The sequence below is a fragment of the Schistocerca piceifrons genome, chromosome 11, assembly GCF_021461385.2.
Source record: "Schistocerca piceifrons isolate TAMUIC-IGC-003096 chromosome 11, iqSchPice1.1, whole genome shotgun sequence".
Lineage (NCBI taxonomy): Eukaryota > Metazoa > Arthropoda > Insecta > Orthoptera > Acrididae > Schistocerca > Schistocerca piceifrons.
In genome coordinates, this window is record NC_060148.1 from 535,824 (window position 1) to 598,953 (window position 63,130).

General features: G+C 42.0%; 1 protein-coding gene across 1 annotated transcript; it reads right to left on the minus strand.

Annotated features, from left to right (window-relative positions):
* Window positions 1-14,476: 14,476 nt before the first annotated feature.
* On the minus strand, window positions 14,477-57,712 carry LOC124720073 (proteasome subunit beta type-6). Its single transcript, XM_047245341.1, has 5 exons — window positions 57,538-57,712; window positions 47,555-47,754; window positions 39,359-39,488; window positions 28,008-28,152; window positions 14,477-14,718 (listed from the first exon to the last, which is right to left on the minus strand). Exons 1-5 carry the CDS (start codon window positions 57,628-57,630, stop codon window positions 14,591-14,593), a joined length of 696 nt encoding a protein of 231 aa, XP_047101297.1. The 5' UTR covers window positions 57,631-57,712; the 3' UTR covers window positions 14,477-14,590.
* Between the last annotated feature and the right edge of the window lie 5,418 nt (window positions 57,713-63,130).

The following is a 63,130-nucleotide window of genomic DNA, read 5'->3' on the forward strand; positions in this document are numbered from 1 at the left end:
ATAAGGAAATGAAGTAATACACAATGCTATGCTTGCAACGTACGTTGTTGCTCTACATTGTTTAGCTCTGGTATTTACAGGGTCACAGAGAAAACATCCTAGGTTTTGGAGGGAAAAGCCGTAATTGTAATTATCTGCACTACAACAGAAACAAGAAGCACAACTTAAGGAAAAATAATGTAATGTGTGTTCCATCTCACAAGTGACGTTGAAGCAGATAGTTCCTGTGACTTAGTATGGTCAGTGGTTATATTCGAGAACGGGAATAAATGAATAACTGCCTGCTTTTACCGACCCCCTGTCTCAGATGAAACAGTTGCTGAACAGTTCAAAGAAAACTCGAGTCCCATCACAAATAGGTACCCTACTCATACAATTATAGTTGGTAGTGACTTCAATCTACGTTCCATATGTTCACAGCCGGCCGCGGTGGCCGTGCGGTTCTGGCGCTGCAATCCGGAGCCGCGGGACTGCTACGGTCGCAGGTTCGAATCCTGCCTCGGGCATGGGTGTGTGTGATGTCCTTAGGTTAGTTAGGTTTAAGTAGTTCTAAGTTCTAGGGGACTGATGACCTAAGATGTTGAGTCCCATAGTGCTCAGAGCCATTTGAACCATTTTTTTGAACCATATGTTGACAAAAATACATTTTAAGACCCTATTGTAGATAGAAAACAACTTCCGTAATTGTTCTAAATGTTTATTTTAAATTATTTTTAACGATTAGTTCACGAGGCCATTCAAATTGTAAATGGTTACGAAAACACACTCGACCTCTTAGCCACAAATAATCCTGAACATCACGACGGATACAGGGATTAGTGAACACAGTCGTAGCGAGGCTCAATTCCGTAACAAAGAAACTCACCAAAGCTAAACGCGAAATATATCTATTTATAAAAGCAGCTCAAAATTCGGTTGACGTCTTTGTAATAGTGTCGTCTCCAGTCCTTCCAAACTATGAAAGTGAGGAGCATATGTTCAAAGAAATAGTATCAACTGCACTCGAGAGATTCATACCAAATAAATTAATAAGAGATGGAACTGAATCCCCTATGGTACACAAAACACGACAGAAAGCTGCTGCAGGAGCCCCGAAAAAGACAAGTATAATTTAGACGAACGCAAAATCTCCAAGATTGGCAAAGTCTTACCGAGGCTCAAAATTTGGTTCGGATTTCAATGCGAGATGCATTTAATAGTTTCCACAACGAATCTCTCTCTAGAAATGTGGCGGAAAATCCAAAGAGATTCTGGTCCTATGTTAAGTAAACCAGCGGGAAGGCTCAGTTAGCGATGAGGGGGGGGGAGCAGGAGGAGGAGGGGGAGGGGGAGACAAGGGACCCAACAGTTCGGAGCAGGTAAAATTGTGGCAAATGTGCGGCGTGGCAGATGTCCGGACACCGCCGTTGCCCGGAATATAAAATTATCTGAGTGTCTTGTATCGTTATTGGAGTTTTGAGTTTTTTTGGAAATTTGTGGTAAGGTCTTACGGGACTAAACTGCTGAGGCCATTGGTCCCTAAGCGTACACACTACTTAATCTCATTTAAAGTGGTAGAAGAAACGAGAGTATCTCTCACCCGTGCATACCCACGGTAAATCATTTACCGGAATAATTCGTGCCGTATCTTAATCCTACTATTTAAATCTTGTAACGGAAAATAAACGTTTTGTAGATATTTTGACAAAATTTGGCAGGAGAATGGCACATTCCGCCACAATTTGGGGAAAAATATGAAACGAAAGTACGATCATGTGTCGCATCAAACAAAATACTCGGAAACAGTACTTTAGGGCTCCACAGTTGGTTTTTTACATTTTTTAAAAATTTTTACCAGATCTGCAAATGCTATAAACATGTGTCTGACGTTCTTCAAGCGATCTCAAGTCGTAGGGTGAGTATTGCCACGCATGTTACTGCATTTCTGTGAACTCCAAACATCTTTCCCAACATCGATTTCTGCCAGTTTTCCCATTCCTCGGTAGATAATTCGTACTAGTATTTTGCAACTGTGACTTGTTAAAGTGGCTGTTTGTCAGCAAGCAGCTGCTGTCTTTGGAGCTGGAACTCTTGTCGCTCCCCCACGAAGCACGGTTCGCGTGCCTCTACGACCTCGGTGGAGGGCCAGCCAAGTGTGTGCTCCCTGAGGAACTGCAGGGGTAAACAGTCCGGGTGACTGATCGATCCGGCTTTGTGGACGTAACCTAACACTGCCTTGACGTACTGAAAGCGAAGTGGTACTACAGCCTTAATTTCTCCCAAGCAGCATGCAGCTACCTGTATAGTTAGATGGAGATGGCATCTACTCAGGTAAAATATTCCACAGCTACACTGATTCTAAGGAGTATGTAGTCTCCAGGGGAAACAAATCTGCCATTCGACAGATCGTCGTGTGGAACGATAGATCGCTTAATTGTGCAGGTATGTTAGAAAATTAAAAAAAAAAGCGGGGTGGGGGGCAAATGGATAGGCTGAAGTTCGATACAATGGTGATTAGTGAAGTATTATTTGATTTATACATGTTTATAAAACTGAATAAAGAATTACCTTCAAGTTCACTTCCCATGTGTAGTCCCTCGATATATTCTTTCCACCCTCCAGCTTTCCTTGCCTTGCTTAGTACTGGTTTTCCATATGAGTTCTGGATATTCACACAGCTTTCTGTCGTCTTATTTTCTCTTTCTGTTTTTGCCAGTGACTCCTTACCCTCTTCCTTAAAACCCACTTCCTTTCGTCTTTCCCTCTCCTTCCCTCTTTCCTGATGAGGCAACAGTTTGTTGCGAAAGCTTGAATTTTGTGTGTATGTATGTGTTTCTATCGACCTGCCAGCGCTTTCGTATGGTAAGTCACATCATCTTTGTTTTTAAATAAAGAACAGTATTGTTGAGTTTATATGCGACTTTCTTTTTTCATTTAGGGGAGTCATTCGTGGGTAGGGAGGTTTCAGTTCTATAATACAGTACTGACAGACAAATAGACAAACTTTAAGAATTATAGTGACAGTGTCATAACAACTTACAAAAATACTTCCCTCTCAACTGCATTTCACAGCTGCCTGTTAGGATTCATTTCTGGGTTTTCTGCAATGGTGAAACTGTGGCGAAGCTGTTCTGTGGGAAATCCGAAACACCTGTCTCCTCCAGGACCACAGCGTCTTATGCACGGGGGAGTGGTAAGACAATCCGTCTACGGGGTACTTTTATTCTTCGATCCTAACATATGTTTCTGTGTTTCCTTTTCTTACTTCTCCCTCAGGAGTACCAAATCGATCCCCATCTGTCGTATGCAAAGTTCCTATTGCAGGATCCCTTCTCTTTACAGTCCATCTAATTGAAGTTACAACAGCACGATTGCACTGGAGAGTATTTCACTCGCGACAACGACAACAGAATGTCAGAATTTTGTGGAGCGTCAGTCACGTGACTCGTTAGTCGTGCCACATGTTGTAGGGGAGGAGGGTTCGTGGAGGACAAAGAGGGCTATGGAAATTGATGGTGTGCTAACACGGGTAACAGAGCGAGAGATAATACGCTGAAGAGTCAACTAGCTAACTAGACGGTGTGTTTACTTATCTTCAACAAGAAGTACGTAATGCAGGACAGGAGTCACCGAGCGAGGCGGCGAAGTGGCTAGCACACTGGACTCGCATTCGGGAGGACGACGGTTCAATCTAGCGTCCGGCCGTCCCGATTTAGGTTTTCCGTGATTACCGTAAACACACCAGGCAAATGCCGGGATAGTTCCTTTCAAAGGTCACGGACGACTTCCTTCCCCATTCTTCCCTAATCTGATACGGCTGTTGATCTCGCAGTCAGCCGGCCGCTGTGGGCGAGCGGTTCTAGGCGCTTCAGTCTGGAACCGCGCGACCGCCACAGTTGTAGGTTTGAATCCTGCCTCGGGCACGGATGTGTGTGATGTCCTTAGGTCAGTTAGGTTTAAGTAGTTGTAAGTTCTAGGGGACTGATGACCTCCAATGTTAAGTCCCATAGTGCTCAGAGCCATTTGACCCTGCTGTCTGGTCTCCTCTCCCAAACAACCCAACCCGACAGGAGTCAGAACGTATGTTCTCGATGAAGGATTTTGTACAGAACAGGAGATGAGATGCTTACATCCTCCTATTATGTTAAAATGAAGTACATTAAATGCGCTCAGATCTAGTAGATGTGAGAGAGTGAAAGACAAGAAAATAGGTATCAATAAGCAGAAGGAGAATGCATTGGGGTGAGAACCATGTGAACGTGGTGGTGTTATACGCGTTATAAACGGGGGTAAAAAGTAAAAAAGAAATTAAAATGCAGAGGTAGAGAGTAACTAGGTAAAGTTAGTGTAAAATGATTGTAGAGAAACTTATTATTTAAAGTGAATAAAGATAGTAGAAAAGGTCTAGTAACTGTGTTTACTGGGGAAGTTAAGATGTGGCATAGCCAAAATCACAAAATAGGAGTGGAAGAAGAAAAGGATAAATCAAACAATGGAAAATCCAGGGTGGAAAAAATGACAGTATTATAAAAAGGATAGACTGGTGTAGGGTGAGTAGCAATCTATTCTTTTCATAATACTGTCAGAAGAAAAGAACAAGCAGGTCTGTAGGAGGAATGGCCTATGCCTCGGTCAGGTCAGTCCCCGGGAGAAATGAGCTGTACTGATGTTTGGGGGTAGGAGAGGCGTCAGGCTGGGCGGACCCACTGACGGGACGGCCTCTGCCTGCCTCGGTCACATCACGTCACCGGGGGAATGACGTGCACCGTGTTTTTTGTGTGTGGAGGGACCACATCTATACTGGTAGAGAGGTTTGCCACAGTATCTGCCCTCACAACAAGTGTAAGCACAATTAATACACAAGTATGAAGTTGTATAGTGACTGACAGTCACAATATGGAAGTTTTCTCCAAATTAGTTATAAAATTTAACAGACTTACCTTATAGCTGAGACATGGATAGTTTTGGACATACTCACCTGATTTGGAACGGAGATGTTTCACAAAAGTTCACAAGAACACGTACCAAGATTTCACCCTACAGATCATATAGTAGACTTATAGCTGACAGCCGACTCCTCAAGTAACAACAGTGTAAGAAAGTGTTGGAAAGTACGTTCAAACTCACATATACACGCACAAACTTATTTCAAATAAAATAAAAATGTAATTCTCAAATAATAGATAAAGGAAAAGAAATGTACGTGGTGTACTAAATTAAAATCGATACAACAGCTAATAGCGTACGTACAGAAACCACGAGAAAGAGTTTTAACATTTTGTTTAAATTTAAATCTCGTCAAGACTGAAACTAAGTAAATGGTTCATCCTTTTCTTAAAAGATTAAAACTGAAAGGACAGTACTAAAGATAGTGTTGATAACTATAAATGGATTGGACTATAAAAGACTTGTGCCCTGTTATTGACTGTGGAATATTTTCTCCTAAACAAAGGTCAATAAGCACTAAGTAATCGTGTATTTTATAGTTTTATATTATGAGAATTCATATGTAATGAGCATAGAGTTGTGCTGACAACTTTCCTTTAAAGGGGGTGTCTGCAGTGTCCCCCACGAACCGTGGGCCTTGCTGTCGGAAGGGAGGCTTGCGTACCCCAGCGGCACAGATAGCCGTGCTGTAGGTGCGACCACAACAGAGGGGTATCTGTTGACAACTTGTGGTCCCTGAAGGGAGCCAGCAGCCTTTTCAGTAGATTAGGGGCAACGGCCTGCACGATTCACTGATCTGGCCTCGTAACATCGACCAAAGTGGCCTCGCCGTGTCGGTAGTGCGAACAGCTGAAAGCGAGGGGAAACTACAACCGTAATTTTTCCTGAAGTCGTGCAGCTCTACTGTACGGTTCAACAATGATAGCATCTCCTTTGGTAAAATATTCCGGAGGTAAAATAGTCTCCCATTTGGGTGGGAACATTGTTATCGGTGTAACAGAACTGCCGTTCTACAGATCAGAGCGTGGAATGTCAGATCCCTTAATAGGGCAGATGGGTTAGAAAATTTAAGAAATGAAATGGATAGGCTAATGTCAGATATACTGGGAACTGGTGAAGGTTGGTGGCAGGAGGCACAGGGCTTCTCGTCAGGGTTATAAATGCAAAGCCAGATAAGGGTACTCCAGGAGTGGGTTTAATAATGAATAAAAAAATAGGAACACGGATAAGCTACTATGAACAGCGTAGTGAATGCATTATTGTAGCCAAAAAAGAGATGAAGCGCACACTAACAACAGAAGAGCAAGTTTATATGCCAACTAGCTCCGTAGATGAGGAGGAGATTGAGGAAATATATGATCGGATAAAAAAAATTATTCACACAGGTATGGGAGACGAAAATTTGATAGTCCTGGGAGACTGGAATTTGATACTAGCAAAAGGAGGAAAAGGAAAAGTAGTGGGTGAATATGGAAGGGGGAAAGGAATGAAGAGGAATCTGTCTGGTAGAATTTTGCACAGAGTATAATGTAATCATAGCTAACACTTGGTTTAAGAATCATGAAAGAAAGTTGTATATGTGGAAGAGACTTGGAGACACTGGAAGGTTTCAGATTGATTATATAATGGTAAGACAGAGATTTCGCGGAACCAAGTTTTAAATCGTAAGACATTTACAGGGACAGATGTGGACTCTGACTACAATTTATTGATAATAAACTGCACATTAAAACTGAAAGAAGTAGAGGTTGTAGAGAGTTTCACAGCAAGCATTATGCAACAATTGACAAGAACAGAGGAAAGGAATACAGTAGAAGAAGAATCAGTAGCTATGAGAGATGAAATAGTGAAGGCAGCAGATGGCCAAGTAGGTAAAATGACAAGGGCTAGTAGAAAACCTTGTCTAGCAGAAGAGGTAATTTAATCAATGAACGGAGGAAATATAAAAATGCAATAAATGAAGCAGACAAAAGGGAATTCAAGCGTCTAAAAAATGAGGTCGACAGGATGTGCAAAATGGCTAAGCAGGGATGGCTAGAGGACAAATGTAAGGATGTAGAGGCTTATCTCACTAGGGGTAAGATAGATACTGCCTACAGGAAAATTAAAGAGACCTTTTGAGAAAAGAGAGCCACTTGTATGAATATCAAGAGCTCAGATGGAAACCCAGTTCTAACCAAAGAAGGGAAAGCAGAAAGGTGGAAGGAGTATATAGAGGGTTTATACAAGGGCAATGTACTTGAGGACAATATTATGGAAATGGAAGAGGATGTAGATGAAGATGAAATGGGAGATAAGATACTGCGTGAAGAGTTTGACAGAGCACTGAAAGACCTGAGTCGAAACAAGGCCCCGGGAGTAGAGAACATTCCATTAGAACTAGGGATGGTCTTGGGAGAGCCAGTCCTGACAAAACTCTACCATCTGGTGGGCAAGATGTATGAGACAGGTGACATACCCTCGGACTTCAAGAAAGCAGGTGTTGACAGATGTGAAAATTACCGAACTATCAGTTTAATAAGCCACAGCTACAAAATACTAACACGAATTCTTTACAGATGAATGGAAATACACTGGGCTGTGTGAGTATGTCAACTACGAGATCGTCGACAACCTTCTTTGCTTTGTAAAGGTGGTTAACGACCTCATCAGACATAAAATAAATATTTCTGCAATTCAGGATAAAATGTTATGTTTATAAAGATTCCCAAATAGTTCATCTTGTGCCAAATTGAACAGGGTCATCACATTCTTTCTTCTAGTAGCTCAGTGATAGTAAATTGTCAACAGAGTTTCTTACAGATCCTCTCCGTTAATGCAGAGTTTGACTCGATCCACGTGCCCGGAGGTTCCCTCCTGTGATGGAATCTGTGTAGCACAGCGAATGAACGGCTGCTGTGCTCGGTGAGCTCACAGTAACAGTCCCCGTCAAATATTAACCTCATTTATATTCAGAATGGAACGTCTCAGTGGCACCTAGTCATCTGCCACATTGGGTATCCTGCTGATTATATTAAAAATTAAAGATAGGACAGTTATTCTTACATTTAGGCATTATAAAGCATGGTACATAAGCAGTTCCTTTCCCCATTTTTACGTGTTAGAAGGTTTGAAACAAATGAATCAATAAATAAAGTAATTTGTGCAAAAGTAAAATTTGTATGTGGCTGAGAAAGTCTGAAATTCATCACTTGCCAATTTTATTCTGCTTTACACTTTAATGCTGCATTCATCCCTCGTCTATCTAGTTGGCTTTTTTAAATTTTATTTTAATGTGTCTGTGTGTGTAAAATATTTTTATTTAACGTAATGACCTGTACAATATTATTTATTCACATACAGTGCCCTGTAAATTCAGTCACAAAAGGCAACCTTTGGTGATACCAGATGGCCCAAGTTGTACATTAAAAGGCCAATACAGTCTTTGCAAGCTACTTCTGTAACATACACTAACAATAAATTATGACTAGTGCAAATCCACTTCCTCCTCTTGTTCCTGAAGCATTTCTGCTTATGCAGGTCTTTAACAGAGCCTCTTCCGTTCTTTTTTCTCCCAGTCTTTCTTTCACCATTTCCTCCATTGTAATTCCCTTCAGTTTAAATCTTTCTCCAGATGGTCTCCCCATCTTATTCTTGGTCTTTTGTCTGCCTCAAAGGTCTTCTTATACCTCTTTTTTGCGCCGTTATCAATGTGGCCAAACCATTTCAGTCTATTTCTCTCCATAGTTTCTTTTACAGGATTGATACAAAATGCACTCCATATCATTTCGTTCCTTATCCTGTTCCTTCTCGTCTTACCCGGGATCCCCCGTAGGCAGCGCACCTCTGTCACTCTTATTCTGCTCAGATCTTTGTCAGAGTCTGAGATTCTGATTTGTAGATTGAAAGTGGTAGATAATACAACTTGGGTGTCACAATGTTTGCTTTCGCAGGTATTTTCCAATCTCATGTCCGATATACAATAATAAAACTCTGAACAATTTTCTATCCTCTCCAAAATTTCACCCTTGATGTTTCCTTTCTTGGTTAGCTACCTTCCTAGATCTACTTCCTTAATAATGTTTTCCTTACAACTTACTTCCTTAATTTTTCCCACCGATTTTCACAACCTCACTTTCTTTCAAGCTTATTTCCATGTCTGCTTCTTCAGTTATCCTCTGGCACATATTTCTTTTTCTTTTTTTTCATTTCTGATTATTGTCTAAACTGCGTCTTTGACCATCAGCTGCTTTTATTTTAAACCCAAATCTCAACTGGTTTCAGTCATGGACCATCTTCAAGGAGAAGGGTTAAAATGATTTAAGCCACCACATTACATTTGTTATTACATAAATAATTCGTAGAGCATGCCATGAATATCTATATGACACAGGAATTTTAGAAGCAAACATACTAAGTGTATACATTGTCTATGTGTACTAAACATTACAATCACGTGGAATTTACAGTCCCGAGTCCAAATATTCTCATAAACTGTAGGTGGTGTGGTTAATGAACCAGTTTCTCACTTTACTTTCGGTATGTGGGGATTTTCAATTTCTTGTCCAGTGGTCTGCTAGTAACTTCATCAAGACACTGGCACCATCCATTATGAACTTTTTCCTGGTGGCAACTTATAAATCATGTGTACAAGTAACTTGCATACTTGTAGACCAATTAAGTTGGCCCAGAATGCAAACAGTTGATTGCACAATGTTAACCATCTGTCAGAACATGTGAATTAATTTCAATTTGTATGTAACTTTTCACTTTAAGTTTTACAATATCTGATCCTGACTTGCAACAATTAAGGTATATCTGTTGTGTCTATAACTTTTTTTTTGTTTTGACATTCTGGCATAGCCTATTCATGTTGGACTGTTGGTGTTTAGTGCAAATAATGATTTTAGACCACTTTGAGGTCAATGGTAAATAATAACTGATGCATCACAAAAGGCTAGACATTGCAATTATTTCTGAACGCCTTTCCTTACCACAGTCAATGTTCAACATCTGTAGTTTGGATAAAAGTTTTAGTGACTGGTAGAGGTTGAACCTGAGCCACATATTGTGATGATTACAACGTATTTAGTTTCTGTATAGTAGGTGGAAACAATATCTGAATTTCTCAGTGAAATGTGGACTCCAAGCAGTATAGTGGTGTACTTGTTAATATTGTAAAAGCTACTTCTTTTTTGCTAATGTGTAACATTGTCAATTTCCTGTCCAAAAAAGTAATCAAGGATGGTATAATAAAGTATTTTTATTGAGCAAATGATTTTGTTCAAAAATGAAACTGATGAATGGCACAATAACAAACCCAGAATGGAAAGAAGAAAAAAACTTAACTGATGTTCTGCAACATTTCAGAACTAAGTTAGCAAAAGTGACACCTTTTTCAACATACTTTAGATAATCATGTGAGGAATACACAAATGACTGCTCAAAATTAGCTGCTAACTAGTTGCAACACACATTACCTCCACAATTACTCGAAGAGATGCAGCAATCGGCCTCTTGGGTAGCTTTGTTTTATACAAAGACACATTCTGGCCATTCACACATCAACTGAAGTAGTACCAGCATAGCATTCCTACTGATTGCACTTTGAATGCTACAGCCACTTTTTGTTCTATAATTAATGGTTCCTTTTCACACTTCATGCGCGTAGCACAAGAAAGGTGGTTAGAATTCTAACTTCCCCGATCACAAATATGAGCCCATTCAAAAAGAAGGAACAGATTCCAATCATTTATATCTTCCAAATTACAAAAGGTAGCACCATGACTTCAACATCCCTGCACAGACAACAGTTTAAAATTTGAACAGCTCAGGCAGACTTTCCAATCATGGCTGCATTGGCCCTGTTGCTTTCTTCTCCACGAAGAAAACTGACAGGACTAACCTATCTAGACGAGCTTATTCCCTCGACACGGTTATTCCCTCAACTTTAAGACGATTCAGATGACTTCATATTCATGCAAGATGGCACCCAGCCTAGTTTCTCTGTGCATGTCCGATGTTATCACAATGACACCATTCCAGGATGTTGGCTTGCAATAGGAGCAGCAGCAGCTGAACTGTCATTGGTGGCCTCCCAGGTCTCCAGACCTCACACCTTGTATCTTTTATCTGTGGGCTACATAAAGGATTGCTTCTTCACCCCCAGTCTACCAAATGCTACTGTCATGAGCACGTACCTGGACTGTGAAACTGAGTCGGCACGGAGGTATTGGATATCCACGATTGTCAGTGTGTTCCTATTCAAAACTCAAAAGTTCTGCTTTTTGGCGAGTGGTCTCCTTTATTTACATTCTACAAGAACTTTCTGCAACATTCGTCACATAATGTGGAAGTCAGACGCTCGTCTGCTCTACAGCAGGACAGGCAGCAATCTGTGACATCTGATGACAGATTAAAACACCGGTGCAACCGTACGTGTTTTGCAGTGGTACACACAGTCGAATGTGTGGCCCACAGCAAACAATCTCTTCGCATTCCCGTGCAGACCCGACGGTAGTGTCAGTTACTGTCACGACGGGCACAGGATTGTCGCAATTAGATTGTGAATCGGCAGAAATGTGTCACTCACTCGGGTGAACGACTAATCACACGTCAGATCGACGTTTGTGAGCACATACACCGTCATCTGTGTGACCGGCTAGTCAAAACGTGCAGCGCTCCACCAATGTGGGCAGTACTGTGCTGTGGGGAACACTCACCCAGTATTCCTTGGTAGTAATCACAAGCACTGTGACAGCTACAACTACACCATCATTCCAGAGGACCACCTGGATCCTATCCCGTTTTATGTCTTTGCCGAGGGTAACTGCATCTTTCAAGCAAGACAACTGCCGTGTCGCACAGTCAGAATTGTGCCGGTATTTTGACGTCTAGGCCACCAAATTCTTCTGATCCGAACACGTCGGGGACACTACGGGGGTGTGAGCTCCGCACCCACGAACTGCTGGCCTGTAATTTGTGGGAACTGTACGACGTATGCACTGGCATCCGGTGGCATACGCTCTGGAAATCTATAGAGGACTAGCCGAATGTGTGTCGTGCGGGATGGCTGCTGGGTTGCACTCCAAAGGTGGATCAGTTCCGCATTATGCAGGCAGTCAAAATGTTTTGGTTCACTGATGGATTTATTCCTGAATGAAATTTGTTACAAAAATATACATTTTTTAAAAAACTAAAACACCCCAGTCCCCAGAATTAACACTAAACAAGAATAATCTTCACAGAGATCTAAACTCACTAACTTTGGTCTGGAGAGGAGTCCACTATTCAGGAACACACATTTTCCCAAGTTGCCTGCAGCCATACAAAGTTTACCACTAGTGAAGTTCAGTTTAAGAGCAGCCTAAAGAATTGATTGGTGACCAACTTATCTCACTCCAATGACAAATGTTGCAATAGAAGTGTCGGATGTAGACATCAATAGTATCACATAACATGTTATATACAGTCTGACTTTCACACCTCTGCAATGCAGTGATATAACCTGCACAAGTAAGCATTTTAAACTGCTTCCTGTTCGCCAATGCCTGTCAACAATAGCCTAAGAATTATCTGACACAGTGTTTGAGGCAAGTTCTGCTATTAGCTCTAAATGACAATATATTTTAGATTTTTTTTATTTACCCCACAGCCACAAAGGCCATTTCACTTTGAACCTGCAAAGGAACCCCATTAAGTAACTTACCTTGTACATACGTACTGTGTATCCCAGGAATGCGAGGCGAGTGCACGACTTAGTGAGCCGAGGATTAATTTACACTCAAATGTACTCTTTTCCTTTTACACATAAATATGGTTAACAGATTGGGCACAGAATCTAAACTGACATTCATTTTTTTTTCTTTTTTTTTTGGGGGGGGGGGGGGGTATTAAAGAAATTTGTAATTTAAACTTAACGTTAAACACTTTTTTCTATTATTTTCTGAATGCACACCTGGCACATGAAGAGCAGATCTAAATAATTAGATTTAAACAGAGGATTTTTTTTTAGTTTATATCACATCTACATTCATATTCAACAAGCTACCAAAGTGTGTGGCTTGGGGTACTTAATGCAAAACTGCCACCCTCCCCCCCTCCCATCCTTCCCCTTTCCCCTGTTCCGTACATGAGTAGTGTCTGGGAAGAACTGTCAATCAACCTACATACAAGATCAATTTTCTCGTGCTTATTATATGCAGGACATTTATAAAATCTTTGTGCTACCTGACTCCTCTTCAAATATTTGCTCCCAAAATTTAACACCCCTCTGCCTGCCTCAGTAGTATGTCTAGTACCTCTGTAATTCTCTCACACATACTAATTGATTCTGTGACAAAACTTGTCACACTGCACTTTTTATGATAGTGTTGCAATTAACTGTGAAGCAGCAATACGGCCTGACGAGTGGTAAGCTGTGAGGTTCTGCTCGCTTATGTCGAGTGGCCCTGTGCCCTGTGCCCTACCCCTACACAAGGCATCCCCCCCCCACACAGGGAACTGCACGCGCGCACACGCACACCCACACGCACACCCACATGCACACCCACACCCACACCCACACGCACACGCACGCGCACGCGCGCACGCGCACACACCCACACCCACACCCACACCCACACGCACACGCACACGCACACGCACACGCACACGCACACGCACACGCACACGCACACGCACACGCACACTAAAACCTACATCTTTCACCTCCCCATCAAAAGGAACAGCCAACAATATGTTTCTGTAAATACATCAAAAGTGGCTAAAAATGAATACTTCATTACCAAACATCCAATCTTTTCTTCATAACAGACAAAATTCTGTAATTCTTCAGTTTCTCAACAGTAATTACTAAACAGTAATTACTATCATCAGTTATTTAATTTGTTATGCTGCAGAGCGAGTGACGGAGTGAACACAGCACGTACGTTACCTGCCGGTCCCTGAATTTCTTCGCGATTATGTACGAGTGTGTGCATTATCTTGTGTAACGTAGCATCAAGTGTCGTACGTGGTTCGGATACTTAATGTAAAGCAGTCAGTTTTTAGAATCTACAAACATTCTGTAATTCTCTCATTAAGACAACGAAACATGGGATTACTGATTATTTTCCATTTTTGTATTCAGAAAATACAAAGTGTGTAGAATGATTAACGTACGTTCAGAGTTGAGGATCAGTCACCGAGGGAAATTGCAATGCTTCGTGTGAGAAGCTGTACAGCAGTTACGGTGAGGATCTCGTGGCAAATGTACGGAACGAGAAGTACATCCAATCTGAACGTGCCGAGACACTTTTTATTATTCGCATCAGATTAGACCCTCAAATTTCCGACATGCACAATCTGCAATCTATGACGGACTGGCACTTTGTCCTACTTTATCAATTTGACAAACAGATTACGCACACTGTCTAAACTTCCGAAAACAGTTTTAATTCAATAATTATGTCAAGGGCGAAAAATATTACAGAAATCGACAGGAACACTGCTACAGCAAGAGTAAACTCCTGCTACAGCAGTAAACTGACAACAGTTTGGGTTGTACACTTCAATGCTGTGTAAGACTGGGTGAGAGGAAAGTAACTTTATTGATCAACTGTCACAATAGGAGCCCGAGGCCCCGCGAAACTCCGGTACACAGATTGCAGTACAACACGAGAGAGCAGAGCACGGAAGAGCCGCCTCAGTCCTCGTAGAAGCGCGGCAGCTCGCCGGCCAGCACCGTGTGTCGCTCCACGCCGGACTCTCCGATGGCCGCCAGCCGCACCACGCCGCCACTCGATCCGTCTCGCATCATGGCCAGTGTCAGGGCTGTGACAAAAGCAAAGCAAAATGCTGCAGGGGGACACAAACAGAATAAGTGACAAAGCAAAAAAATTTAGAATATCATTATTTACTGAGCAATTTACTCTCCACTAACTTTGTTAATGACAATACTTTTGCAATAAAACCACTCTGAGAAAAAGAATAGTTGATTTCTAAGCCTACACTGCTATTACGGATTTTGAAAAAGTTTTTTATGGAGTTTATTGAAATAAATTAGGGCAATAACTAATGAGTTATGAAACACCATTCCTGAAAAGAACAATCAGCAGCTTATATAATTATTGCTTGCAGCAGATAAGTAATCCAGGTAACTAAATGTGAGCCCCAGTTAGGTGTATATTGGCAAATCTAAATATGTAAAGAATACTATCAAACTTTGATTACATAAAGTTATGGAACAACAAAGTAAATACCCAATACAGACCACAATTGTAATTAACGACAAAATAATTCAACAAGTGGCATTTTAAGTAACTGGTCTCCAGCAAAAGTTGCAGTTATCGTACACACAAAAAATGGCATAAACTTTGATCGATACACGGAACAATAAAGAGAGCAGTCATATGCAAAACACGGAAAGTTACAAAAGTGCAATTTTACAATGCTCTGGAATGCCATCGATATTGTACAGAAGTGAGAGCTGGATAAATAAAAATAAAGATGACAGCAAGATACAAGCAGCAAAGATGAGGTCGTTGAGGAGAGTTGAGGGCTGCTCAAATGAGAAATTAAATTATCCAGAATGGGGACGTACCAAGCACTATTAATGAGGAGGTAATGAAATACAGACACATGTGCAAATAAGTGAATATAATGCGGGGCAAAAGGTTACCCAGCAAAATCCTGAACTGGAGACACTCCCTGAACACAGCATGGCACTATTCCGAATGCTGCTACACTATGCCTGCTGAACACCTAACTATTTTTCCTTCGTATTTCAACTGTGTAGCTAAACTTACTGTGCGTATATTTAGTGTTTCTGAACTCTGCTGCACAACTTCAAGAACGGATTCCTCATACAACAAGAACAAAAGAAGTCTAGTAAACGTGAGCTCTAAAATGCATACTTCAAGAGGTATGAGAACTACTTTGGTAGAAGAAATGTTTCACAGCAGCAAAGGTGAGCATGTACTCTTAGCTCTTAAAGGTATGCTCTTTACTGGCCTTTTTTCCTCATTTTGGTCCATACTTTCAAAATATAGTAGGGAAAGTGCTTGCAGTGAAAGAGGTTTATTTCACGAAGAACTGATCATACACTGAGGGTATGAATTTTAGAGTCCATGTTTACTACACTTTTTCTTCTTCCTATTACACTGGGAATACATTCCTGAAGTTTTGCTGCCAAGTTTTGAAACACCCTGCATTACGTGCACTTGAAATTTTTGAAATACCGTATATGCAATATTTCTCATTAATTTATTATTCAAGTGGTAGTTTTCAATCCACTACATACAGTGGTACATTTCATTTTCCTGGAAACCCTGTTAACGAAGAGTAACTGATAATTGAAATTACAACTACAGCCTTTAATGGAGAAATTTAAGGGAGCTATTCGAGTTTTGACGAGTTGACACTGCCACTTAAAGCTCTGGGACCGTTCTTTATAGTAACCTTTTTTGTTTTCCGAAAATGAACTTACAGGCTATCTGTAATTGAAAGTTGGTCACATCCAAATTGCCTTTTGCCAATTGAGCCACTGCACTTGTTAGATTCCAGGATTTAATGTTACACATTTATTACATTCAGTTAAGTCAGTAAGAATTTATAAAAATTCACACAATTCCAAATAAGACAACTTTACTTGTAAACTGATATTTCACGCAGAGGCATAAAGTAGTTCTGCAATTTCTTTTTATTTGCTTAACCAACCATATTTTAGTTAAAGCAAGTTCTTGTTGAAACCTATAGTGCATCTGCTCTAGTGAATTTTCAACCTCAGTTTTATAAACAAATATGAAATTTCAAAAACCCTAAAATACTTTTACACATTCTCTGTATACTTTGCACCACCCAAAAATCTCTAGTCTGTGTTGAGCTACTGAAGCAAGTCACCACTTAGTTACAAGTGTCAATATACATGCAAAGCAATAAGAGACTGTGTCAATTACATTATTCTAGAATTCATAAAACCTTACAGTGATTCTATTAACTTCCACTGATGAATGTGATCCACAAATTACAGGTTGCTATATTTACAACAGGCTGATGCAAATAAAGGACACTTACTGACTGAAGGGTGAACCGGCAGATGCCCAATGCCTATTTTCCCTTATCGGTCCTCCTCCCCAGCTCCTAACTGCACTATTCATTTCATTGCTCTTCCTTTTAATCCATATCTCGTCCTCACTCTGTGCTGTCATCTCCAGACTCGAGCAGACTCGATGCTCCTGTGCTGCCAATTTTCCTGAAGTGGAGTTACAGTGAGCAATTCTCTCATAATTTTAAAAATTATGAAGCATCAGCTTGTCAATCATCATGTCGCTTTACAAAAATTGAAAGACTGCTTACGGTCCCTTCTTCCTGCTCCACCTCCTCAGGCATCTTCAATCCTAATTAGTCTTCTGTCCTGAACACGAGAACAGTCACCGTACTCAATCGTCGACAAAAATATTAAAACACCGTTTAGTGTCAAATTATCAACTGAGGAATCGAAGAGTGTTCTTTAGCAGATCTGATTCGACTTTCTTCAGATAGCCCCTTTGCAGTGGTACAAAAACCAAGATTTTGTCAACATGCTACATCTACTCACAAGTATTACAGTGAAAGTTTTAAAAGATTTGCATGGCAGAGGGGGGACTACGAAAAGAGATACTATAGAGTAACAGGAATAGCTGAGACAAAACGAAATTCTCTCTTCACAAGTGACAATTATTGAATCCACAGTAATACAGTTCTTGGGTACTCTGTTACTCGTGAACAAGATTTCTGAGATTAAAAAGGAAACATTTTTATTCGAGGGCACCAAATTACCCGTACCACTTTCCCCACAGGATCAGTATCGTGCAGAACTTTTTTTTATGCAACACAACAATACGGCTGAGTATGCATGTAGTAGGAGAGTAGCATCCCTCTCACCTTTTGCAGTAGATAAGCCACACGTGTGAGTCTTTAACGTTATCTGTGTGCATATGTCAATAAAGATGCTGATCTACACGCAATCTGAGAATTTTCTCCAATTTATTTTCCTGTTTAGGCACATTTAAATTAAATACAATGCTTTCTCTTTTGCTATTATGAATTAGCCTGAAAGCTGGAGGTACACGTGTCTACTGCCACTGCTACATTCAGTCACAACACACGCAGATGGGTATTCGTCTAAGAGCAAGGCAACTACTCTGGAATTTACACTAATGTGGCCGGCAGAGGATTCGTCCGACCGGTGGGCAGGGAGCAGAGTGTAGTCGGTATGCTGGGTTGGGTAAGACCAAGCAAACACTTTCACATTCTTTCTCAGCAGTCCCACTCTCTAACAGCGAGTGGGAAAAATGGACACTAATCATTCTGCGCATTCTAAAATGATCATTTCTCCCTACGCAGGTGGCTGTCGACAAAATATTTCGACATTCGGAGAACATCGGGGATTAAAATATCACGAAAAGATCTCACTGCAACACCTTCGGTTTAACATTTGCCCCCTAAATCGCATATCATGACAATACAATACGAGCTACCTATTTTCAACTGTTTTGTCCTCTGTCAATCCCATCCGCAAAGAGCCTGTACCACACAGCGACCCAGAAAATGATTCGGAGGTCAGTATTGCGCAGGTTTTGAAGAGGATCTGAATCGGAACTTTTTTTACGGCTACTTAGAGTCGCCATTTGTCTCGCAAATACCGAACATACTTCATACCACAGGTCTCGACCGTTGCCTACAAACTATAGTATGGGCACCCCACCTGTTGCATCTTCTAAGCATTCTGTGAGTAAAATACAGTGCTGGTTTGCCTTTCCCACTACATTCTCTATGTGACTGTTCCAATTTAAGTTGTAATTCCTAAGTATTTAACTGAATTGACAGCCTTTCGGTTTGTGCGACATGTTGCAACCAAAATTTAGCAGGACTCCTTTTAGTACTCGTTGGGTGACCTCAGACACGTCATTATTTAGGGTCAATTGCTACTTGTCACACTGCACAAATATCTTGTCCAAATCATTTTGCAATCAGCTTTGATCTTCAGGTGACTTTACTAGACAGTAAATAACAGCATCACCTGCAAACAATCTAAGATGGCGGCTTAGATTGTCACCAAAATCTTTCATACAGATCGGGAACAGCAGAGATCCCATAACACTTCCTGGGGAAACACCAGATATCACTTTGGTTATACTTTATGACTGTGTCAACTACTACAAACCCTTCCTGATAAGGAAGGGCTCAACTGAGGTGGTAGTCCACAGGCACACTATTTGGTTAGATGCCACTTGAGGGGAACAGTGTTTAAAGCCATTTGAAAATCCAGAAACACGGAATCGACTCGAGATCCCTCGTCGAGGGGACGCACTACTTTGTAAGTACAAACAGCTAGTTGTGTATCACAAGAGTGATATTTTCTGAAACTCTGCTGACAGTTTTTCAATAGATCACTTTTCTAGAGGTAATTCACAACATTCAAACACAATATAAGTTCCAAAACCGTGCCGCAAATCGACGTTAGTGATACAGTTTTGTAATACGTCGGATTACTCCCACTTTATTTCCTGAGCAATGATGTAATCTGTACAACTTCCCAGTGTTTAGGTACGGTTCTTTCATTTAATGAGAAGTTTTATGCGATAGCTACATAGAGAGCTATTAAATCTGCATACTACGAAAGGAATCTAATTGGGACACAATCTGGACTCAAGAATTTGCCTTTATTAAGTGATTTAGCCAATTTGCTACACCGAGGACATCTACTACTCAGTTGCTCACATTTGCAGTAGTTTGGTATCATAATTCTGGAATATTTACTTTGGCTTCTTTGATGAACGAATTTTGCAAAAACAGTATTGCAAAACTCCCCTTTAGTGCCACCGTCACCGGTAACATTACCACCACTACCACGTAGTGAAGGCATCACTGTCTCTCGCCAACGGTGTACTTTACATAAAACCGAAATCTCTCCGGATTTCCCGCCAGATTTTGAAACAGTTCCATTGTGGACACTATTAAAAAGCATCTTTCATTAAAATCTAGGCTAAATTTCGAGCTTCAGTAAAATGTCGCCAATCTTTGAAATTTTGTGTTCTTTTAAATTTGACCTACTTTTTTCTTGCTTCTGCAACAGTGTTCTGACCTGCTTCGTATACTGTGGTATAGTCCCAAGATCACAGTGCCACACCAAAGTTGGCAACTTGCATCAATACCACAGGGGTTAGGTATGTGTCACTGCATTCTGCAACAATGAATGGGGAGCCCTGACGGAGCCGGGCCTCTCCCCCAGCTCCGCAGTGGCACTGCACGCAAATCTGTATAAAACCGAGCACGAACACGCCCTGCACAGTTCGCGATCTCCGATGAAGCAGTAGACGTCATCTGGTTAGAACACCAGTGCTATTCTAGTCTCACAGGGTGTATACATGGACAAGAAAAAAAAACTATTTTTATCTGGGATATTCTGGAAAAATCTGGGCATTTAAAAAAAATATATACTATACTCCGGGTTAAAGTACATTTTTCTGTATTTAGTGACAATATATTTTCCCTCAGAACTGTAGAAGATATCAATCCTTAGAATGGTAAAGGTTTTATACACAGGTGAAAAACTTTCCAGCACTCCCAGAAGAAGAAGACTAAGAAAAAGAAGATATCTTTAATGTGTGGAAACACTACGACAGTAAAAATATGAATTCACAGTAGTTTTGGAACGCAGAACAGTTAAATATAAGAAGTATGGTGCCCATGCTATGATACAGAAACAGAGACCATAGTAGTGCTCCAAATGTTCTGGCAGTGAACTTCGAATTCGGGAAAATATGGTGCAGCAATATATATTCTTGCTAGGTAAGTATTCTTTGGTAGATGATATTTTTCCATCAAGAAAAGCCAAGCTTTCACATACACTGATCGTCAAAAGTTTTTTGTTGTTTTTCCGAGCGTCTGGTTTGACAGGATCCTAAGAGCACAGCTTAAATTGCGGCAGCTGAATATTTCTGACAAGCACAGTTGTAAACTTCACTGCTGTGCACCAAACATTTCAAGGGTTATCTAGCTTAATACACGTTCCATTGAGCAATTTGACTTTTCCAAAGAAAAGGCGATTACATGTGAAATTACTCAAGACCTAGCATTTTTGTTTTAAGGATAATTATACTTTTTGCCATCATTATCGCATAATTTGTGATCTGTGAAAGAACTAAAATAAAAATGAAAAACTAACCTCTAATATTGGTCTTTTTTAGAATGTGTTACCCTTTGTGTTATATCAAATGCAAATGTGCCAGTAAAATTTTAAATGATTGCAGAAATGACCGGTCTTCCGGGTCTGAATTTTTTCTACGTGGCTGGTTCTCAATGTTTTTAAGTTTTAGAAAAGTCAAATGCTCCACGATTTAAGAAATTCATCACACATTCTCACATGTAATATAATTCGTCTTGTGTAAAAGGAAATTTACTTTGAAAGTAACACTTCTCAAAGCACTATTTGCAATATGTTCCCACTAAATGTTAAAAACTAAAACAGTGGTGCCATCACACTCATCAAAAGCAGTCTACTGTTATGAACTATTGAATAGTCTGTCTTAAAGCTTTTCACTCATTTTGCTGTCAGCAGACACTTGTATGTGCACTGTGTTCGGTTTCTGAATATGGCCCACTTTCTTTGCATCTTATGTTTTATTTCAGTGTTGTTTTCTAGTTTGTTTATTCTGCAGTAGCGACCACAGTCAGATTCTTTGTTAGAGTATCAGTTCTTACCAGCCAATATGACAGAAGTTTAACTGAAAACAAAATCAATAAAAAATTTCCAGATTCTTAAAAAAATTCTCGGGTATTCTCAATTTTCTCCTGAATGAAAATATTCGCGGGTTTTTCCCGTATTTTCCGGTGCTTGTACACCACGGTCTCAGGTGAAGCTGCAATTTTGTACATGTCAAACTTTTACTTCAAAGGAAGAATTTGTAACAGTGTGCATCATCAAGTGATGTTTTACTGTTAAAAGACAGCTGTCAATATTAACCCATTCCTGTGGGAATGTATTGTATAAAGTACCTCTTTCTATTGTTTTTGTAATAAAGTGAACTAATGGTGTCATATATTTTAGTTCAATCAGACATCTCCCACAGCAATCAAAGAATCCACAGTTACGAATGGGCGATTGTAATTTCTTCAGGTCACAAAATATATTAAGGGGGGCGGGGTGTCAGTTCCCCCTCTCATTAATTTATTTTTTGATAAATTTCTACATTGCTGTCAATCTCTTTCATTGAATTTTAGCCACATCGGCCCTACAGTTACACAGTTGGCCGAGTGTGGCCGATGCGTAGCCGACTGAGGACAGTGGATTCCCTGCGAGAAGAGCAAAGCTGTGGTCTCCTTTGCTGCCCTCAGTTTGTTTAGGGAGCCCAAGGCAAAACATGACAACTGACAGTGCAGAGTCGACTGAGGCTCCATTTCTGGAACCCCATTTCAAAATCGCCATTCCGGTAGCTAACTTTGCCGAGCAGTCGGCACGTTCACTTCCTCGGATCCTGACACGTCCAGGGGTCCAAACATAGGTGACCGACCGTACTGCTTTACGGAAGTACGAAACAGCGTCCCGGATAGTCGCGAATAACGGGTGACGAGGGTAGCACTTGTCTACAGCCTGAAACCTGCTCAGGAAATTGCTGCAGATCGAAAGCATCTTGACAGTGCAAAAATGAGCACGACTAAGTGCTCATTTGATGGCTTCCAATTCACCAATGAAGACACTGCATCCGTTCAAAGTTCACTGTATGTTGCACGTGTGTGCAACACAAAACCTGTTCGTCCTCCAACCATTGAGAAGTCTGTGTATACCACTTCCTAACCTGGAAATGTGTCGAGGACAGCCAGGAACTGGTGGCGAACACCACAGGATCACATGAATGTATCAGTCCAAAGGCTGAATTGACGCAGGTACAAGGTCGGGGTGTACGCCACGCTCCCTGTCGACAGGCGACAGTAGGGAAAGTTGGGGTTCAGAGCAGACGGTGTAGTCAAACTGCAACTGAAACCCGTGCTAGGTTCTGTTGTGGGAAGTGTACCCCCTTCACTTAAGCTGGCGAAGATAGGGAAGCCACATCATCTGGGCATCAAACACCAGTGCCGAAAAGTGGCAAGTAGCTACTACATTGGATAATTAGTCATCGAGGTACCCCCTTTCCCTTGACCTCTCTGGTCCTTTTCCTTCACCTGTATTCCTTCCCCTTCAACTATTCTGCCAGAAGAATCAGCTGCTGGCTCCAAAAGCTTGTAAAAGTAAGTGTGTGTGTGTGTGTGTGTGTGTGTGTGTTCCCCTGCCACCACTTGGCGAGTAGATTTTTTTATCTATCCATTTACATTACATTGTATCAATATTTTATTATTTTCGTTGGTATGATGAACGTAGCTTCTAGTGTCTACACCAATGACAGTATCTTCATCACCTTTGTGATTTTTTTTTTTTTTATTCCAGCTTACTGCCATAAGCCAGTACTACAGAAGGATTCATAAATCTCACAATCATATCTGTAAATAACTTATTAAGCATGCTATGAAGTCTGAATTACTGGCTCTTCTCTCTGAAGGAATACATTTGTTCTGGTAAAACACAGAAGGTTGTTATTACAACAGAAAAGAAAATATAGCTCAGTTACTGGCTCATTTAGAATAGGGCGCACTCTAGATGAGTGAGAGTTGTTTACTTTTTTTTTTTAAAGCTTCCTCATTGAAAAATTTTGAAAGCAGCCCCACTGTTCAATTTTTCTTTCTATTGATTGAAGCAAGAGTGTTATCCTGAACAAAATGACTTCAGTATCTTATTGGGGTTAGTGCCATATATATATATTTGACAAAGTTTGAAATTAGATTGTCTCTTTGAACTCTGATGGAGAAAGTAGAAAATGTCCATTACAAATTCTTCAGCATCTTTTCGTGAAGCCAAATGAAGCAGGTGGCAGGAATAAGACTAAATTCTCATGTGTGGTTGGACTTCTTTTCAAAAATAAGCAACTCCTTTCGTATGTCCCACCACCATTATATCTGTATTATCACCTGCTTCACCAGTGGATTCCTTTTATTAGCAGTTCACTACTCAAGAGATTAAAAATTTCTTCCCCAGTATTTAAACTTTATTCCAGCAACAATAGTATTGTAAACTGCATCTTTCCCCGTTTAACATCAAAGTAACAACAATTGGATACAGTTTCACATCTTTAATGCCTGTGCTGCCATCAGCTGCAAGAGGAAAGGGGTTTATTTTCTTGTAAGTATTATACTACATCATTCTATGTTCCAGACGACAAAGAATTTAGAACTGCATTTGTTTTAGTTCCTCCACAACTGTATTTTTTAGCAGTCAGGATCAGGAAACTTTTTTGAACAGTTGTGGAGTATGATATACACGGGAAATTGGCAGGCCACAACAACAATAAATGAACTACAAAGCATTTCAGCATTGGTGACAGTCTTCCTCATCAGGTTTTGTTCCAAATGACTGACACATTTGAAGACTTAACGTTTATAAGCCTACATGTACTTTTAGACATAACACAGTAATCATCATGATTGGCATGCTTTATAGAAATGTCTCATGAAAATGCTGTACAAAACACACGGTCCGATTTCTTTGATTTTCACCAAACATGGCAATTCTTAGCTATACCATTTCTGTCCAGTTCCACATTTCTTCATTACACTGCCATTAACTGTACTAACACTTTGGTGTTCCACAATATTACTGTCCGAAGTCTGTGCAGCATTTATCTCACTTTCACTTGGTATATCTTTCACACTGTTTAACTTTGCATTATTTTTTTGTCAGGCTTTTCTTTAGGGACACTTAACAGCTGGTGAAGAAACAAGAGTCCAATTCCTCGCACTTTTAACAAACTATTAAAACTTTCCTTAGCTGCTAACACATTGTTTTTGAATTCTAAATGGACAAATATTACCACCGAACACAATGTAAAAATTACCGAAAATATCAGTGGTCTATACACAATGCACACAATGGAATCCTGGCGTATTTCCGTGCATGCCCACTAGATGGAAATACCCTGATCACTGGAAATACTGTGTGAAACTCTAAAGGGCCCGATTTTTTGTAGACTCACTCATTCGAATTAAAAATTTCAGAGAACTTGGGACTCCTATTTATTAAGTAACTGTTTTTGTTATTTATTACATAATTTTTGTTTTCTTATGTAACGATCAGTGAACTATGTTCTGGACACACGTGCACATTATCACCGCTTAGTAGTCGCGCGCAGATTCACAGTCGGTTACAACATCTGCACGAGAATGACGTGTCAACCTATTTTCTTAGTTCCACCACTAGCCGGCTATCACACTAGACTTTTGCATCAAAATCATTTGTAGACAGGTTTACTACATTTACTCTGCAAAGAAAGCATTACAATTTATAAAACACTGCACTAATTATGTCAATTTCTGTAATTTTTATTACCTCTCCTTAACTCCGAAATGAATGTGATAAAACCATAATTATTACAGATAATCTGTAATATTTGGCAGCTACAAGCCAAGTATCAGGGGGAGTAGCTCTCTGCTCGTTGCTCAGCCCGACGTTCTTCCCACGGCACAGCCAGGGAAGGAAAGCTACCGGTGGCGAAGAGACTGCCGGGGCCACGTGACCGACAGCAGGAGAAAGCTTCATCCACTTTATACGTAAGTCATCCACTGCCGAGTCGCCGAACGGGGGCTCTTCCTACAGGCGCCACCCAGCCTCGCCAACGGCTACCCGGCGAGTAATCGGTCGCCCGGAGTCCCCGTGCCCAGGTCACTGAGGGTACGTACCGCTCAGCAGACGCGGGGAGCTATCAGCTCGGACACCGACAGTGCGGTCTCCGTGTGCAGGTACTCGGCAGCTCATCCGCGACGGGACGGCTATCGTGCCGGGTTCTGGGTGTACTACCTTATCGGACAGGAAGAGTGCTAAGGTGGGAAGGCACAGAGGTTAGACACACACTGGGTGATCTTCCCTGCACAATCTGCACTTCTGAAAAATTTGGAAAAGTGGTACCAGATCAAACCCAAAAACTGAACCATGTATTTATTAATGAGAAGGTGTAAAAAGTACCGGTAATGAAATAGAAAACCAGGGTCCTAAATTGTGTACCAGGTCCGAGGGGGTCTACACCTGGAAAGATGGAAAGGCAGAGGGAGGGAGAGGCTCGCAGCACAGAAAGGGAAGTAGTGCTGCAAAGGCTGCGGCCCCACGGTAGCCGAGCACGTACTCGCAAAAGAGTGGAGACCCGTGGCTGCAACTAGTTGTTCAAAATAATTTTATGAGAAAGCATCACCCACTTTGAACACGTATTTTCACCAACATATTGAGGGCAGACTGAAGGCACCACAGAGTATAATTGCGTGAGAGTTTTCCGTTTGAAATGAGATTCAAGTCTTCTTTGAACTGTTAAGCAACTGTGTAAAAGAAACCAAATATTTATTTTTGTTGTCAAGCACGATCTCAATCCATACTAACTACTACTGTTTCTCCTACGATACGACTACAGCTAACGGCAAAGAAGATGCCACCACCAACAGTGATGTACCCTTTCTACACAACATTACTCTTTCACAAAAAAATCAGCTGAACGAATCTCTGGCTTTACCCAGCTTTCAGTACCTACAATGACTTCTGCTTCAGTGCTTTCTTTTAGCACCTGGAGCTCTGTTCTTTTCCAACGACTACAACGCTTATCTCGGCAATTCAGGTGGTGTTGCCTAGACAATACAATCTCTTGAGTCATTCTGGAAGGTAGATTATACACACAATAATCAGAATGTGTCCAATAACAGAGCCCTGAAGAACTCCTTTTGTAACAGGAACAGGATCTGATCTCTGGTTATTTGCACACACTTACTGTTCTCTACTGCTTAGGCACAATTGCAGGAGGAGGCCGTTCTACCGTACTCCACAGTTTCTACTTTAGTCGTGTTATTAAGATACTGTGGGACACTGAATACACAAGAGAAAGAGTGAATATTTCTTTTACAATTCTGTAACTTTGTGCACAGACTGGAAGTAACTGCAACCATTTGTGATTACCTGTCGATTGGCTTTACAGTGAACTAAAATTGGTCAGGAGAACATTATCTGTATTCTCAATTAAAAAATAAAATTCATTGTCTAAGCTAAAATTTGACATTTTTAAAGCACAAACAAAGAATTTTATCTCCAGCCTGTTGCCAAAGAGTGGAGAAACAATTGGGACACGACTGTTCGGTCGAGTGTACAGGTCTACCAAAACACAGCCTCGTAAGTACGGCACTATTGAAATACCAGCTCACAAAGTAGTGACTGCCAACTAACTGTGTCATGTCCGAGGATACGACAGAGGGGGGAAAAAAAGGAGGGTTCAGGTCTGTCTGAAATTCCAAAGCAGTTAGAAAATGCAGAAAGACAAATTTCCAATTGCAGCAAGTGATTGCACTCATCAGCACCAAACACAGTCAAGGGGCACCTGGAAGAGGTGCAAATTTTGGGACTGTAAGGATACTCTTAGCAGAAGAGTCAAGGGCCCGAATAAGACTCACTGCATTCAGACAACTTCTACAACGAAGGCTAATTCCACACATTAGGTAAAGCAAAGGATTCAACTGCTGGCACAACAGACGTCAGTGCCAGAGTTTGTGCGGTACGAGGAAACGGAAGCAGCAATCACTAGCAGCGCTGTAAAGTACGAACATCGTGAGCAGCACTCCACGTGAGAAAACAGACGTGAAACTGAGCTTACCCACGGCGGGCGACGAGTGATGCGGAGTCGGCAGCCTGACAGTCTGACTGCGAACTTCTTTTGTTATGAAAATCTAGAGTTTTTGAAGGACTGTGGTGGCACACGGTTCCTCCGTACCTGTTGCTGACCCAGCAGTTAACCGACACTTCACAGGCACTGGCCAATCTGAAGTGTGGTTACGGGGTGCCTTTGGTCAACCACATTCGGATCCCTCCCCTTCTTTTACTCTATGGGTAGGGATGTGCCTACCCTTTACACTAACAGATACCTCATTTGGTAGCAACAGTGTTCAGCTGAATCACTACTGCACTGGACAGATTACGCCGCAGTCTCCGAAAAACACTACTGAGACGGCAGCGGCAGGTTACTTACTGTTGGTAACGAACTGCAGGCACTCTTGGCGGGTCATGCCCGGCTTGAAGTTGGCATCCACATAGCCGTACACGTAGGTGCTGCCCGAGCCGCCGATGGTCACCGGCATGCGGACACACATCCCGCCGATCGGGACGGAGTACACCTGCGAACAGACGGAGGGGAGTAAGTGCGAGATTTCACTTAGCTGAGCACTTAGTCGTAAAAAACGCAGAGCCAAGTTTAGGTCTCACAGTCGAGACCGTGAACTCAGTAATACAGATATTCAAAAAGTGGCGCACCGTTACGCAAAATGTTTCTTTTTGCAGCACACAGATCTTTGCTAGATAATACATAAATGTGTGTTTGCAGCAAAAGAAAAGCCTCGTATAATTGTAATTTTCCACTGTCTGATACTCCATTCTGTTACGATTCCACACGATTTTGACTTTCTTTTGAAATTTGACAGCTGTTTCTAAGTTTGCACAGAAGCACGATCTTGCTGAAGTCTCTGAAGGTGGTCAACCGTAAAATCATCGTGTATTCCACCTTTAGTGGAACTCTCCAGCTGTTTGTATGCAGATTTTTGGATACCATCCTCACCATCACTTACAGTTTTCTGTAGTATGCTTAGTTTCTTCTTTAGTCTCAGTAATAACAGCTAAATTGTAGACTGTTTTAATCTGCCAGGAAGTTTCATATCAGCGCACACACTGCTGTAGAGCGAAAATTTCATTCTAGAAACATCCCCCAGGCTGTGGCTAAGTCATGTCTGCGTAATATCCTTTCTTTCAGGAATGCTAGTCCTGCAAGGTTCACAGGACAGCTTCTGTAAAGTTTGGAAGGGGGAGACGAGGTAATGGCAGAAGTAAAGCTGTGAGGACGGGGCGTGAGTCGTGCTTCAGTAGCTCAGATGGTAGAGCACTTGCCCGCGAAACGCAAAGGTCCCGAGTTCGAGTCTCGGTCCGGCACACAGTTTTAATCTGCCAGGAAGTTTCAGTTTCAGATCTGTCTCAAAGTAAGTTAAACAGCGGAGAGTTTACTTTTGATATCGTTTGTAAGTCTGGCAGATTAGCTCTCCGGTCTTCCCGTCTACTCCAAAGACTCGGAGTGTCTGTCGTACGCCCTCTTACACAGTGCGGCACAGCTACCGACCTCTAGAAGAGGCTGTCAGAAATGACGGAGGGATCTACCAGACAAACTGTTAAAAATTAGACGCCCAATTTAGGCCTAAACACTGTATTTCAGACACTTTCTGACCCTGAATAAAAAAAATTGCCTGGAATAAAAACAATACGAATGAAGAAATATCAGGTTCAGCGGAAAAAAAGGGTAAGGCTTAATTTAGCGAATATCAAGGGTGCTTAAAAAATATTTCTACATCTACATCTACATTTATACTCCGCAAGCCACCCAACGGTGTGTGGCGGAGGGCACTTTACGTGCCACTGTCATTACCTCCCTTTCCTGTTCCAGTCGCGTATGGTTCGCGGGAAGAACGACTGTCTGAAAGCCTCCGTTCGCGCTCGAATCTCTCTAATTTTACATTCGTGATCTCCTCGGGAGGTATAAGTAGGGGGAAGCAATATATTCGATACCTCATCCAGAAACGCACCCTCTCGAAACCTGGCGAGCAAGCTACACCGCGATGCAGAGCGCCTCTCTTGCAGAGTCTGCCACTTGAGTTTATTAAACATCTCCGTAACGCTATCACGGTTACCAAATAACCCTGTGACGAAACGCGCCGCTCTTCTTTGGATCTTCTCTATCTCCTCCGTCAGACCGATCTGGTACGGATCCCACACTGATGAACAATACTCAAGTATAGGTCGAACGAGTGTTTTGTAAGCCACCTCCTTTGTTGATGGACTACATTTTCTAAGCATTCTCCCAAGGAATCTCAACCTGGTACCCGCCTTACCAACAATTAATTTTATATGATCATTCCACTTCAAATCGTTCCGCACGCATACTCCCAGATATTTTACAGAAGTAACTGCTACCAGTGTTTGTTCTGCTATCATATAATCATACAATAAAGGATCCTTCTTTCTATGTATTCGCAATACATTACATTTGTCTATGTTTAGGGGCAGTTGCCACTCCCTGCACCAAGTGCCTATCCGCTGCAGATCTTCCTGCATTTCGCTACAATTTTCTAATGCTGCAACTTCTCTGTATACTACAGCATCATCCACGAAAAGCCGCATGGAACTTCCGACACTATCTACTAGGTCATTTATATATATTGTGAAAAGCAATGGTCCCATAACACTCCCCTGTGGCACGCCAGAGGTTACTTTAACGTCTGTAGACGTCTCTCCATTGATAACAACATGCTGTGTTCTGTTTGCTAAAAACTCTTCAATCCAGCCACACAGCTGGTCTGATATTCCGTAGGCTCTTACTTTGTTTATCAGGCGACAGTGCGGAACTGTATCGAACGCCTTCCGGAAGTCAAGAAAAATAGCATCTACCTGGGAGCCTGTATCTAATATTTTCTGGGTCTCATGAACAAATAAAGCGAGTTGGGTCTCACACGATCGCTGTTTCCGGAATCCATGTTGATTCCTACATAGTAGATTCTAGGTTTCCAAAAACAACATGATACTCGAGCTAAAAACATGTTCTAAAATTCTACAACAGATCGACGTCAGAGATATAGGTCTATAGTTTTGCGCATCTGCTCGACGACCCTTCTTGAAGACTGGGACTATCTGTGCTCTTTTCCAATCATTTGGAACCCTCCGTTCCTCTAGAGACTTGCGGTACACGGCTGTTAGAAGGGGGGCAAGTTCTTTCGCGTAGTCTGTGTAGAATCGAATTGGTTTCCTGTCAGGTCCAGTGGACTTTCCTCTATTGAGTGATTCCAGTTGCTTTTCTATTCCTTGGACACTTATTTCGATGTCAGCCATTTTTTCGTTTGTGCGAGGATTTAGAGAAGGAACTGCAGTGCGGTCTTCCTCTGTGAAACAGCTTTGGAAAAAGGTGTTTAGTATTTCAGCTTTACGCGTATTTGAGAGTTGTAGCATCACGTTTTAGTACCTGAATAGTGTAAATTCGCGTAGTCGTTAGTCTTCTGTTTTTGTTTTGAACGGCCAGTGTCGGTTGGTCAGTCAGTGTGCTCCCTGCCGCCGTTGGATAAGCAGCTGAGCAGCAAGCCGTATACTCCTAGCTCACTCATTTGTTACATAGTTTAATTCTTAATTTCTTTGCGTGTTTTTGGAACTTGCATTGTTTAATTCATAAATTTCGGGCGTATTATAGTATTTGAGAGTTGTAGCATCGCGTTTTAGTACCTGAATAGTGTAATTTCGCTTAGTCTCCTTCCGCCGCCGAGCAGTGTCAGCAGTGCGCAAGTAGCAGCATTACTGCATTTACTAGGCAATCTTGTATTTTAATAACCGTTTAAATTTTGTCGATTTGTTTGCGCTCTCTGTAGATTAGTTCAGACGTTTTTTGCAAAACAGTTTTTAGCATGGATAGGGACTGCAACTGCTGTGTTCGGATGCAGGCTGAGTTGGCATCCCTTCGCTCCCAGCTTCAGGCAGTGTTGGCTTCAGTCACACAACTTGAGGCTGTTGTCAATGGGCATCACTGTGGGGGTCCGGATGGGGGTTTGTCGGGGACGGCCAGCTCGTCCCACGCATCCCCTGATCGGACTACGACTGTGGTTGCCCGGGATACTGCCCGCATTGAGGCTGATCCCTCACCTGTGGTAGAGTGGGAGGTCGTTTCAAGGTGTGGCAGGGGGCGAAAGACATTCTGGAGGGCTGAACGGAAAGCCTCTCCAGTTTGTCTGACGAACCGGTTTCAGGCTCTGTCTCAGGCTGATACTGATCTTCGGCCTGACATGGCTGCTTGTCCTGTTCCAGAGGTTGCCCCTCAGTCTGCAAGATCCGGGCAGTCGCAGAATTTGACAATTCTGTAATTTTCAAATACTGCAAAATCAACACACACATATATCTCACAAATTATTAATGAAAATAAAACATAGAAACAAAATCCAGTTACATTATTAAATGTGAGGCCAGTCCTCAGTGTTTTACCTAATTTTCAGGTCGAAATTACATATTTACCTGGACTAATTTTTGTTGCACATGACATCAAGTTATACTCTACTACAGTCTTTTTGACAATTCTGTAAGTTGTAAGGCCTCCAGAAATTCCTCCCTTGCTGCTGGCCATCATTATTCTGCGCTACGCTGCATCAATGCGAGACAACCTCGAGGTTGTAAGAAATACTTGCCGCAGTGCTCTTCAAACAACTTTTACAGGAGGGTAATGTTGCAATCGCAATGGGAAATGGACCTGTGGCTCACAAACCCATCCGCTGTAAAGGAGGCTACTGAGGTCGGCAAGCCCACGAGATGGCACAAAACTGTTAAAACAATCTGATGCACTCAATCATTCTTTACGCAACTCCAGCAAAGTGGCTCCTTTCATTTCTTTCTAGTAACTAACAATTCGTCACCAATGTAGTTTGAGAATTCCCTGGGACTTCCCTGACTTTTTCAAAAAATTCGATTTTCGTGATAATTCCCAGTTTTCCAGGCTAATTACCACACGGTGTGTGTGTGTGTGTGTGTGTGTGTGTGTGTGTGTGTGTGTTGCGGGCACCCAATGGCAAGGTTGGCAGTGGCCTTAAACACATTAAAAGAAACAAATGTGGATAAAACACCAAAATGTTAATATACACGCTATGGTAATGAAGAAATATTAAAATGCAACAATGGAAAATCTAGGATAGAATGTAAAAGTACTACGAAAAGGATAGTTGCTACTCACCATATAGCACTGATGCTGAGTCGCAGAAGGCTGTCAGAAAGATGTGCTTTCAGCAAACAAGGCCTTTGTCGGACCAAGGCGCAGAGAGGGTGGGGGCAGCTAGGTGCAGTCGGGAGGTTCGACGGAGGGCAGGTGAGGGTTAGCAGGAAAGGTGGACGACAGTTTAGTGCTGGAATGGGAATAGGGAAGGGGCTAGAGAGTAAGGACAAAGACTAATGAAGGTTGAGCCAAGAGCTTTACAGGAACACCTGTGCAATTCAGAAAAACTGGTGTCTGTGGGTATGATCCAGATGGCACAGTACGTGAAACAGTCATCGAAACGACATTCTTCGTGTCGGGCAGTGTGTTCAGCTGTTTCTCGCTTACAGTTTGTCTGCGGCCATTCGTGTGGACGGACAGCTTGTCAGTTGTGGTTCCCACGTAGAATGCAGCACAGTGGTTGCAGCTTAGCTTTTAGATCACACGACTGTTTCACAGGTAGCCCTGTCTTTGATGGGATGGGTCATGCTAGTGACCTGAATGGAGTAGGTAGTGGCAGGAGGAAGTACAGGCTAGGTCTAATAGAGGGATACGAGCCACGAGGTGAGGGGTCGGGTGCAGGGGTCACGTACGGACGGACGGACGAGAATATTGTGTAGGTTCGGTGGGCGGCGGATATCACTGTGGAATGAGTGGGAAGGATACTGGGTAGGACATTTCTCATTTCAGGGCACAGTGAGAGGTAGTCGAAACCCTGGTGGAGAATGTGATTCAGCTGCACCAGTCCTGGGCGGTACTGAGTCATGAGGGGAGTGCTCCTCTGTGGCCAGAGGATGGGACACACACACACACACACACACACACACACACACACACACACACACACACACACACACACACACACAGAGAGACAGACACACGGCTGGGAGGGTAATTACAGTCTGCGAACGCCTCAATGAGACCGTAGGTGCCTTCCTCTGTCCACATCAAACCTACCATCCACCAGCAATACCTCCACTTCGACAGCTGTCACACATTCCATCCCGAAAAGCCCATTCCATACAGCCTATCCACCCGCAGCCACCTCATCTGTAGTGACGAGCAATCTCTTTCGGCCCACTGGTCGGAAAATAAAAAGCAGTTCAATAAAATGTGGTGCACAGTGACCTGTACACCACATATCACCACACATCAGCTGGTCCTCTTACGGAGTAAGGAGCTACACATCGAGGGGCTGTGGCCTATGCAAAGACGAGTAAGAAAGACCTCGTCGCGTCAATGTGGCCAAACGGAGGCACGCCACGGCCGAGTTGTGGGCTTTACTACGTGGAGCTTATCGGTGGCCACTTCCAGCCACTCTTCTTCCCGTCGGTGCAGGACTGTACCTGAAAAGCAGGTGATAGCACGCAGATGGATGGCACACAAAGAACTGAGGTTCACGACACGCCTCCTCGGTTGCTAGATCTCCCCTCGCGTTCCCCACAACATTTGTGTGCCCCAGTAACCGGCAGAAGGACACCTTCCCCAATCGTCATAGCTGGAGGAGGGCAACCTGGATATTCTGGATTACTTTATCTGCTGGGTACAAATGTTCAAGAGAGTGAAGAATCAAAACAGACAAATTTAGCACTGGAAGAATGTCTCACCTGCTGCAATGTCCAGAAGATCGCATACAATTCCGCATCGAAAACAGTAAATTCCTGAGGCAGTCAGACCTCGAGGACACAATCTGGAAAAATGACAGAGCAACAAACGGAGCCCTCCTTGCTTAGACCGCATCTGTAAAGACAGCTACACAGTTGTGGTGGTCGTACAAAATGTTAGAAAATATCGAATTAAAAACAGAAGCAGGACTGCAATCTCTCCTCTACTGCACTAAATCTAAAATTACGCTGGGCCTCTATAGTAAACAGGGCGGAAGACTTAAAACCCTGGCTCGTAGACGGATGGAGAAAAGGCAATCCAGAGGTGAACGAGCAACAGAACGGTATGCGGACGGTCAGAGCTGCGAGGAACAGACACGCCCCACACAATGTGAGGAGTTTCCACCAGATGGTTAGTGGCAGTTCTCCTGCCTCAGCACAGAGACTGGGTGTGGGAACGGTCCTACAAGCGCCTGTGGCCAGCCGAATCCCCCCCCACAGTTGACAGTGTCAACACTCTTCAAATGTGAAGTCCCGACCGATCCACACACTGTGCACCCGTAGTCCACCTGTGAACCCGAAAGCCCTATAAAACTGGAGCAGACACGCGCTCTCTGCTCCCCGAGACCTGTGGCTAAGGCACTTTAAGATATTCACTGCCTTCAGCACTTTGGCTTTCAGTTCTCTCAAGTGTGGCAACCACAATTTGGGGTCAGAAATGAGGCTCCGAAACCTCACAGAGTACCTAAAATGTAGGATGGTGCCCCTCATCAGCAAGACAGGTAAATTAAAAATATAACTAGAATCATTCCTCTAACTTCTGCACTGTAAGTTGCAACTGACGGCTCACTATTGCAACACCGGAAGAGGAAAAGGAAACAGAAAAATCTTCCACAAATAAGGAGCACTATACAGAACTCCTCAATGTAGACTACGGCTATGGCAAAGAGGGTAACACTTAAAACACTTTCCCGAGTGACACCATTCTCCTGCTCAAAACGATCGGTCAGCGAATCACCAACTCTGGTCCTAAAACGCCACCTAGACAGGAAAAACTGTACAAAAAATTGGGGAGGTGGCTGCAAAAGCCCCACTCATGCAGTTGTGCAAGAATACGGTGTCCCCAAGTAGTATCGTACATCTCAGACGTATCTAAGAATATGCCAATACAGTGATATTTGCATAGAAAAGCCCAATAAATAGCTGCCTCTAGCAGGCTAAAGTTGTCGACAGTGGACCGAAATCTCTGGAATTCAACTGAGTGGCTAACGAGTTGCCCCAGTCTCTAATATCCCGACCAGACGACAGTCAACCGTTCGCGCTGAGATCTTTCCCACGCAGCTCATTAAGGCGATACTCCGATAACTACTGACATATGTCGACCTTTCCCGGTTCGAGAGGAAAGTATCGAAAGTGACTGTCTGCACATGTTGAGGAAGTTAACTGTCTGTGATAGATTAAAAGATTAGAGAAGGGTTTCCTTCGATGGAGTTCACAAATGAAACGTGCAGTACTGGATTTGGTTGTGATTGGGTGCAGTATCACTAGCCTCCCACTTGGAGAAAGGGTAGTTTGTTGAGTCTTAAGTCCAGTTTTCCCCTCTCTACAGTTGCATTGTAGCAACAACATACTGGATCCCGGATAGCACTGGCAACAATTCTCTGCCAGAGTCTGAGCAATGTGTCTGAGCACAGTTTGGAGACATCCCCGTTTCAGCACTACTGCTATTGGTAAATGACTGCATTTACCAGAAATCATCCTGACGGCTTCCCATACTTTTTCAGAATAGGTGGAACAGTCGATAGAGTCCAGGAACACTCGCCACAACATTTTCTCGCTCTCCCCGATTACTCGCAGAGCCTCGGCACTCGCGAATGTAAAAACTAGGAGGTTTTCAGCTGTAGGGCAGCATTTATACTGTTGCAGAGCCACAAGCCTGTCCCAGATGGCCGAACGGCACTCACCTGTCCACCGCGGTACAGGTCACCTCCTGAGACGACCCGAGGACTTCGGCACGGATAACTCGGCAGCACGACGGACCACTAATGCGATGTGGTGGTCCACCCGTTCCCGGACACTGTTGCAATGTTCGAATGTGGCCAGCTGGCTGAACTGCTTCCAGTTAGCCCCGGTGACCACCCACATCGGTGGCTTCTCTTTCAGGTAGTGCTCCATCCAGTAGCTGAAGGTGGGGTGGGAAGTGGTCACCGGAACGAAGGACGTCAACGACCTCCCACCGAACGGCGTCTGCGAGGGCCGGAGAGCGATAAGAGAGGTCGACGGCCGAGAATGCCCCGTTAGCGGAGCAGAAACGGGAGTACCCGTGTCGACGGCCAGCTCTCGAGTCGTCACGGGGCTCTCCGAAACCCGAACCCGAGGGTCGGGAGAGGTCGAGCCCCACGAAATACGGCGGGCACCGAAGTCTCCCAGTAGGAGAAGTGGTCGCAGGAGTTGTTCTACGAGATCTAAGAGAGCCTCACAGTGTACTGCATTACGTGGAGGTAGGTACAGGGAGCAAACAGTGGACCTCCGACACCCACGAATTTCGACAAACTGCTCGCAGGTCAGCAGCCGGGGGAAGGGCGAAGGAGTGATGCGTGTTACTGACAAAAACGGTAACCCCCAGCATCTACTGTCCCCACTCAGCTCATCCTTTCGGTGAGGGGTATAGCCCCGTAGCGTAGGACTGTCCGTGGCTTTAAAATGTGTTTCTCACAGACACAGGCACACGGAGCATTCCCGCAATAGCAGTTTCAGTCTCTCCCCGTGTTTCCCGAACCCACTAATGTACCACTGTAATACGGGAGCTAACTATCAGGGAGGCTGCACTTTCACTCTGCCTTTCCACCGGGGAGGGGAGCTCCTAACAGGCGGAGGCTCAGTCTCGGGGTGAGAACACTGCCCCACCAGTTGTCGAGCTCCGTCAGTTCTACCGAAGAGTCGAGAGACACATTTGATAGTACGACATCGATGTCGTGGACTGTTTACTTTCTGATTCTGCCTGTGAAAGGCGCTCGGCATTCAATTTTCTTGCCCCGGGTAGGTTTCGGGACGACAACCACAGCAACGGTAGTGTCAGTACTCGACATTGGACTGGACCGAACCTCAGGGAAAGCAGGAAGATCCCCAACACTAGCGACCACAACTATTCCGATGTTTTGGAAGGAACTCCAGGCTGTTAAGTAACTGCAGGAGCACAAGTACACTAACAAATGCAGGTACTATTGCTAGGACTAGCTACCTCCGTTTGTGTCGCAGTATTGCTTTTCTGTACTAGCTGTTTGACAACTGAAGCAAACGAGGTAGTGAACGTCAGGGGCCGTACGGTCTTATAAATAGTCTCGATCTCACCGAAGGGAATCTGTGGTTTTTAATCTCCTGTAGCTTCCATTCTTCAAGGAAGACACAGCAGTTAGCCCCAGTGCAATTCACACATTTTGCAGGAGACAAACATTCGACTCCTTCGTGGGCAACCTTACCACATTTGCCACGAGCGGCTTCTCCCTCGCTTACAAGAGTGGTGTGCCCAAATTGCTAGCATTTAAAACACTGCACTGGGTCGAGGACACAGGGCCAAACGTCTAAGCGAAGAAAACCCGCCTTAGTACGTTCCAGAAGTTATGTGCTATTAAAAGTAAGGATGAACGAGTCAGATTGCCTTCTACAATATACTGCACATCTACAATGCCTTCTTAGGCACATTTAACTTTCGGGTCTTCTTTCGGGATATGCACCAGGTCCTCTGCACATCACAACAGCTTTACTGCAGTTTAATGGGGCGTAGAGCTCAGCCTCGATGGCATATTCCCACAGGTTTTGGCTTTCTGCAGGTTTGTTACTTGTCGGGTACTCGATGTTTCCACCAACAGTGTCCCATTTCACACGTGCTAAAGTACCTGCAAGCCCCTCTAAACACTTTTCGAAACTTCCCTCTGGCCAGCAGCACGCATTCTGTTACTAAACTCTCTAGATTCCCGAGTCCAGAAGACTGACTGCAGAGGCCCTCTTATCTGACTGGGTGTTAGTAGCTACCAGTGGCCCACCCATTCCACTGGGAGGTGGAGGACAAAACTTTGAAGGAACCATCTCAGTCCTGCAAACACCTACGGAAATAAAAGTCCACACAGACAGAGCCCCGCCTGCCTAGGTAAGCCTCACAACTGATGCGCAGCTCGTTCCCCGGAGGTTGCATTCAAACAACTGTTCCACCTCCTCATCGTGCAGCACACCTCCAGGTTTTCACCATTCTTGCAATCTAGGCAGTCAGAGCCGAAGCACTCCCGCAGCTTACTGGTGACAGCTACCAGTCCCCAGATCAGGAACCACGAATTACCGCGACGTGGAGTCCAAAAATGTGGCAATAGTGCCAAAATTTGGTGCTAACTGATAAGAGATAGCAGCTTCTGTAGTCACTAGGGTGTGTGTGATCTTTTTAATGCAGTAAGTGTTTCAGTGCACAGTTCCAGTTCTATGTAACTCTCATTTCCCCAGATCTTAAACAAGTGTGTATTATCTCCGAGAGTTGATCACCTCCGACTTCAAAAAGTCATCACTAATGCAGGCTCCACAAGAGCTTTCAAGTGGTTTGACAATATCTGTCATTTTTCATACTGTCTGGGATTTGACATATTTCCAAAAGCTGAGTAATGGTCCAGTATTCTGTTGATCTCACTAGTGTTAGTCTCTAAAATTTCATTTGCTGGGCAGAAATGGTGGCATTGGCTGGCAACAATAGAGGTTCCATCTGAAGGTCTGTTTAAAATAACAGAGCTATTGTTTACTAAGAAACAGTAGCTACACTCACGAAACTGAAGTGAACACACATCCGAATGTAAGGTGCCGGGCGCCACCCCGACGGCCAGCAATCTACCCCCTCCGCACAGCAGGGACGGGAGCACTCTGCCCGCCTGCCGCTCGCTGCCAGCCCAGTCCACTCACTACTCAGCTCCGCTACAGACTCACCTGCCCGCCGCGCCGCTTGTCCCAGCCGGCGACGATGACGCCCGCGACGAGCGAGTCCCGGTAGTTGTAGCACAGCTCGCGGAACACGTTGGCGGCCGTCTTCACCTGCGGAGGCTCGCCCATCTCCACCCTGCCGACACGTCGGGATAGTCCGTTACGAGGCACACGTCCACATTTCACTGTTTTTGCATTAGCTTTATTTCATTACATTTACACGAATGTGTTTCCTTCTCTGTTCCCTGTAGAGTTTACGAGAGTTCGACAACGCGGTACCGTCTCTCGACCCGTGCAGAGTTTTTCGGTTTTGTGGCCTGTGACTTACCTCCCGATACACGGCAGCTGAGAGTAAACTCGTAGTATCTAAACAAAATGGAATGTTAATGCAGTGTGACTGTACTGCGTAATTACTTATTGTCCGACAGACAAAGAACATTTTCACGCGACTGTCATCGCACAACTGCCAAGTTACTGTCGTATTGATGTTGACCGATTGAGAACTTTCGATAACAGTAACTAAAGGATACAAAAGATTCCTACTTTAGTTATCGTTATCAACGTTCCACACAAATCAACATTAATAGAACACAAATAAATTGAAATTAGAGAAGAATTTAGGAACAATGGATTTCAGACAATAGTTTCATTTCTTGGGAACATTACATTATCTAACTGGAAACAGGTTTCCTGCTTGTTACGAGCAGTCAACTTAACCATTTTAGCTATTTTTGCACAATTCGTGGCCAGACAAAAATTTCCATATGACATTGTCCACGTGTCTAACAAGGGGAGGCCTCAACGTTTGGAACGTGGATTTACTGTAAACTTTGTACACTCTTAGTACTCCATGACGACGACAAAATGTGTAAGCAGTAGCGCGTACTTCTCAAGAGAGAATCGCAAGATAATTTCGGTCTTCAATATGTATCTGTGCGTGGCCATTCCTACCGTGAATCGGCGGCAGCCGAGTGGTGCCGGCACGGTAGCTCAACGTGTCCGGTCAGAGCGTTAGCCGCCCTTTCTAATAAAAAAACTGAGCGAACCGATCAATGAATAAACTGAACAAGTGTCATTCGACGTCAACCCTGAACAAATTCAGTGAACAATACAGAACAAAATGATTATTTAAAGGAAAAAATAATAATAAAAAAAAAAAAACAAAGTGGTTGGCACTCAAGCCACTGGATCAAGTTTCGTTTGTCAGTTTTTATTTTCAACACAGTCATTTTTCTTACTATTTATACTACAATTGATATAATGGGAAAAATACGTTTAATCGGATGAACTTTTATTAAATTTACAAAGTTATTTGGCAGTCTACTAATTTTTATCATCACAAACAATATAATATTCATAACTATCGACTAGTCAACGACCAAACGCATAAAGTGATACTGAAAATGTATGCTTGTCCGTGTCTTCAAAACTGTTCATATTTAATCGAAAGAGAACGAGAAAGTGCTTCTCGGAAGACGCTATTAAAATACACCTGATACTGCATAACCAATTATCAGCACTGATTTTTAAGGAAATACTGCGTTATGCACGGTTCGCTTCCGAACTATTGTCTGAAAGAGAGGTTTTTGAAAAAGTTAACGAGGTTTATTTTTCCACGGAAAACGTCAAAGGACCTTGTGTATGTGGAAACACAGCATTTATTCAATGCAGCTGGTGCCAATTAACTTTATGTTTTCCACGTTTTTTCGAAAAATACCATCCTGCAACTTGTGCTCGTAATGTTGAAGGCGACGATTAATTGTACATCTTTCAAAAGCCGCCTGTGCCAGTCAAAACTTCAAGGTAACAAGTGATTTCAGGATTCTTCCAGGTATAATGGATTTCTCAAATCACGGACAAGCATACATTTTCAGTATCACTTTATGTGTTTGGTCATTTATCAGTCGATAGTTACAAATATTACATTATTTGTGATAATAAAAATTAGTAGACTGCCAAATAACATTGTAAGTTTAATAAAAGTTCATCCAATCACACATATTTTCCCATTATATCAACTGTAATATAAATACTAAAGAAAATGACTGTGTTGAAAATAAAAAATAAAAAACAAAAAACTGCCTAACGGAACTCGACCCAGCGGCTTGAACCCCAACCAATTAAAAAAAAAATTTTTGTCCTATATTGTTCGTTGAATTTGTTCAGGGCGGACGTCCAATGACACCCGTTCAGTTTGTTCGTTGATCCGTTCGCTCAGATTTTTTTACTAAAAAGGGTAGTTATCGCTCTGACCGAGCATGTTGAGCTACTGCGCCACCATCGCTCGGCTGCAGCCACTTTATGGTAAAAATGGCCACGCACAGAGATATATGTATATATGACGACTGAAATTCTCTTGCGATTTTCTCAGTAACGCGTGAGAAGTAAGCGCTACTGCTTACACATTTTGTTGTTCTCGTGGAGTATTACGAGTGTACGAAGTTCACAGTAAATCCGCGTTCCAAACGTTGTGGCCTCCCCTTGTAAAACCCACATTTGTACATTCATTACAAAACTCCTACAATTTTAACTGAAAGATGCTGACAAGGTTCTACGGGTGAATACGATACTGCAGTGCCTATACTGTTAAGAAGCACGACGCGATGGTCCTTCAGACATGCACGCACACTGCGTTGTACTTATTAACAAAACAGCCACCACAATATCTTAATTTGAAATTAATCTAAACTTTAAAACAAATTAAACTTACATGAAAAGTTCAATTTGGAATCTTATGATATCAAGATTCAGACAGATTAGATTAGATTAAAATGTATCATGAATACGATATTTCGTAATGATGTGGAACGAGTCGAATTTTCCAATACATGACATAATTAGGTTAATTTAACAACATACTTAAGTTAATATAACAACTTTATTCGTTAGTGTTTTTTTGTTTTTCTTTATTATTATTATTTTTTTCTTAATTTATAACTAAAAATTCCTCTATGGAGTAGAAGGAATTGTCATTCAGAAATTCTTTTAATTTCTTCTTAAATACTTGTTGGTTATCTGTCAGACTTTTGATACTATTTGGTAAGTTACCAAAGACTTTAGTGCCAGTATAATTCACCCCTTTCTGTGCCAAAGTTAGATTTAATCTTGAATAGTGAAGATCGTCCTTTCTCCTAGTATTGTAGTTATGCACACTGCTATTACTTTTGAATTGGGTTTGGTTGTTAATAACAAATTTCATAAGAGAGTATATATACTGAGAAGCTACTGTGAATATCCCTAGATCCTTAAATAAATGTCTGCAGGATGATCTTGGGTGGACTCCAGCTATTATTCTGATTACACGCTTTTGTGCAATAAATACTTTATTCCTCAGTGATGAATTACCCCAAAATATGATGCCATATGAAAGCAGTGAGTGAAAATAGGCGTATTAAGCTAATTTACTAAGATGTTTATCACCAAAATTTGCAATGACCCTTATTGCATAAGTAGCTGAACTCAAACGTTTCAGCAGATCATCAATGTGTTTCTTCCAATTTAATCTCTCATCAATGGACATACCTAAAAATTTGGAATATTCAACCTTAGCTATATGCTTCTGATTAAGGTCTATATTTATTAACGGCGTCATACCATTCACTGTACGGAACTGTATGTACTGTGTCTTATCAAAATTCTGTGAGAGACCGTTTACAAGGAACCACTTAGTAATTTTCTGAAAGACAGTATTGACAATTTCATCAGTTAATTCTTGTTTCTCAGGTGTGATTACTATACTTGTATCATCAGCGAAGAGAACTAACTGCCTCTTCATGAATATAGAATGGCAAGTCATTAATATACAATAAGAACAACAAAGGACCCAAGACTGACCCTTGTGGAACCCCATTCTTGATAGTTCCCCAGTTTGAGGAATGTGCTGATCTTTGCATGTTACGAGAACTACTTATTTCAACTTTCTGCACTCTTCCAGTTAGGTACGAATTAAACCGTTTGTGCACTGTCCCACTCATGCCACAATACTTGAGCTTGTCTAGCAGAATTTCATGATTTACACAATCAAAAGCCTTTGAGAGATCACAAAAAATCCCAATGGGTGGTGTTCGGTTATTCAGATCATTCAAAATTTGACTGGTGAAAGCATATATGGCATTTTCTGTTGAAAAACCTTTCTGGAAACCAAACTGACATTTTGTTAGTACTTCATTTTTACAGATATGTGAAGCTACTCTTGAATACATTACTTTCTCAAAAATTTTGGATAAAGCTGTTAGAAGGGAGATTGGACGGTAATTGTTGACATCAAGTCTATCCCCCTTTTTATGCAAAGGTATAACAATAGCATATTTCAGTCTATCAGGGAAAATGCCCTGTTCTAGAGAGCTATTACACAGGTGGCTGAGAATCTTACTTATTTGTTGAGAACAAGCTTTTAGTATTTTGCTGGAAATGCCATCAATTCCATGTGAGTTTTTGCTTTTAAGCAAGTTCATTATTTTCCTAATTTCAGAGGGAGAAGTGGGTGAGATTTCAATTGTATCAAATTGCATAGGTATGGCCTCTTCCATTAACAGCCTAGCATCTTCTAATGAACACCTGGATCCTACTATATCCACAACATTTAGAAAATGATTATTACAAATATTTTCAACTTCTGACTTTTTGTTCGTAAAGTTTTCATTCAATTTGATGGTAATACTGTCTTCCTGTGCTCTTGGTTGGCCTGTTTCTCTTTTAATAATATTCCAAATTGTTTTAATTTTATTATCAAGAGTTGCTGATTTCAGACATGATACACATACTCCTGGATTTTTTAATAACTTTTCTTAATATAACACAGCAGTTTTTATAATTTTTGATAGTTTCTGGGTCACTACTCTTTCTTGCTGTCAGATACATTTCCCTTTTCCGGTTACAAGATATTTTTATACCCTTAGTAAGCCATGGTTTGTTACAAGGTTACTTACGAGTATATTTAAATAACCATTTTCTTGGGGAAGCAGTTTTCAAATGCATTTACAAAAACGTCATGAAATAAATTATATTTTAAATTGGCATCAGGTTCACGGTACACCTCATCCCAGTCTAACTGCTGTAGGCTTTCCCTGAAATTTGCAATTGTTAAATCGTTGACTGAACGTACTACTTTGGAGGACTGTTTAGTATTGCTGAATGGAGCTATGTCATATATTGTAACTAGCTGTGCACCATGATCAGAAAGACCATTCTCAACAGGCTGAGCATTTATCTGGTTAAACTTACCTTGGTCTATAAAGAAGTTATCTATCAGTGAGCTGCTATCCTTTACCACCCGAGTAGGAAAATCAATAACGGGTGTCAAATTGAAAGAACCGAGTAATACTTCAAGGTCACTTTTCCTATTACCCTCTTTCAGAGAATCTACATTGAAGTCCCCACAAATAATTTGCTTCCCCCTGTCTGACAGATAGCACAACAAGGAGTCCAAATTTTTCAGAAATAGATGAAAATTTCCTGATGGGGACCTATATACAGTTACAATTATAAATGTGCCTTTATTTAATTTAAGCTCACAGGCACATGCTTCTATATGTTTCTCTTCACAAAACTGTTTTGTTTCTATACTTTTTGCACAATGATAACTTTTGACATATATGGCAACTCCTCCTTTCTCCATATTTTCTCTCATTACATGTGCAGAGAGCTTATAACCACTTACATTTCCCTTATCCATATCAGTAACAATGTGATGCTCAGACAGGCATAGTATATCTATTTCATTCTCAGCTTCTAAATCTTCTAAACAAACCAGAAGCTCATCTACTTTATTCTTTAAACTCCCAATATTTTGATGAAATATACTTACATTATTTTTAATTATACTTTTATGAGAACCTTTCCTTATTCTAACATTTGCAGTACTCTCATGTCTGAGTTTCTCATTGTGCTTAGGCCTAGTTCCTATACCAGTGGTCACATGGTGTTCAGAGAGGCAGATTATGTCAACTGGGTTGGGTGACTTTAATTCATCAATGCAATTACCTAGGACTGAGATACAACTTGGTGGAGATAAAATTTCTGGTGATTGGTGAAAATTTATAATTGATAGCTGTGATTGGTGATCCAATGTGCTAGAATTGTGCTGTTTAATTTCTTTCCTAAACTGAAGATTTGTTTCAATCCTGACCTCTCGTAGAACTTGACATCTTTCTGTCTTACCTATCCTAAAAAAGGTGCTGCTCCAACACCTGTAACCACTGGTATTTTACCATTCATGGCAGTGCCTCCCCCCCTTAAATTTCCTGCTATTACCCCAGCCAGTTTCCCCTTCCCTTTCCTGTTGAGATGTAGGCCGTGCCTGGTATAGTCCCACCTACTGAGGGAATCAACAGGAACCACACCAATATGAGCCCCCGCACCCGACCCAAGCAGCCGTTCCAACTCCAAATTAACTCTCCCAACAGAAGAGTTCAAATGAGGCCGGTCATGGCGTCTCAGGACAGATACAAATTCAACATTGGTGTGTCTCGATGCCGACGCAATCTTTACCAGGTCACACTCTATACTGTACCCAGGATCTCTGTCAATGCTGTTCCCTGGCCCTCCCACAATAACCACGGTGTCTTCCCTGGTAAATCCTTTACAGAGTGAACCTAAATCCTCTGTCACCTGATCCAGGCTAGCACTTGGTTTGAAAAAATTTGTGACCTGGTATTCTGGTCCTAATTCCTCCTGCAGAAGTTGGCCTACACCTCTGGCATGAGAACTGCCTAACAACAAAACTTTTTTCCTTTTCGATGACTTTCCTACATTCTTTTTCAATTTCCTATTGAAAGTTTGTTGTGTCCTGTCTACACCTACCTCTGCTTGAGGCTCATCAGTTTCTAACTGAAGCAACAGGTCAAACTTATTTTTGACATTCACCACAAAACTGTCAGACTTAGTTCTAGGCCTGTTCCTTCTGCTACCTGTTGCCACTTCCCACCTCTCTTTGCCCTTCTCCCTCCTTAACCTGTCCAGATCTTCCCTAGCCTGATCTAGCTCAGCCTGAAGGGCAGCAATTTTCCCCTCCTGTTCCACTATCTTCCTATCTCTGCTGCAAATCCTACATAACCACTGATGAGCCTGATCCACTTTCCCAACACCCACGCCACTGCAGTCCCCCCAGTGAAAAAAACTACTGCATCCATCACACCAAACCCCGGAACTAACAATTCTACGGCAAGTCAGGCACTTCTCACTAATGGCAAAAATAATACTTTAACTAGAATAAATCAATTAAATTACCGAAAATCAAAAAAGACCTTACAAGAATTAAGCCTATTCACAAATGTATATAAGCAAGTTTCTGATTTAAAATTCCGCTGTTTTTCTGAGATCTGTATTAAAACAACGAAGGTATACGCTATTTATTATATATTTCACTCGATGGAATGAAAAAAGGACAATTAAACGAGATACTTTAACTTTGATTCTCCAAAAACGTTACGAGAATTAGGCCTATAAACAAATGTATATAGGCAAGTTTCTGATATAAAGTTACGCTGTTTTTCTGAAATCTGTATTAAACCAATGAAGTTATACGCTATTTACGGTAGTTTACTTATTTGTTACCGAGAAACTAGTTAAATTACCTTGAAACAAGAAACAAACACGTTTACAAAATTTAAGCCTAAGAGCGACTTCGCGAAGTTACAATCTTTTCGTGTTTTCTGAAAAAATACGCAAAGAAAAGTCAAACCTTTAACGGCAAGACTAAACGATACACTATGTATTAGTAGTTTATTGTCGTAAAGAAACTTAAGTTGCGAAAAAGTAACTGCCGAAAAGTTCAACAGAGAAGAATTAGTCTTTCAGAAGCCTTCGTCTTCCCTATTGTGACTAAGCAAAGCCTGCCAAAGCTGACGAAACTGAAGAATGAGGGCCCCCCCCTCCCCCTGCGCGCGCACACACACACACACACACACACACACACACACACACACACACACACACACACACACACACACACACACACACAAAATCCTGAAAATTGGAAGCAAAAAAGTGTAGTCAACATGGGGTGTAAAATGCATGCATTAAGAGCTGTGAAAACTTTTTCCATCTTTGTTACTGCAAAGAAAATCCCATTTGCTGAAGAAGTGCTCACAGTTCTTGAAGTACACATTTTAGGGGCCCTGTTTAGTAAATTATGACACCCTGTATATATGTTGGCACAGTGCAAGTGTTAAAACAGCAGCATGTGCTAATGCCGATACTCACTGCATGAAGTCCAGATGGTAGGCAACTATGTCAGCAATGTTCTGAGTGTCGGCCGCAGACCCGGAGCGGCAGCAGTAGATGGTGTCCGTGATGCGCGTCAGCTTGTCGGTGACGCGGTTCGCTATGTATGTACCGGTCGTCGTCCGGGAATCGGCACCGATCACCACTCCGCCGTCATACTCCACGGCCATAATGGATGTCTGGGGCAGAAAGTGCTACGTGAACCTACTGACGACAGCTGGGGCAGCCACAGTCTGTTAACCAGTACAAACACCATCATGAAAAAGCAAATGTGGACACATTGGCCGTAACTAACTGGCTGAGAACAAAAGATTGAAACTCGAGAAAGTGCAAGAAGGTAAGAAATTAAGAACACGGGACCAAAACAAATTTACAAACCCGACATTGCCAAAAATTCAGAGACGGCACTAGGCAATAACTGACAAATGGTAGAAAGAAACACATTAGTAGCTTTGACGGAGGAAATAATGAGTATAGCAGAGGATTAAATGTGCGAACAGACACGACCCAGTAGAAATCCTCTAATAGCAAGTTATACTTTTTTTTTCACAAAAGTATAAAAAATGCAGCAAACGAGACAAGCAAAATATGTGCACAAATCCTGGAGACGAGATTCACAGAGAGCACATAGCAGCATAGTGAGAACTGTAAAAGGGCAAATGCAAGGCTTTAAAATTGTGCATAACTATAGGGAAAATAGGCACCACCTACACGAAAATTAGAGACACCTTCGGGGAAAAGAGAAGCTAAGTTGAAAGCCGGAAGCAATATATATCACGCCCACATTTGTGTGTCCGAATTTGAACCATATGCGTGGGACAACTCAAATGACACCCGATCAGGCTGGACAGACTGGTGTGCGAGTGTAAGCAGCGGACTGTCAAGTGCAAACAGAAACACAAACAATGAGAAAACTCAAGTTTAGACACACTAAAGGTAACATCCAACCAGTACTCTGGAGGGAGAAAATCTGAGAACTAAAAGCCAAGAACAAAAATTGAGGCTGCATTATGACGAGACAACAGCAAATATGCCGCAGTGCCCCACGACACCGTGCGGTAGAACTCACGAGGCGGCCGCAAGCTCTAATTAGTTGACGGAATGGTGTACTGTGTCAGAGCAAAGCGACACCTGTGCTTGCAGCTGCGATGGCTCCAACTGTCGGCTGACAGTAAATTTCGTGCTCTCTGTGCGTTTCTGAAGTTGCCTGGTACACTGAGGGAAGCAAACTTTAAGATGATGATGATTATATAGAGAGGAAAGAGAATGGAGATATGACACTGCACGAAGAATCTGAAAGAGCACTGGAAGACTTAGGCAAAATGAGGAACACAGAATACAGAATATCCCTCAGAATTATCAACTTTCTCTGGAGAAACAGCAACGACAAAGCTATTCCAACTGGTATCCTCATTTTTTCTACAGCTGCGAGATTGGCAGAGCAAATTTATTTGTCCACTTTACATTGATATTCTCTTTGCTGTTTCCTTCTGTAACAAATATAACATGATTAAACAGAAAAAGTTACACCAAAGTATTTGAACACTCACCATTTATTTTAGCAAATATGGTATAACAACCTGAGTGCACCTCTCTGTAGCCACTCAACTTCAAAATTACCAGGACAAGACAAATTAGGTCTGTCTGCAGTCAATTTGAGAGGATTGAAAATGAGACAGTAGTAGTGAGAAAACTGTCAACTGAGCATTTAATCTGTAATAAATTTTACCTGAGACAAAAATATTGTGAAAATTACGTACGAAACAAAATATACTGACAGAGATACAGGGTGTTACAAAAAGGTACGACAAAACTTTCAGGAAACATTCCTCACACACAAAAAAAGAAAATAAGTTGTGTGGACATGTGTCCAGAAACGCTTACTTTCCATGTTAGAGCTCATTTTACTACTTCTCTTCAAATCACATTAATCATGGAAAGGAAACACACAGAGACAGAACGTACCAGCGTGACTTCAAACACTTTGTTACAGGAATGTTCAAAATGCCCTCCGTTAGCGAGGATACATGCAGCCACCCTCCGTCGCACGGAATCCCTGATGCAGCCCTGGAGAATGGCGTATTGTATCACAGCCATCCACAATACGAGCACGAAGAGTCTCTACATTTGGTACTGGTGTTGCGTAGACAAGAGCTTTCAAATGCCCCCATAAATGACAGTCGAGAGGGTTGAGGTTAGGAGAGTGTGGAGGCCACGGAATTGGTCCACCTCTACCAATCCGTCGATCACCGAATCTGTTGTCGAGAAGCGTACAAACACTTCGACTGAAATGTGCAGGAGCTCCATTTTGCATGAACCACATGTTGTGTCGTACTTGTAAAGGCACACGTTCTAGCAGCACAGGTAGAGTATCCCGTATGAAATCGTGATAACGTGCTCCATTGAGTGTAGGTGGAAGAAACTAAAATGAGCTCTAACATGGAAATTAAGCATTTCCGGACACATGTCCACATAACATCTTTTCTTTATTTGTTTGTGAGGAATGTTTCTTGAAAGTTTGGCCATACCTTTTTGTAACACCCTGCATATTGCAGGATGTAAGTAATATACCATCATACTTTAAGAATGTAATAATTTCAATTCCAAAAAAGGTAGGTTTTGCCAGGAGCAAATAAAGACCAAATCACCAGTCAAACAGGTGTAAAATATTACCAATAGTCATTTATGGAAGAATGAGAAGACTAGTAGGAGAAGACAAATGGGGAAATCTGTGTAGGTTCTGGAGAAAGACGTGAACATTCTTGGAAAACTCACCCGAAAACTTATCTTAGTAGGTAAGTTGAAAAAAGACAAACCTATATTTAAAGCATTTGTCAATTTAGAAAGGGAGCAGTAGGCAATGTCAGACAAACTGCTTACAGGAATACAATACAAGATGAACTGGCAGCTTTGAGAGACCAAATACGGAAGACAGCAAGCATGGGGTAACACGATTCTACAGTGTAACATCTATCACTTTTAACCACTTAAGGTCGACGAAAGATGTCCATGGAATTGTATGTAAATTGGAGGTGGAGAGAGGACGAAAGGAAAAGGAAAAGGGGAAGGGAGGGGAGGGATCACTGCTGCCAGCTGCATTGGGACATTACGCGGAATCAGTGGCGACGACTGCAAATTTGTAGCAGATCAGGATTCAAACCTGGGATCTCCTGCTCACTAGGTAGGTCTGGTAACCACTGTGCCATCCGGGACACAGTGTTACCGCAAGCGCACGGACTACGTCAGCTCACCTCACTTCTAATCCACACTACCATCAAACACCACCTATCCACAGGACATGTCCAAAAGCACACACACACACACACACACACACACACACACACACACACACACGTATAATTTGGTAGGCACAGCTGGGCAATGAATCCACCTTCTTCAGTGCAAATCTACAAATACGTCTGACCTCCCGTGGGAATCTCTGAAGAGCGAATACGGAGGAGACTGACAGGGGCTACAGATAGGTAGCATTCGATGGGGGAGTGGCTCGGCTGTGTGGCGAGCCTAGATAGTCTGTGTAGTTGTGGTAACACTGTGCACTTGCCTAGTAAGCACGAGATTCCTGGTTTGAATCCCGGTCCAGTACACACTTTCACTCATCGCCACTGATTCCGCATAAAGTTCCAACACAGCTGACAGCAGTGATCCCTCCCCTTTCCTTTCTTCCCCCTCCACTTTCAATTTACATATAAATGTAGAACAGCTACAGATTCTGCACGATGTCCGACATGTCTGAAAGGACAGACACCGTACATTCACATAATGTGCGTGGACACTGAAGACGTAGTTCAGGTATTAAGTGCGGAATATCCCGCTGTGTGCACCCTCGGTTGACCTAGGTGCAAACATCGACAAGGGGCAATGGCGAATGTGTGTCTCCACCTTTTGTGGAGACCAACTTACGCTTCGGTGTCGTGTCTCGGCAGTGCCTCGGAAGCCACTGAGCAAAACGCACTGACAATAAGAATGTCAGTGGCAAAAAAACAGAAACATCATTATGAGAACTCATTTGGTAATGTGCAATTCTATATAAGAAGTACACGAATATACGTTGTAATCTGTTACAAGTTATGAAATAACAGAGCTCTGTTCACCCATCTTAACTGGAGCTGTAGATTAAAAAATATCAGGCATAAAATACAGAAGAGTTACCGCAAAGCCGTTTACGACATTTAGTGACTGACAGATCGGAGCTCTTTCGCCACCTGCCCCACTGCAGAAGGTGCACGAGTCACACGTCGGTCTAGTGGCACTGCACAGTAGGTCCACAGAAGTAGCTAACTTCAGGAAGAGTGTCCACAAATTGTTTATAAAATAGAGTTAGCAGACAGGCATTCGGGTGATAGGTCTTACACGGAGTGGAATACATCAATTAAAAACTTTCCACCTGTAGAATGAGATTGACACAAAATGTAAAATGGCCAAGCAGGAATGGCTATTGGACAAATGCAGGGCTGTAGAAACACACACACACACACACACACACACACACACACACACACACACACACAATTACAGATGCTGCCTACAGGAAAGGATGGAAAGCCTAGAAGTGCAAGGAATATACAGGCCTGTGTAAGGGAAACAAATCTGAGAACAATATTATAGATACAGAACATGAAGTAGATTAAGGTCATATGAGATACAATACTGTGAATTTGACAGTGCACTGAAAGTCTTAATGAGGTCCCCTGATGTAGATCACATCCCCTTCCCAGTTATTCCAACTGGTGTATACCCTTGCAGACTTCAGGAAGGTAATAATTCCAATTCCAAGGAAGACAGGTCCTAGCGTGTGTTAATATTGCCAAACCATCTGTATAGTAAATCATCACTGCAAAATATTGACACGATTTGTTTGCAGAAGAATGGGAAAACTGGTAGAAGCCAATGTGAGGGAAAATCAGTTTGGGTTCTAGAGAAATGTAGGAGCACTCAAGGCAATACTGACACTACGACTTATCCTAGAAGACAGGTAAAGGAAAGGCTAACCTGCATTTGTAGACTTAGACAAGGTTTTTGATAATGTTGAATGGAATACACTTTGACAGTTTGAAGGCAGCAGGCCTAAAGAAAAGGCAACAAAGAATATTTACAACTTGTGCAGAAACCAGACTGCAGTTCCAACAGTTGAAGGATGTGAAAGGGGAGCAGTGGTTGAGAAGGGAGTGAGACAGGGTTGTAGCCTGTGCATGATGTTATTCAGTCTACACACTTGCCAAGCTGGAAGGAAACTGACAAGAAATTTGGGAAGGGAATTAAAGTTCAGGAAGAAGAAATAAAAACTTTTAGATTTGTTGACAGCATTGTAACCGTGAAAGAGATGGCAGAGGACTTTAAAGAGCAGCTGAACAGCACAGATAGTGCCTCAACAGAGGTTAACCAGTGGAGATACACAAGCAAAGCACGGGCAATGGAATTTAGTCAAATAACGCCGTGCTGAAGGAATTAGATTAAGAAATGATACACTGGGACAAGAAGATTAGTTTTGAACACCAAATAAAATGCGTACTTGCAATAGCAAGAAAAGTTTTCCTGGAAAAAATAATTTTAAAATTAAATATAAATTCAAGTGTAAATTGACCGCTCTCTAATATCTCTGAGTGTACCTACTCCTCCCTTTGTAGTGCCACGAAACACTCTTTCCTCCTCATTCAGTTGATACCTCGTAATTAATTCCTCAGTCTAGGTATCTGTAAAAACTTCCCAAAATTTGAATTTATATTTGACATTCTTTTCAAAAAATCTTTTCTTGCTAATTTTAGTGCCATCTTCTAATCTGGTTCCGTCACTACCACCTGGTTTCATTCAACTACATTCCATTCTTCATTTTGCTTTTTGTTGACAGTCATATTAATGCACGAACACAATAGGCCAACAAATGATAACTGACTGCTTCACTGCTCGAGGTCTGCTCGGTTTGTGTACGGCTGGCAAATTGGAGGTGACGAAGCAGTTGACCTCGGTTATGGTTTGTACTGCCAGCAGTGACATTAAAAGCATTGGCAGAGGGTTGGCCTTGCGATCACTCTCCTACTGTGGATGCCAGTACAAATGTTAATTGGCTCAGCAGTGATTTGCCATGTGTGTTATCCGATGTGTGGGAAAGTACTGGAGTATGGAATGCAATATGTAGACAGCATTAGAGCTCATAGAACTTTATAATGAACAGAAATGTTTAAGGAATGCTACAAACCATGGATTTGAAAACAAATTGAAAATAGAGACTTGAAGGGAAATAAGGAAGCTGTTACAAATTAATGTGCATGATGTGAAAAAGAAAATGAAATCTTTGTTGGTATCTTTTCGCTGTAAACATATGTAGGATATTCGTGTAAGCTTTAAATTATAGCTGAACAATCTTCAGGTAAAATCTTGCATACAGATTTATTTGATACCTATATTTCAGAGATGTGTACCTTAAGCTGGCATATGAACCCCCAGTAGCTAAATATCTCACAGCGAACATTAATCTCTCCTCTGCGGGTACTTCTCTCCTAAAAGAGGTGCAATCTGTATAAATTTTAGGGCATACACAATTCAAAATCTGTACCATTCATTTGGGAAAAAATTTATGAAAATAGCCCATATTCCAATTCAGCTTTAACATCAGAAAGTCTTGTCCCACCACATTGCTCCTCAATTTTTGAAAGTGAGGTCATCCACCAGTTTTATTTCTTGTTTTTTGATGATCCGTTTCTTGCAGTAAAAGAAATGTCGTACATGCAACAACTGCTGAATCATCCTAATTCCTCAAAATATCAGCTGGTCAAATTGTAATTAAAACTCAACTTTATAGCAATAACAAAAAGGGAGCAATCTCACCAGGTTATTAGAGCCAATTGCGATTCCACACAGCCGAATCCCTCGGCTCCCACACCTCTATTTGGAGGGGACAAGGAGCCAAACACCGAAACATTGGTGACCAACATTCGGCCAAATCCACTGGCTGTCACTTGTCAACCTAGTCAGTACACACCTTTGAAATTTCTTTTCAAGGAACTATTCGTATTGTTCGACTGAGCTTTCAAGTCCTTTGCCACATGACAGAATCACAGTGTTACCAGCAAACCTCACATTTCAATGTACAGATTCACTAATGAGGGAGAAGCTACAACCCTACCTGACACTCTTCTTATTCATTGCATCTCTCACATCATTAAGACCTTTGCAGGTTGGGTTGTTTGGGGGAAGAGACCAAACAGCCAGGTCATCGGTCTCATCGGATTAGGGAAGGATGGGGAAGGAAGTCGGCTGTGCCCTTTCAAAGGAACCATCCCAGCACCGTTAAAACTGCCGTTGCGTTTCAGAGTAAGTGGTAGATTTGCATAACACACCAAGTGTATAACATACATGCTGCAGTTCTCATAAATCATTCACCTATCTCAGATTAATAGTGTTTAAAGCAATAAGGGTTATGCTTGGACTGCCTTCCCACATTGAGACCACTGCATACTGAGAGGGGCACACTGTCAGCAATGGGTACGTGTTCTGGGTCTCCTGCCAACATAATTCTGCTGCGGTATGAATAATTGGTGCATCACAACATGTGAGTGAAATGGCATGGCAACTGAAAAGTTTGGAGATGGTTTAATTATGTGGGACATACAATTCTAGATTGCACCCGGATTCACCATAAGATTCTGGCAATATATGGGCCAACTGCAATATCGCATCCAGAAGTAACAAAACTATATCAATTTGACAGAGGATGCACTGACATAGATGATGCTAAGTGTGAAGTACAGATCTTGCACCATGTGATTTCCACGTTTTTAACAAGCTGAAACTACATCTGGGAAGGAGGGAGATTTTCCAACTACAAGTACATTCACAAAGCAGTTCTCAAATGTGTGTTTGAAAGCAGGAATTTCTTCCATCGAGGAATGGAATGACTGGTGGAGTGTTCCAACTGTTGTTTACATGGACTTGGTGACTGTGTGCTGTATGTCATGTATCTGTGTCACTAAAATTGTGGAGTGCAGCGTTCAATGAGAGTTCTTTGGCTATCCACAGTAATTTGTACAGTATTTTTCAAAGTTCCTCATACAAAACGGAGGGGTACGGACAGTTTCCACTATTAATACTCATTATGCAATTGCCAGCCACTTGTCTCCTACCACTCCTCCTCCAATACATCTTCCCCTATCAGTTGTCACAAGTTGCTTCCCATTTGCTAGCAATATTTTTTTATATCTTCTCTGTTAGCAGATTACGTAGTAAACGACTACCAGTAGTCCTATTACTGTGTCTGCAACTCTATGCTTTCTCTATACAGTGAGTAGCAATCTGTTCAAATGGTTCTGAGCACTATGGGACCTAACATCTGTGGTCATCAGTCCCCAAGAACTTAGAACTACTTAAACCTAACTAACCTAAGGACATCACACACATCCATGCCCGAGGCAGGATTCGAACCTGCGACCGTAGCAGTCGCGCGTTTCCAGACTGCGCGCCTAGAACCGCTAGACCACCGTGGCCGGCTAGCAATCTGTCCTTTCCATATTATTGTTAGGCTGGAAAATGATAGTTTTACTGTAAGTCGGTGAACCCAACATATTTGAATATAAAAAGGCCACGCAAAAGTTACAGGTAGAGCCCCCTCGTATTTTTCGTAATTTATATACGATATACTTAAATACGTGTCTTCAAACTTGTAGTGTTGGCCATTATCTGATAGAAATTTTTTGAATATATTTTGTAGTTTTAGTTTTATAACAAAAAACATGTTAGATATAATATGAACTTAGACATTACCCTAGGCTGAAAGTCAATCTATCACCACAACCTCTCTTTCACATTCATCGGTTTCACCACCTTTGGTGACATCATCTACCAACCAGACCTAGCTCTCAGGCTATGCTATTGATCATTCTGTCACTTTATCCTAGATTTCGGTGGTGGTGTCCACCATCACCCTCTAACCACAGACAGAGTTGACAGACCGGTCCATATATAAAACACGCCATTAAAATGACATAGCATATGACTGGTTCAGAATTTTTAATTTGAGTATGCATCAATCATAGGCAATATTTGCTATGAATTGAACACATTCACTGTGGCTGAAGCTTATAAGCATCAAGAAGAGGTAATATCCTAGTTGCTTGTTCTTAAGCCTGCAGCAAACACGTTAACACATTTGTCTTTATAAATAAAGCTACAAAGTAAATCCTGAAACGCTGCACTGCATAACAGGCGAAATTATTGGTGCATGTATCTTCAACTGTGAACAATGAAATTATGGATGATAGGGTGGGGTTGCACTAAGCCACTCTTACCAGCAAAAACCTGATTTGAAAAGGCTACAATAGGAACCTTACTTCACTGTGCAAGCTTGGTCCTGATCTGTAATGAAAGGGCTCTGAAGATTTGCAAATGTCACTGTTAACAGCATGGAGTCAAAGGATTTATTAAGTCATTATGTAGTTCCCAAGTTTCAGCATACCTAATGGTATATTTTTACAGTTTTACAATTACACCTAATAACTTTTCAAAACAAACAAAAGTAGTAGACAGTAAAAAGAACGATTATTTACACATCAGAAACTGAAATCCAGCATTTTCTTCTTAGCACAATAAACTGGTAGGCTACATATAAAACATGTCTTTCATGTAAAAGGATGGAAAATTAACTTTAATAACGATAACATGGCGCTATGCACACCTTGTATTTCAAATGACAAAATGCTAAGAAGAATTATGTATTTTAAGATGTCGCACGGACTGTCGTGGTTTCAACTACTCCAGCAATTGTTTACTCTTCACCTTCTAGCCATCAGTAACACGATGTAATTACATACAAGGACAAGAAAAAATAATGAAAGGGTGCACTGAATCAATAATATTTAAAAGTTAAGCAGTGTTACTTCGAGAGTGAGTCAGCATACAAACAATCTTTCAGAGTTCCCTAATTTGTACTTTTTCTGAAAACTATTACTTACTCCTGTCATATGTTCAGCGTTCATCCAGTCCTCATCCATCGGACCTGCACGAATACTTTCCACGGGATATTTCATAGTTCCTACAGATGCCATTATTTTGCAGCACGAAAGCTCTTCCTTCAAGTCTTATCACGTTTCTTCAACTCACTCAGACAACAGACAGTCTACCGAAAGGACGCTGTTCAAAGACTTGCCATACGATTAACATACAATTTTCCGGTGTGGCACAGTAAAAAAAAAAAATACATAAGATCAAAATCGGAAGGGTGTAATTCAGTGGTCTACTATATTAACCAAATCTTGATTATGACGCCTTTAATAATTTCGCTTTCGCGAATACGATATCTTAACTTAGTAGGGAAGGTTAACTTAACCTCTTTGGTTGCGCATATCTGTCGATGCCTCGATGGCGTTTCGATGGATATTCTTTGCACTTACCTTGTGTCAAATCAATGGGGAGGAATGCACCTTTACACCAAGTGAGGTTAAGGTAGACAGTGGTTTGTTATGATGCGTGAAGCAGAAGGAGATAGCTTTCTACATACCGAAGAATGTTCCCAAAAGGTAGCCACATAGCTTACTCATTTACATGACAGCGGTCTGGCCGTAAAAATTGTATTGATGGCTTATGGTGTTCAGCAAAAAATTACACGTATTCGACGATTCTTTGCATCATTTATCTAGTACCAGGCAATACACAAAGACCATTCCAATAGCAATGTCCGAAACACTGCTTAATAAATATTGTTACACCAATACGTCCAGATGCAAAACATGAGTGGTAGATAGATTGTCCGGTAAACAAAATATAATGCAGGTCATTTAAAGCTAATTCACTGTCATTAAACTTTGAGAAGACGCACTATATGCAGTTCGTAACCTGTAAGAGATTTCCTTCCAGCATAACATATGAAGACATGCAGATCGAAGAGGTTGACAGTGTTAAATTTCTGGGATTGCAATTCGGTAATACATTCAGTTGGGAAGAGCATACCACAAAATTGCTTAAGCGCCTAAATGTCTGTATTTGCCGTGAGAATGTTGTCAGATGTAGGAGGTATAAATATAAAAAAAAACTTGACTACTTTCATTCTACTATGTCATATGGATCGTATTCTGGTGCAACTCGTCAAACCGAGTAAAAGTTTATAGATTACAAAAGCGTGTGATAAGAATCATTTGTGGTGTAAGTTCAAGAACATCTTGTAGAAACCTGTTCACGGAACTTTGTATTTTAACCACTGTTTTTCAGTATATTTATTCCTTAATGAAATTTGTTGCAAGTAATACATCTCTATTTCCAACCAATAGGTCAATACATAGTATCAATATTAGGAATAAGAACAATCTACATAAAGACCTAAAATCACTTACCTTGGTACAAAAAGGGGTCCAATATTCAGGAACACACATTTTCAGTAAAATGCCAACAACCATTAAAAACTTGGTTTCAGGTAAAGCACGGTTTAAACAGAGTTTGAAAGTCTTTTTGATAGGCAAGTCCTTCTATGCCATTGATGAATATCTTAACAGAAACTGTTAAGCCAGCTTAAGTAAAAAGATGTTAGATTTCAGTTTTGACAACACTTGGTCACAACAGTCAAGCTTAGGTATTTTGTGTATGATAAATTTATTAATAGTGCATAAGTGTTTCATTCTGACAGTGTGTTAATTCTGTAAATACTAGCTGTTCCAGTTTACTGCATTATATTAACTTATTTCAACTATCTCCTGACAAATGATCAGGGTAGTAGGTAATTATTATATTCAAATGTTTTATGTTATACTTTCTGACATGTTCCACACCCACGAGAATCATCTCATTTTTTGGGTCTATGGAACGAAAATGGTATCTAATCTAACTCTGTTGATATGTTGAGTAAATATGTTATTCTATGTGCAAGGGTATGGAAGACCAGATTACGGGTAAACATTGCGGTTTTTGTGTCAGAAAGGTAGTGTGTTTCTCAAATTGTTTAAAATGCTAGAAACAACCCGAACACTAATTTAGTTATCTTTCTACTATTTAATGTAATTGTATACTGGACGTGAAATACCATACCGTATATAAATGTCTACAAATGTCAGAATATTTTTCTTACATGAAAAGAAACATGGCCTGGATTCAACAAGAATGTGACAGCGAATGATTAAACATCTGTCATAGTTCATATACAAAATAAGTAATTTACATTTCAGTCACTCCTCTTTTTCCAGTAATTTTTTTCTTAGAGAAGATAAATGATAGCCCATGCCATTGTGTATCTGCTGCTTTTATGTTCTCTTTTATGCACAGTTATTCGCATTACTAAACCGACAGATCGAAGGTGTCTTCAGATTTTTGGTGTTGCATTGTACTGAGTAATAAAACGTGGAGGTTAGAAAGTCTACATCACTACCAAGTGATATTTGAAAGTGGTGTAGATTGTGGCACATTGTTTTAAATGTTCAGATTTGTAAAATTCAAAAATTACATGACTACACAATCAGTAAGCCAAAACTGAAATTGGGTAACTTGTGCAGAAAACATTTGTAACAGTTTGTAGGGCCATGAAGTGGAAAGATCATGCAGGATGAGTTGCAGGGCTAGGAAGTGGCAGACTTTGGTCTAGGAAAATGCAATTAGTCTGCAAAGGAAATTGCTTACAAAACACTGGTAACTTACCCAGGAATACTGCTGTAGTGGGTGAGACTTGTACCTACAAGGGCTAACAGGGCACATTAAAGCCAGCTTAAATGGATAAAAGTGCAAAAACCTTACAAACTTCAGAGAACCATACTAAATGAGGACTCTGTGAATATAATACAGCTTCTTATTTATGACATCTGCAGGTGTTCGGAAGACAACAGAGACTAATTACAGCATGTCTAGACCTATTAAAGTGCTCACTTTGGAAGTGCACCACACACAAAGGGAATCTATTAAATCCAAATATCTGCCACAGTGGGGTGTAGCCTACTGTGTGTAGAGCATATATGTAGTTCCAGAACTTATTCACATTTACAGCATCTGTGTTTGATTAAGCAACTATAATCAAAAGTTAATTTCACAATTTAGGAGAGTGTATTGATGCAGCGAACTGGTGGCACTCATGAAGGCATGAGCTGTTTTACCTCTTTTGGAAGGACGTAGGAAGTGATTCTTCCAGTACACTACTAGTTACATGTTCCTTATATTATTTTCAAGATTTCCAACAGAGTGATGTGGTTTGAGTCAGTGTACATGCTAGACCATGCTCTCACTTGATCCTGATGCTTCACCCCAGAGCCAGACATTGTTAACATTCAGATGTTGCAGCACCTTTCTCTTGTGGGCAAGCGCTTTCTGCTTCAGACGTTCAACGGCATCTGGGCAGAGGGCACATTCCCAGACATTGACGTGAAGCCACTGTCATACGCATACCTGAGCCCGGTATGGACAAACATCTTTCTTCTAGCTAGTGCCCCATTTCTCTCACCACCTGTGTTTTCAAGGTGATGGGACATATGATTCGTGCCCGGCTGGTATGTTGTCTCAAGTCACGCAATTTACTTTCCACCGCACAGTGGGATTTAGTGTGTGCTGTTCTGCAGTTGACTGTTTTGTCACTTTGTCCACTTGTGTCATGAATGGTTTTCTGTGGAAATCCCAGACTGTCGCCACGTTTTTCAATTTAGAGAAAGCCTACGGGACCTGCCGGCGGACTGGTATTTTCTGTACACTCTAAATGTGGGGCTTCTGTGGCCGCCTGTGCCTTTTCCTTTAGGAATGTTTAAAAGACTGAGTTTTCAAGGTACTTGTCGGACACCTTAAACCAGAAAACCGTGTTCCTCAGGGTTGTGTCTCAAGTGTCATTCTCTTTGCTACTGCCGTGAATCCTATAATGCCCAGTCTTCCACTGGGCATCTCTGGCTCCCTTTTCTTTTACAATTTTGCCATCTGTTGCAGTTTCTACGGACCTGTCTCACTGAGTGGCACCTTCAGCGATGTCTGTCGTCTTTACTCGTGGAGCATAGACCAAGGCTTCTGTTTTTCTTCTGACAAAACTGTTTGTATGAATTTCTGGTGGCACAATTTGTTTCTTCCACCGTCTTTACATGTTGGGCCTGTTACTGTTCTGTTTGTAGAAACAGCGAAATTCCTGGGTCTCGTGCTCGATGGGAAACTTCCTCGGTCCTATCACTTTTCTTACCTGGCAGCCCTCTGTACAGTCCCTTGACGTCCTACGTATCCTCAATGGTACTTCCTGGGGAGCAGATGAAACTGCCCTCCTCCGTTTGTACCGATCCCTCGTCCGTTTGAAACTAGACTGTGGGTGTTTCGTTTACGCATCTGCACGTCCGTCCTCCTTACGCCGTCTCGATATTATCCTCTGTCGTGGCATCCGTTCGGCCACTGGCGCCTCTTACACTAGCTCGATCGAGGGTCCGTATGCAGAAGTTGCCAAACTACCGCTGTCCTAGAGCCGTGACTTTCTCCTCAGCAGATATGCGTGCAGTCTGTCACGCGTGGCCACCCGTCCTGCGCCTTTCCCTTCGATGACTTTGGTTGTCTGTATGCGGCACATTCCTCTTCTGTTCCTCCTGGAGTTCACTTTCGGATCTTGCCCCGGCAGCTTAACTTCGTGCTACCTGCAACTTTCTCAGTGGGTACGGGCCCTTCACCACCTCGGCTTCGTGCGGTGGCCCGTGTTCACCTCGGCCTTCATTCCGTTCTTAAGGTTACTGCACCAACTGTACTGTATCACCCTCAGTTCACGACCTTCTCCCAGAACTTCACGACAGTGCCTCTGTGTAAACTGGTGCCTCTCGGAATGACCGTGGTGTCGGGTGTGACTTTGTCCTTGGCAGCTACATTCTTTGGTATCCGCTTCCGGAACACTGTTGAGTATTTACAGCAGAGCTCTTCACCCTGTATCGGGCCACAGAGTACATCCTTTGACACAGGCTTTTCTCTCTCGGCGCCCTTCAAAGCCACGGTGTGACGTGCACTGTCGATCACTCGGTGCAACGGGTCCTGGAAAGCTATCACTTGTTCACTCTTGATAGTCACCGTGGTGCTTATGGGATCTCGGCTACATCGGTCTGACAGGAAACGAGCCGCCGACACTGCTGCCGAGGTTGCAATTCTCGTACCTCAGCCTGCTGGTTTTCACATTCCCTCCGATGATTTCTGTGTTGCCGTCTGTTAGCAGGTGGTGTCACTTTGGTATCACCACTGGTCCTCCCTTTATGCAAACAAGCTCTGGGTTACTAAGCATCTCCCAGCAGCTCGGACGACTTCCTCTTCACCCTTCTCGCCGTGAGGAGATTGTTTTAACAAGGTTGTATATCACCTAATGTCTTTTTAGCCATCGCCATTCCTTAAGTTGCCCTCGCCCACCACTTTGTACTCATTGCACTCGTCCTTTGATGGTCTGCCATTTCCTGACGGAATGCGATTTTTTTTTAACCAGTTATTTGTTTGCCGTCTGATTATCGGCCATTTTAACGGACAGACACATTGTCTGCCAACCCCGTTTTACTTTTTATCTGTCGTAGCAATATGGTGAATGCTATTTAATTTTTAGTTAATAACCACTATTTTTCTATGGCATATTTTATAGGCCTTTCT

Coding starts and splice junctions, on each gene's coding strand:
- LOC124720073 (XM_047245341.1), bottom strand. CDS start 57,630: ATGGCATCTGTAGGAACTATGAAATATCCCGTGGAAAGTATTCGTGCA. Junction 47,755..57,537: donor ACGCTGAACATATGACAGGA/GTAAGTAATAGT, acceptor TTTCTGCCCCAG/ACATCCATTATGGCCGTGGA. Junction 14,719..28,007: donor CCTGCAGTTCGTTACCAACA/GTAAGTAACCTG, acceptor CTTTTGTCACAG/CCCTGACACTGGCCATGATG.